This window comes from Erinaceus europaeus, chromosome X, assembly GCF_950295315.1.
Source record: "Erinaceus europaeus chromosome X, mEriEur2.1, whole genome shotgun sequence".
Taxonomy (NCBI): domain Eukaryota; kingdom Metazoa; phylum Chordata; class Mammalia; order Eulipotyphla; family Erinaceidae; genus Erinaceus; species Erinaceus europaeus.
In genome coordinates this window covers 18,704,541-18,776,629 of record NC_080185.1, presented here as the reverse complement: position 1 = coordinate 18,776,629, position 72,089 = coordinate 18,704,541, and the positions used below count along the sequence as shown (strand labels likewise).

Genomic DNA, 72,089 nt, shown 5'->3' with positions numbered 1-72,089 from the left:
GGCTCTTAATGAAATCGCAATAGAAATCTTGGGAGTAGAGAGGTAGTTGCTACACAATAAGAGAAATAAGAATTCTGTTCAATAGAACTGAATAGAACTTATAGATACAGTAAAACAAGACCAAGAGCTATAATGTGATTTTACCACAAGCACATTGAAGCTCTAGTGTATGAGCTAGGTGTTTTTTTTTTTCCTGAGCAGAGAAAATTTTAATCGTAGTACATTCTGCTTAATGGCTAGGAAAAGGATATACAAATTATATTCCTTAACATATAAATTGGTTTGTATATTTATTTAAATTATGTATTTTTTCACAGAAATATATATATATGAAACACTGATTAAACCATAGGATAAGAGGGGTACAACTCCACACAATTCCCACCACCAGAACTCTGTATCTCATCCCCTCCCCTGATAGCTTTCCTATTCTTTTTATGGAGTGCAGAAGGTGGAAGGTTTGGCTTCTGTACTGAACATGGGCATGGGTCCTTTGGAATATAACTAAAATAGGCCTCCTAACTATCTTCAAAATGGAGACCCCAAATCTTCATCTGTATTCCAGCCTTTGGGTTCATGATTAGTCAACAATTTGTTTGACTTTATATGTTAACTTTTTTTTCAGCCACCACGTTCCAGATGCTACCATGATGATAGGTTTTAAGAAATAATTTGAATCCTAGCTATTGTTTTGTTTTGTTGTGCTTTTATACCTTAGTGTCTTTTTTTTTGGGGGGGGCAACAAAGTAAGCATATGATACTGAAAATATTTAAACACTATTTTTTCTTTTAGATACACCAAAAGAAAAAAGATGAGTTGACCTACTTGGCCTACCTTTGTACATGAATCTTTTATTTTTCTCCCTCCAGGGTTATCACTGGGGCTTGGTTCCTACACTATGAATCCATGGCTACTGGCAGCCATCTTTTTCCCATTGAGTTGTTGCTGTTGTTATTGCTGTTTTTGTTGCTTTTGTTGTTGTTGTTGGATAGGACAGAGAGAAGTTGAGAGAGGAGGGGAAAACAGAGAGCAGGAGAGAAAGATAAGACACCTGTAGACTTGCTTCACCACTTGAGAAGCGACCCCCCCCACACACACTCAGGTGGGGAACCAGAAGCTGGAACCCAGAACCTTGTGCTGGTCCTTGAGCTTCGCACTATGTTCACTTACAGGCACAAATCTATAAGCGTCTATCAATACTCCCTTAAGATACAGTACTTTTGAAGCTGAAGGGTTGTCATTCCACACATGAAGTCTCTGGACACAGTCTGAGCTGAAGCATGTTGAGGTGGCAATCCTTGTGTTGATTAGGTTGCGATCAACAGATGCAATATTATTTGATATGGATTGGGAGAGGCATATGGGAAAGTGGGCCCTATCCAAAGGTTCAAGGACTGTGGGAAGTGGAGGCTCTATAGTGGAGATGTGAGATTCCTGCTGTCTTAGGGTTCAAAAAGACAAAGGATAGTTAATGTTATCATCACATTATTTCGTAATTGGGTTAACTTTGAAAAGTCCTTTTGTTAGGGTTTACTGTACAGTACCCAGTATCTTGTATATAGCTGTGCTATTGGTTGCTTCTGATCTACTTGGTCTAGGCTTTTGAGAGAGTCCGCACATCAAATACACATCCTATATATTAAAAAGACTCAGTCTGTGTTTTAAAAACTTTGAGACATGCAATTAATTTTCCCCCTCTCATATTAATTATCTAGTGATTTATATGACTACACTTTACTAGGAGTGCATTGCTCGGGTGAGACCTTTCCTTACATAGTATTCTCTAATTACATCCCAGGTGGTTCACTTTCTAACAAAGACCCCAAACCTAGATATACACCAGTTTCTGTGAGAGAGAGCATATGTTCACACGTATCCATAAACTACTGCAAAATATATACCTGAAAGCAGAAGTACACTAGAGTTTGCAGTGAGTACCCCCCCTAACACTTCCTCTCCACTATTCCAAGCTTTGGGTCCATGATTGCTCAACAATTTGTTTGGCTTTGTATGTTAACTCTCTTTTCAGTCACCAGGTTCCAGATGCCATTAGGATGCTGGCCAGGCTTCCCTGGACCCCACCAATGTGCCCTGGAGCTCAGCTTCCCCAGAGACTCACCCTACTAGGGAAAGAGAGAGGCAGACTGGGAGTATGGACCGACCAGTCAATGCCCATGTACAGCGGGGAAGCAACTATAGAAGCCAGACCTTCCACCTTCTGCAACCCACAATGACCCTGGGTCCATACTCCCAGAGGGATAGAGAATGGGAAAGCTATCAGGGGAGGGGGTGGGCTATGGAGATTGGGTGGTGGGAATTGTGTGGAGTTGTACCCCTCCTACCCTATGGATTTGTTAATTTATCCTTTCTTAAATAAAAAATAAATTTAAAAAAGATACAGTACTTTTAGTGAAGCAAATGCCCAACTTCTATGTAGTGCTGTGGTATAAATAGACAATATAATAGTACTCAGCTTTAAGAAATAATAAACTCTTGTTCTTTTTTCATATCTTGTATAAAATATGAAAGAATTTCTTTAAGGAGATAAGCCAGAAGGAGAAAGACAAATAGTGGATGGCCTCAGTTGTAGGTGGTACCTAAGGAACAAGGCAAGATAAGGGAAATAAAGGGATGAACTTGGTCTGAGTGAGGTTTTTTACAGCAAAGAAAAAGACTCCAGACAAGGAGGAGACAGGGTGGGAGTGGGCACGGGATGATCTTGTGTACCGAAGACATGATGGTCAACAGAGACTTAAAGTAGTAGTAGGAGTGATATAAAAACATCTATCACGTGGAGATTAGAAAATGTACTCATATATTAATAACTGTCATATAAACCAGTATTTCCCCATTAAAATTATTAGGAAAAAATGAATTGAAATAGCATTGTTACATATTTGGTTAATCCACATAACCACCTTATGCATTAGGTATTTGACAAATGGTAAAAACAAAAACCAGGGGAGTCGGGCTGTAGCGCCGCGGGTTAAGCGCAGGTGGCACAAAGCACAAGGACCGGCATAAGGATCCCAGTTTGAACCCCAGCTCCCCACCTGCAGGGGAGTCGCTTCACAGGTGGTGAAGCAGGTCTGCAGGTGTCTATCTTTCTCTCCTCCTCTCTGTCTTCCCCTCCTCTCTCCATTTCTCTCTGTCCTATCCAACAACGACAAGAACAATAAAACAACAAGGGCAACAAAAGGGAATAAATAAATAAAATAAATATTAAAAAAAAAGACCAATCAGGTGACCCAAAGTCACAAAACTAAAAAGTGACTATAATCCAAACCTAGGAGTTCTGACTTCAGATCAAGTCTTGGAACTATTACTGACTGCATCTTCCTAACAAATAAATCCTACATACTTTACCTCCTAAGCAAGCCTCAAATCTGTTTCCTCTTCCCCATGCCCACTTCTGACTTACCTAATTCAGTGTCTTGTATTCCCTTTCACTGCTGCAATGATATCTTAAATTTTCTATCTCCACTCACATCTCTCTTAAATTTAGTTTTCATGTAATAGCCAAAATGTTATCTAAAATCCAAACCTGACATGTCTTTTGATATAACAATTGAAGATGGAAGAACAAGAAAAACATGGCAATATTTTATTTAATCAAAATGTATTCACACAGTGCTTTAAAATTTTCAACCATTATGTGTATATGCTCCCTCCTCTCTCTCTGTCTCTCTCTCCTTCTCTCCTCTACCTTGCACCTTAAGTGATTTTACAGCTTCACTAGGGAGACAATTAATATTCTCAGCACTAACACCCTGAAATAAAAGGAATATAACAAAATCATATAATTCAGAGCCAGAATATGATAAAATTACCATGGGTTTTATTCTCTTTTCCCTTCAAAAGCTGCTTTACAACTTTGAAAAAAGCCTTTCTTCAGTTTAAGTAATTAGTATACATTTAAAGTGTCCATATTCTTTTGTTCTTCCTTTCATCTTTAAAACACATGCGTACACTCAAGCATATGCAATGCTGTACAATTCCATTAAGATCTCAAGCTCATTAGTGAGAATGATACCTCTGATGGAAATTGTGATTACTTCCCACTAACACTTTCACACTGAGTGGTACTATCTCTATCCTCCACCCAAATGGCTTTTCAAGTTGCTGAAGGGAGCATTTCCTCATCATTGAAGTGAAATGCCAGGCTTGTAATAACCACTGCCTGGAGACAGGAACTAACAATCTATTACACCAAACCCTGAGAATCAATTAAACTATTAATACTTCATTGAATCTATGAGTGAAACTTTCATCAAATATTCTCTTGAAAGCCCTAAAGCACAACCATCCTTATCATGGATATTCATTTGTGTCAGTGTTTTTCCTGGTTTTTTGTTGTTGTTATTAGTTTGTTTTGTTTTTGTTTGTTTGTTTGCTTGTTTGTTTTTGTTTTAGTTCTCTTATCTATATATTTCCTATCTTAGCCAAAGATATATTATACAGCAAACCCTAACAAAGGGACTTCTCAAAGTTAACCCAATTATCAAATAATCTGATGATAACAATAATTACCCATTGTCTTTTTGAACCCTAAAACAGCAGGAACATCACATCTCCACTATAGAGCCTATATTTCCCCAGTCCTGGAACCTTAGGATAGGGCCCACTTTCCCGCATGCCTCTCCCAATCCATATCAAATAATATTGCATCTGCCAATCACAACCTAATCAACACAACGATTGCCACCTCAACATGCTTCAGCTCAGACTGTGTCCAGAGACATCAGGTGTGGAATGACAACCCTTCAGTTTCATTAATCGGGTGAGACCTTTCCTTTCATAGTATTCTCTAATTACATCCCAGGTGGTTCACTTTCTAACAAAGTCCCAAAACCTATATATAGACCAGGTCCTGTGAGAGAGAGCATTATGTTCACACGTATCCATAAACTAGGGCAAAATATATACCTGAAAGCAGAAGTACACTAGAGTTTGCAGTGAATACCCCCCTAACACTTCCTCTCCATTATTCCAACCTTTGCGTCCATGATTGCTCAACAATTTGTTTGGCTTTGTATGTTAACTCTCTTCTCAGCCACCATGTTCCAGATGCCATCAGGATGCCGGCCAGGCTTCCCTGGACTGAAGACCCCACCAATGTGCCCTGGAGCTCCGCTTCCCCAGAGACCCACCCTACTAGGGAAAGAGAGAGGAAGAATGGGGGTACAGACCGACCAGTCAACATCCATGTTCAGCGGGGAAGCAATTACAGAAGCCAGACTTTTCACCTTCTGCAACCCACAACGACCCTGGGTCCATGCTCACAGAGGGATAGAGAATGGGAAAGCTATCAGGGGAGGGGATGGGATATGGAGATTGAGTGGTGGGAATTGTGTGGAGTTGTACCCCTCCTATCCTATGGTTTTGTTAATTTATCCTTTCTTAAATAAAAAATAAATTAAAAAAACTTTAAAAATAAAAATATATTGGGGGGTATGAGATAGCTCACTGTGTAGAATGCACATTTTACCATGCATGGGGCCCTGGACTTGAGTCTCAGGACTACATGGGAGCACCATGGATAGCATTGGGAGAGCTACATGGATCGTGGATGGTGTTGTAGTGTCTCTCCTCTCTTGTTATCTATCTCTTCCTTTTTATATTGTTCTCTTTCAAAAAAAATAGAAAAGCAGTGTTCTATTACTTTGGGGGGATTTTCCACAGCATTTTCATGCATAGTAATTTAACATTGATTTACAAAATTACAAGATAATAAATTCACTCCCTGACACCACATTAAATAAGTAAATAGATAATGATAGATAGATACATAGATAGATGCATAGGTTGATTAAACTACCCAAACATTATCCTCTGGCCATAACAAATTTAAGCTAGAAACCAGAACCTGGGAAATCCCCATAGGCAAAGTAGAAATCACAAGGGAAATGAGAAAATGTTTTAAGTTGAATTATAACAAAAGCACAGCATAGCAGAATTTGTGGGCCATAACCAAAGTGCTCAGAGGAAATTTTTAAAAATTAATGTTTATATTATAAGAGAAGAAAGTTCTCAGTTTAATGATCTAAGTTTTCACAAAAAGAAACTTGCTAAAGAAGAGCAATTTAAAGAAAAGGAAAAAAAATGAAGGTAATAGCTGTGAAATTGAGAAACAAAAAAACAGTAGGGAGAATCAATAAAGCCAAAAGTAGGTTCCTTGAAAACTTCAATAAAATTGATAAATTACCCAAACTGACTGAGCAAGAAAAAATGAAAACACTGATAGAAACAGAAATGAAAGAGAGGGAAAGCACTGTAGACAATACAATCATTAAGAGGATAATAAGGGACACTGGACCAACCCTATGGCAATAAACTTTACAACTTGGGTAAAATGAATGAGCCCCTCAAAAGATATGAGTTTCTTATGCTCAGTGAAAAAAATAGGTAACTTCTGTTATACAGAGAAATTTAGTTAGTAATTTAATACCTTCCAACAAAGAAAAATAATGGTTCAGATTACTTGTCTAGCAAATTTCATCATGTTTGGGGGAAAATAATAATTTCACAGCAATTTATCCAGAATATATAAAAGGAGGAAACCCTTCATGAGTCAAATTTTGAAATCTACTTTACACGGATAAGGAAACCAGCCATAGATATTATAACAAAGAGAAATTTACACAGCACTATCCCTCTTAAACATCAATGCAAAAATTCTCAACAAAGCACGGAATCAAACAACATTAATATATTTAATTCAATATAAATAAAATTATAATGCATCATGACTAAGGGAAGTTTATCTAGGAATACAAAGTGAAGTAAATATGCAAATATAAATCAGACAAGCTATTAATAGATATTTCAACTAACAAAGGGAGAAATTAATATATTCACCTCAAGATATGGTGAAAAAAGTCCTTTAATAAAATACTGTGACTTTCCGTGATAAAGTAAAAAACTCCCAAAATTGTGAATGGAACTTCCCTAAGTTGATAAACATTGTATCCAAAATAAATTTTTTACGTATTCCATTGATGTTCTTTCTATACTTTTTTAGAAAATTTTTTAGTTTATGCTGCATACTGATTTTTATTTATCATATTTTAAATCACTGGATTAATGGGATATGTTCCAAGAATACCAATGACTGAACATCAGACTGGGGCTGGGGAGATAGCATAATGGTTTTTCAAAGGACTGTTATGCCTGAGGTTCAGGGTCCCAGGTTAAATCCACAGTACCACCATAAAATGGAACTGAGCTGAGCAGTGCTCTGGTGCCCGTCTGTCTCCCTCACTAAAACAATGTTAAATAAGGGGGCCAGGCGGTGATGCACTGCATTAAGCTCACATAGTATGCTCCTGCGGGGAGGGAAGGTCGCTTCACAAGCAGTGAAACAGTTCTTTCTCTCTCCCTCTCTACATTCCCCTCCCCTCTCAATTTCTCTGTCCTTAAAAAAAAAGAAAGAAAGAGAGAGAGAGAGAGAGAGAGAGAGAGGCCCTAAGAGCTGTGGATTCATAGTGCAGGTACTGAGCCCCAGTGATAACCCTGGAGGCAAAAAAGAAAAAAGAAAAAATTGAAAATAATAATAAAGTTAAATGAAAACTAAAAAATAAATAAAAATCAGACCAGATATTCAGAAACCTCTTTAGAATAACTTCCAGAATAAAAACCCCATGTTTCTCTTTTTGTTCAGATGGATTAGCAGTTGCAGGAACTGGTGTTGGAAATCAGAAACTTCAGCAGTACCTAATTTAGAGTTTGAATGAGCCTATGTTTCCATACTACCCCAAGTTCACCCTGCGTTTTCTGTGTTACTAGGGGTCTCCAATCAAAATTTTGTTCAATTCTGAAAAAAAAATAGTTTTAGTTTGCTTCTTAACATTTCTCTTTGTTACTTGGGATCTAGTTGTTGTTTTCATTGTTATTGGGGATTAATGGTTTATATTATAGTCCTTAACACATCGACACAAATCTCCTTGAAAGGTGTCAAGGAGACACAACAGAATCCCAGTATCTCTTCACCCTGTCCCTTTCTCTCCTTCTGCAGAGTCTGTTCTTTATGTTCTGATAAGTAATGTGCTAGTTGCCTATCTATGTTTATCTTTCAAATTTTCTTTTATATCTTATGCTTCAGTCTTCTCTCTCATTCTCTGTGATTTTGTTCTATAAATGTTTGATTTCTTTGTTGTTTTGAAAGTATTTGTAGTGGCAATATGGATAAGTACATATCTACATGGTCCACTTTTATGGCTTTATTATGGCACTATATCTAAATGTTACTTACTCTAATTATAGACATAAACATTTATTAGTAAATTGATAGACTTGTTCAACTGTCCCTATAGTTCAGAGAAAATTTTAGGTATTTCCAGCACTCCGAAAGTTTCCTCATATCCAAATGAGGATAATACCAGTCTCAGACCTATAATCAAACAACTAGTGAGCTATTTCTATCTCATAGAGTTATCTATTCTGGAAATTTCATATAAACAAGCATATTATATGTATTATTTGAATAAATTTAGGATTATATTTTGAGAGTTCATTCACATTATAGAATGTATCAGCTGTCTGTTTTTATTGATGAATAATATTTATCTTATGGATAAACCACATTTTGTTTTCTTTTTCACCAGTGCATAAATAATTGGATTGGTTCCAGTGTGTAGATATTTTGAAAAATTGTTTTGGAGCCAGCCAGTGGCATACCTGCCTAAGTGTTCACATTATAACATATCAGGACCTGGGTTTCAAGCCCCTGGTCCTCACCTACACTGGAAAAGCTTTATGAGTGCTGAAGCAAGACTGCAGCTGTTTATCTCTCTTCTTCTCTACCTGCCCCTTCCCTCATAATTTCTCTCTGTCTTTATACAATAATAAATTGAAGTAGATTTTTGAATTGTTTATATAAGCATTCCCTTAAAAGATTTTGTAAATATATTTTCTCTTAGATACCTAAGAGTATAATTGTGTTGTGTAGTATGTTTATGACTACTTTAAAACAAAAAAAGCTATCTTGCACCATATGTTGAAAATATTATTCTTTCTCAAGTTCATTCAACATCATTAATACTTACTGACCATAAATTTAAGGTTATTTTTGAGGATTTCAGTTTGACTCCACTAATTCACATGTCTATTCATATACCATTGTCACACTGCCTTCATTAATCTTCATAGTAGCTTTAAAAGTTTTGAGTGTGAGGGCTTTGATATAGTCCTGTCTCAATACCATTTTAGGTAATCTTGGTCCCTTGCAATTCCACGTTTATTTTAAGAATAGCTGGCCAATTTTTGCAAATAATAATAATCTAAGAATTTGGTTGTATTGAGTTAATAAATTTTAATAATATTAACATTTCTAACAATATTAAGATTTATGGTCCATGAATATGAAACATCTTTTTGGACCTGTATTCAAGGAGAATACAGGTCCAAAAAGGATGACAGAGGACCTAGTGGGGATTGTATTGTTATATGGAAAACTGGGAAATGTTATGCATGTACAAACTATTGTACTTACTATAGAATGTAAAACATTAATTCCCCAATAAAGAAATAAAAAAGAATATGAAACATCTAAACATTTACTTAAGTACTCGTTAATTTTTCTCAAAAATGCTTTGAAGATTCACTGACCGAGATTACATTTCTTTTGTCATTTTATTCTAAGCATTTGATTTTTTAAAAATTTTATTTATTTATTTATTCCCTTTTGTTGCCCTTGTTGTTTTATTGTTGTAGGTATTATTGTTGTTGTTATTGATGTCATCATTGTTGGATAGAACAGAGAGAAATGGAGAGAGGAGGGGAAGATAGAGAGGGGGAGAGAAAGACACCTGCAGACCTGCTTCACAGCTTGTGAAGCAACTCCCTTGTAGGTGGGGAGCCAGGGGCTCGAACTGGGATCCTTATGCTGGTGCTTGCGCTTTGCACTACGTGTGCTTAACCCACTACACTACCGCCCGACTTCCTTTTAAAAAAAATTTATGAGTTTAAATGTTTTATTTTATTTTATTTTCAGTTTATTCATAGCCTTACATGAAATACTATATGAAGTTCATTTTCAACCTATTCACAGAAGACCCATTGCTTTGGGAGCCGGACAGTAGTGCAGTGGGGTAAGCTTACATGGTATGAAGTGCAAGGACAGATGCAATGATCCCAGTTTGAGCCCCTGGCTCCCCACTTGCAGGGGTGAACAAAAGATGAAGCAGGTCTGCAGGTGTCTATCTTTCTCTCCTCCTCTCTGTCTTCCCCTCCTCTCTCGATTTCTCTCTGTTCTATCCAACAACAACAGCAGCAATGACAACAATAATAATAATAACAACAATAAGGACAAGAAAAATGGGAAAAATGGCCTCCAAAAGCAGTGGATTAGCAGTGCAGGCATTGAGCCCCAGGCACTGAGCCCCCTGTTTTAGGTATATTCCAAGGAGCCCAAGATTTTACTAATTTTTGCCTGAGCCTGACACCTAACATGCAGGTGGGCTAAAGGTATTGTCTGGGGAGATGGTGTGAGAGTTGGGGATAGGACTAGAATGCTAGATCAGGGAAGAGAGCAGCTCCCAGATATGGGAAAAGTATACAAATACTGTTAACTGTAGGCCCCATGGATCTGATCTGGGACCCATATTCAGCATAAGAGCCTGTGTAACCTCTGCATCCCTGTAGGTCTGAGCTCACATTCCATGGTCATAGCTAGGAACATTCTAGGCTGCACTCATTTCAGGACCAGTCTTTCTCTAGTGGCAGAGTATATTGACCCAGCCTTCCTTCAGAGTGAGGCTGTCCCTACCATTGTTGTTCCACATTGAGGACAAGGTCTTATAGAGGCCGACAAGAGGGCTTATGATGTTGTTCCTGATGGAGATGACTAGTGATTATAGAGAGAGGGATATATTAGAGGTCTAGGCCCATCATATCTATGTGGAAATCCCACATAAAGTAATGATGGTAGGGAGGCTAGTATATCCTGCCCTGCCACTCAAGAAGGACTGCTCCTGAAATAACTGCAGCCTGTGATATTCCCAGCTGTGAGCATGAGCTGTGAACTCGGACCAATAGGGACTTAGAGTTTACACAGGCTGTGGTGAAATATATATATGGAGAGAGAGAGAGAGAGAGAGAGAGAGGTCCTCTGGGCCAGGTAAATGGAGGTAAATAATTTATTTCATCCACAGAAATTTTTTCAAGAATGTGAGCTACTCACAGCCCTAATCCAAACTTCCTAGCCCTTTTCTCTACTGTGACACCATTCTCTCAGACAATATTCTTATCCAGCTTCAGGCTAGCTATCAGCTCAAGTAAAACTGCCATAGGTGTATGCCACCGAAAACATGTCTAAAATGGATTTCCTAGCTTTCTCCTACCCTAAAATCCCTAATCTCACTTTATTGTTCTCGTTCATTAACCACTTTTTCTCAACTTTGGCCACCTTCCAGACACCAAGATACAGATGCTACCACGATTGCATCTTGACATCTATGGGCAGACCACCTCACCAATGTGTCCTGGGCCCTAACATCTCCAGAGCTCTGGTCCACTAGGGAAAGACAGAAACAGGCTGAAGTATGGATCGACCTGTTAATGCCCATGCTCAGCAGAGAAACTATTGCAGAAACCAGAGCTCCTACTTTCTGCACCTTGACCCATACTCCCAGGAGGGGGAAAGTGATAGGATGAAGATAAGAGGGCTCTGAATTCCAGTTCCATCAGCACCCAGAAAGAGAGCAGGAAAAGTAGAGAGACATATGGAGGTAGCTCTGTTGTCATGAGTGGCTTTGAGGGGAAGAGAGTATTTAATCAGAAAAAAGGGGGAACAATTATGTATAAACATAGATGGATAGCTGTAGACAAGAAGGTTGGCCCATGTCTACAACCTTGAGGGAACTGTGATGGCTTGTACTAAATCTTGTACTAAATCAGTCTCCTTGGGGAGACTGAAGATTTAGTACTCTGGTGGTAAGAATGGTGTGGATTAAACCCCTGTTGACATGTAATTTTGTAAAAAAAAATAAAATGAAAAAAATAAAAAAGGAAACATCTAACCAGAGTATGGGAGCTGAAGGGTTGACATCCCACACCACTCATTGTTTCTTAATGTGTGGAAATGTCCATACATCTGATTCCCAAACTATTTTTAATAACCCCATGCATCCTCTCCCTCAGAAATCGAAGTCTAAATTTTAAGATGAAATTTCAGGGATACAAAAAGAATTGAGTACCTAAAATATATAGAAAGACAGTAAATAGTTTTTCTCATTTTTACTTGTGACTAATACTAGGTTACCAGATTATAAAATTACAATGTATAGTGCCACACCACATCCACGACCAAAGTTCTGTATCCCTACTGTCCTACTTCCCAGAGATAACCACCATAGTTCTCACAAGCCTTAGAAATAGTTTGCTTGCTGGCAATCGGGCAGTGGTGCAGCGGGTTAAATGCAGGTGGTGCAAAGCGCAAGAACTGGCATAAGGATCCCAGTTCGAGCCCCCCGCTCCCCACCTGCAAGGGAGTCGCTTCACAAGCGGTGAAGCAGGTCTGCAGGTGTCTGTCTTTCTCTCCCTCTCTCTGTCTTCACCTCCTCTCTCCATTTCTCTCTGTCCTATCCAAAAACGATTTTCCAAATTTCCAGCAGCCTGACCCTCTTGCTCATCACAGGACAACAAAACAGGGTTCTCTGTGATAGCTAGGTCTTTCTTTCTTTTTATTTTTTCCCCTCCAGGGTTATTTCTGGGGCTCAGTGCCTGCAGTAGAAATCCACTGCTCCTGGAGGCCATTTTCCCTTATTTTTTGCCCTTATTGTTATTTTTGCCATTGATGTTGTTGTTGTTGGGTAGGACAGAGAGAAATCGAGAGAGGAGGGGAGACAGAGAGGGGGACAGACAGACAGACACTGTAGACCTGCTTCACTGCTTGTGAAGTGACCCCCCTGTAGATGGGGAACTGGGATTCAAACCAGGATCCTTACCCCAGTGCTTGCGTGTTGCGCCACGTGCCCTTAACAGCTGTGCTACCGCCCAACCCCACTGGGTCTGTCCTTCTTACTATAAACCTTGTCAAAGAGGACAAAAATTTAAATAAAGTAAATCTTTCTAATCAGTAAGAATGCTGAGGTAAAAAGAGAGTATGTTATCCTATGGTGTACTGAGTTGATTAATTCATGTAATATATTTTTTACTTCTTTCATCACATAAGTTTTAAGAAATAAATTGGGGGGCAGGCAGTGGTGTCTCTGGTAGAGTACACATGTTACAATGCACAAGGACCAGGGTTCAAGCTCCTGCCCCCCACCTGCAGTGGGACATGAGCAGTGAAGTGGTATTGTAGGTGTCTTTCTCTTCTTTCTCCCCTTCTCTCTGTGTCTCTCTGACTTTATGCAAAACATGAATAAATATTTTAAAAGAAATATATTAACAGTACACTTTTTCATATTGTACTAGTATTCTCTTAAAATCTAACAGTTTCTTCTTCAGAGAGCCTCAAGGATGAGCATGATTTTAATTACAAAGTTAGAAGCCAACAGAAATACTTTTGGCACAGAAAATTTGCACTCTGCCAAAGAATAATGTATTCCTGGAGTTACATACATAAGAGTATATTCCTTTTTCAGAGCACAGTGTTTACTACAATCTTCATTCAAATGAAGGTCAAATAACACAGAAAGCCCATCACTTTCATATTTTGCAACAGAAATAAGATTAGCATCTATTTATTAATACATCCATCCATTCATCCAACCTTCATTTGTTTAACTAAACTTCTGAAACTACTATATACTACAGTTATGAGATGAGTCTCAGCAGGTGTGGGATAAAAAGCCACAGAAACTCCATAACATGTGGCAATCAACAAAGAATAGGAGATTGACACTCAGGAGTATGAAGAACAGAAGTTTATTGACGTTATAGTAAACTCAGAGAGAAAGGATTCACTTTGTAGAGATAAACTGAGCAGTTTCTGTGGGCCTCAGGGTTTTTATACCTGTCTGTGAGGAGCAAGGGGAGGTCAGCATTACTTCATGAGGCAGAGCTTACATGTTGATGGATAGACTAGCTTATATAATGCGTGACAGCATTTTTCCATAATGTAAACAGAAAAGCCCAAGGAGGAGGGGAATGCAATGCTAATTGATGCAAAGTATGTCACAAGAAGGACAGGTCTGGTTAAAGACATTAAGTCTTTTCTTTGTGCCTACACCAAAGTTCTGTTTCCTTTGGAAGGGGGCATTTCCTTGTTAATTGGGATGTACTCAACTCTGGTTTGTCATGGTTGGCACCTGTAGCTTCCTCTACTTCCACCTGCTCAAGTCTATCTATTCTTCCTACTCTAACAAATGGATTCTCTAGAAAACCAGTTCTGAGATGAAATGGAAAGTGCAGGTTTTTACTAAGAAGTGTCCTTAAACATCTCTGGAAGGGAGGGGAAAAGGAGAAAGGGAGCAGGAATGGACAGTAGGGAAAGTGGAGTTCTGATGCAATTCAATGATAGACTCCTTCATCCCCACAAGGATATATGGCTGCCCTTCAAATTTTCCCTCCACATAAATGGGTGCTGTCAAACCTGTGCACCTCAGAATAGATTGCCCACTAGCTTGAGACACTTTGTGAAGAAAGGATGTGATTTTGATTGAGCTAGCTATGTGTAGCTGAGTTGATTCCTGAAGAGACTGGTAGTTGAAGTCTCTCTGCTTGCAGTACTGCCAACAGCTGGGGCAGAACAGGATTTCACCATAGTCATGTGCTACACTAGAGCTTAAAAGTAAAAAAATACACACAACTCTTACTCCTGGAAAGGTCAAAGTACAATAAGGTAGACTGTTCTGTAGATACATAAACAAAATCAATATTATATTTATGTGATAGTAGCATTTAAGACAATATTTTACATGTAGTATCTCTTTTAACCCTCTCCACAATCCAAAACAAGTAGAATTATAAATATCCTTATTTAACAGAAGATTAAAAAGAATCAAGGACAACAGTGTCCAATGATCAGTATAGAAACACATTAAAAAAAAAACATGATCTATTTTGTTTGCAGAATTGTTTGTTTCAAAGAGCTGTATTTTTCTGGGATATAATGCAGACCATGTCATTTCTGTTTTTAATCCTTTAATGACTTCACATTGTCTTTCAGGACATGGCCAAACTCATCAGCATGGTGCCTTCCAAAGTACATTATGAGAGAATCATTCTAGCTCTTCATCTTTATCCCTTATTAATTGCTTATGACCCCTCTCACCCCTCATCCTTTCATTCACCCACACTGTCAAATAGAATAACTTGAAGCTTCATTACTCAAATAAGGTTATGTTCTTTAATTTTATACTTGTTTTGATCTACCATCTAGAATTTTAATTGGAGTAACACTTCATCTAACCTTGACTAGATCTAACCTTGACTAGATTTTGAATGTGCACAACTGAAAATCAAAATGTCTATACACATGAATTACACCACCGATAGTTCAATTCTGTCCTTCATACCACTGTCCCTTTTGTTCATATTTACCTTTATTTTGAATGTAGGAGACTGAGTCACACAGTTTTCTCTTCAGGAATGATATTTTACTAGGGTGAATTGTGATCATCCAATTAACTCCTATATGTTCTTAAAGACTCAGAAGTTTGCCTCCTCTCTGAAACCCTCTTCAAATTTTCCAAGCAGAATAAATTATTGCCGCCTCCACATTCCCCACTGCAGCTTGTACATAATTTCACTACAGTTCCATCATTCTTTCTTAGCACTATTTATATGTATTCTTTCTTCTTTTACCCGAAGACAGGGATTGTGTTTTACTTATCTTTGGATTTCTAGACTCCAGAAGTTTTAGGCTCAAGGTAGATTATCAATGTATTTTTTGGAATGAATGCATGATTAAGTCTTTCTGGACTCACACCCTCAACCACACCCAATACACTCAATAAATCATTGAGTCTTGTGACATATGCCTCTTTAAAAGATTTCTGAATTTCAGGTATCCTCTTCATTACTACAAGCACTGACTAGCTTAATATCTCATCATTGCATGCCTGGACTGTGTTACAAGCCCCCTAAGTGGTTTTCTTCCCTTTAATAGTCTTTAACAGTAAGTACTTCCTCCTCTCCTTAGATAATCTTCTGCATGGCTAGCAGAGTGATTTGTTTGAAATATAAATGGAATTACACCAATCTCTTGGCTAAATCCTTACCATGGATTCTAGTGACATGCAAGTAATAGATTTCATGTTTTATATTGCTTATGTGGTCTGAAAATTATTTCATTTCTGTTGATATATACTAGTCTTGTATCTCATTACAATCCTAAATTAAGAGCCAGAATAATAAGCAGCAGTATTACTCGACTGGTATGGAACTCAATCAAATATATATATAACTTTTGTTGGCATTCTTAAATGAATACAGAAAGAAATGAGCTTCTTAAGTGAAATTTTACCCTTTATTTTTTTTAATTTAATTAGTGATTTCATACTGATTTACGAAATTATGACCTAACAGGTAGAGTTCATCACTATTCCCATTGCCAGAGTTCTGTGTCCCCACTCCCTCCTTAGAAACTGCAGTAGTTCTCCTGAGGTCACAGATACTGGCTGACTATTATTTCTGTAACTAAATATATAATTTGCCCATTTTTTCTATGGTTATGCCTGCTCTTCTTTTCTAAGTCACACCTACACCTACTACACTTCCAAATGTCCTTCCTTTTCCATCTTTTCTCTCTTAGTCCTGATGAAATTAGAGTTTAGAGGTGCCTAACATTTTTCCTGCTCTGGGGATATGTACCAAAATTCTTTATGGCTTCTGTAATTGCTTCTCTGCTGGGCATGGGTGTTGGCAGGTGGATCCATACCCCCAGCCTATTTTTTAAATTTTTATTTATAAAAATGAAACACTGACAAAAAACACAAGATAAGAGGGGTACAACTCCACACAATTCCTACCACCAGAACTCTGTATCCCGTCCCTTTCCCTGATAGCTTTCCTATACTTTATCCCTCCAGGAGTATGGACCGAAGGTCATTACAGGGTGCAGAAGGTGGGAGGTTTGGCTTCTGTAATAGCTTCTCCACTGAACATGGGCTTTGGCAGGTCAATTCATACTCCCAGCCTGTCTCTCTCATTCCCTTTTGGGGTGGGGTTCTGGGGAAGTGGGGCTCCAGAAAACATTGGTGGGGTCATCTGTCCAGTGAAGTCCAGTTGGCATCATGGTAGCTTCTGTAACCTGGTGGCTAAAAAAGAGTTAACATACAGAGCCAAAAAAATTGTTGACTAATCATGAACCTAAAGGCTGGAAAAGTTCAGATGAAGAGTTGGGGGATCTCTGTTTTATAGATAGCTAGTAGGCTTATATTAGTTATATTCCAAAGGGAGAGCCCATAACTATACTAGGTTTTTTTTTTTTTTTCCTCAGCCTGACATCTGATATGCAGGTGAATCTAAGTTATTGTCTGGGGAGATGATGTCATGGCTGGAAAAAGGACCAGAAGGCTGGATCAGGGAAGAGAGTAGCTCCCAGATATGGGAAAGATATATAAACATTATTGACTGTAAACCCCATGCATTTGATCTGATCTGGAGCCCATATTCAGCTTAGGAGCCTATGTGACCTCTGCATCTCTGTAGATCTGAGCTCATATTCTGTGGTCATGAGTAGGAACATTCCAGGCTGCCCCAATTTCAGGACCATCTTCATCAGGTGGAACATACAGTATGTTGTCCAGCCTCCCTTCAGAGGAGGATGGAACATTCTCTACCGTTGTTGATCCACGTTGAGGGCAAGGTCCTATGCCTCAGCCTATTTCTATCTTTCCTCATTGAGGTAGGGCTCTAGAGAAGCGTGGCTCCAGGACACATTCGTAAGGTCATCTACCCAGGGAGGTCAGAATGGAATCACAGTATCATCTTCAGTTTGGTCACTGAAATTGGTAATATATGAAGCAGGATAAAACATTTAAAAAACAGGAAACAAAAATTAGAAATAGAGCAGGTGAGTATAGGGATCGTAGGGTGGGGGAAAAAAGCTAGAAAGGCAATTTTCAGTATGTTCCTAGGTTCCCATGTCTTTAGTACCTTTTAAAAAATATTTATTTATTTATTCCCTTTTGTTTCCCTTGTTTTATTGCTGTAGTTATTATTGTTGTTGTTACTGATGTCGTCGTTATTGGATGGGACAGAGAGAAATGGAGAGAGGACGGGAAATGGAGAGAGAGAGAAAGACAGACACCTACAGACCTACAGACCTGCTTCACTGCTCATGAGGTGACTGCCCTGAGGCTGGGGATCTGGGGGCTAGAACCAGGATCTTTATGCTGGTTCTTGTGCTTTGCACCACCTGTGCTTAACCTGCTGTGCTACCGCCTGACTCACGTCTTTAGTACTTTTTGCCTGAATTTGATAGCTAACATGCAGGTTGATTTAAAAAGCCCCACCTCCCCCAATCCCTGCTCCACTAGGCAAAGAGAGAGATAGGCTGGGAGTATAGATCTACCTGTTAACGCCCATGTTCGGTGGGGAAGCAATTACAGAAGCCAGACCTTCCACTTTCTGTACCCCATAACAACCCTGGGTCTGTGCTCCCAGAAGGTTAAAGAATAGGAAAGCTATCAGGGGAGAGAATAGAGAATAGAGAATGAACTTACCCTATATAGAGGCATGATATTTCTTTTGACTAGTTTTAGATAGGAAAATGCTTATCTCTATTTTTGATAGATAATTCAAGTAAAATTATAGATATACAAAAAGAATATTCCAGTGATATCACATCAATTTTGGAAATAAAAGCCTTATTACATGCAACTATATGTAATATTTTATGTAGTATTATTTGATGTTCATCTTTAGATAACCACTTGGCATATAATTGATTGACTCATTAAGGAACGCAGTATCCATTGTCTGTATATGATTATATAAGCAGAAGATGATGGAAAAATTAGCTAGTGAGACCTCTGATTATATATTTCCTTATAGGTATAATTTGGGATACTCTGCCTTTCTCTCACAACCCCAAAATCTATGTAATCTACACTAAGTAATATTTTATTATAGGCAAGTAACATTAGAGTTCCATCGACTATTAAAGTGAATGTATAAGAATAAAATTTGGGAGTCTGGCAGTAACGCAGCAGGTTAAGTGCACGTGGCGCAAAGTGCAAGGACAAGCTTAAGGATCCGGGTTTGAGTCCCCAGCTCCCCAACTGCAGGGGAGTCGCTTCACAAGTGGTGAAGTGTGTCTGCAGGTGTCTATCTTTCTCTCCTCCTCTCTGTCTTCCCCTCCTCTCCACTTCTCTCTGTCCTATCCAACAACAAAGACATCAATAACCACAACAATGTTAAACAACAAGGGCAACAAAAGGGAAAATAAATAAATAAATAAATAAAATGTTTAAAAATTTAAAAAAGAATAAAATTTTAATTCAGTTTAGTATAGTTGTTAAAAGAATGTGGACAGTGTTCCATATTAGCCATGTGACATGAAACAAGTAATATATTCGTTTACCTTAGATTCCTCAATAGATGAGTGGCTGAGCAAGTTGTGGTCTATATACACAATGGAATACTACTCAGCTATTAAAAATGGTGACTTCACCGTTTTAAGCCGATATTGGATGGACCTTGAAAAAAATCATGTTGAGTGAAATAAGTCAGAAACAGAAGGATGAATATGGGATGATCTCTCAGGCCGAAGTTGAAAAACAAGATCAGAAAAGAAAACAGAAGTAGAACCTGAAACGGAATGGGTGTATTGCACTGAAGTAAAAGACTCTGGGGTGAGTGGGTGGGGAGAATACAGGTCCAAGAAGCATTCAGAGGACCTAGTGGGGGTTGTATTGTTATATGGGAAACTGGGGAATGTTATGCATGTACAAACTATTGTACTTACTATTGAATGTAAAACATTAATACCCCAATAAAAAAAAAGATTCCTCAATCACAGGGTAAAGAAATTACCAGACCTGCCTCACAGAATTGTAAGTGGATTTAATGAGTTACATAAATAAAGTGCTAAAAATAGTACCTGAAACTCAGTCATGCTAAGTAACTGGTAATAGGTTTATTTTTTAATTCTTCTTTTGTATTTTCTTTTTAAAAATATTTTTTTATTTATTATAGAATACAGACAGAGAAAAATTGAGAGAGGATAGGAATACATATTGGGAGAGAGATATAGAGACACTTGCAGTCCTGCTTCACCACTCGTGAAGTTGGACTGCAGTTGGAGACCAGGGGGTTGTACCTGTGTGCTTAACCAGGTGTGCCACTGCCTGGCCCCAAGTAGATTTATTTTTTTATTTTAACTTTTATTATTTTATATTTTTTATTAAATAGAGACATAGAGGGGAGGGAAGATAGAGAGGAAGAGAGACAGGGAGACATTTGCAGCCCTGCTTTACCACTTGTGAAGCTTTCTGCCTGTAGATGGGGACCAGGACTTGAACCAGAGTCCTTGTGCACTGTAATGTGTGCATTTAACCAGGTGCACCACCATCTGGCCCCTGGTAGATTTATTAATTCAAGACTTCACCACATCTTTCCTAAGATTATGTTCACTATAAATATATAAGATCCTTGTAATTAAGAAATGGACTAGCAATTTACTACTCGAGTCCCAGGCACGGTAAAACAAAAAATGTTATATTTGCAAAGGACATCAGATTGCAAGTAAAGACAGGCAAGTTTAATTACATAGAAAATCAAGAGAAATTATAATTACTACTAAAGCTATTATTACTATTATTGTTATTAATCTATTTTTTTTGCCACTAGCATTTCACTGGGATGTCAAATGTCTGTACAAGTTCACCTTTCCTAGACTCTCTCTCTCTCTCTCTTTTTTTTTTTCATTTGAGGATTAAAAAGAAATAGAGAGAGACACAAAGGAGAAACATCAGGACGCACTGCTTTACCACTTGTGGAATTTCATATTTTGCATGGTTTTCCCGTGTGGTAACTAGAGTCTCAAACCAGGTCCTTGTACATGGAAAAGTATATGCTTTCCCAGGTGAACAATGTCCTGTCCCCCCATATTTCATTTGTATTTTATTTTTTAAAAAATATCTGTATTTTTTATTGGATAGTGACAGCCAGAAATTGGGAGAGAAGGGGGAGATAGAGAGGGAGAAAGACAGAGAGACACCTGCAGCCCTGCTTCACCGCTGGCAAAACTTTCCCCCTACAGGTGGGGACCAGGGACTCGAACCTGGGTTCTTATGCACTGTAACATGTGTGCTCAGTCAGCTGCACCACCACCAGGCCTCCCCCTCCAGATTTAATTTGTATGGTGAGGTTAACAGATAACTTTTGATATAATAAAAAATATTTAGTCACACTGCTGAAAGTAATTATATTATACAAAAAAGCTTTTTATTTCTACATATTAGCAACAAAGGATTAGGAAATGCTGCTTAAATTTTAAGAGCTATATTAGTATTAAAAAATGCTGGGCATCTGTAATTGCTTCCCCGCTGAACATAGGCGTTGACTGGTCAATCCAGACCTTCCACCTTCTGCAACCCACAATGACCCTGGGTCCATGCTCCCAGAGGGATAGAGAATGAGCTACCAGGGGAGGGGATGGGATATGGAGACTGGGTGGTGGGAATTGTGTGGAGTTGTACCCCTCCTATCCTACAGTTTTGTTAATGTCTCCTTTCTTAAATAAATAAATAAAAACAAAAACATAGAAAATATGGTGGACAGGTAAATCGATCAATGTGTTAGAGCATAAAATATGCATGCCTAAGGACTATGTCCCAGAGGACATAGTCGAACCCTACCACCTGCCAGGGCTGAGCTCTCTCTGCCTCTCTCTCTTGATTATCAAAATTAATAAAAGGGGCCAAGTGGTGACACACTCTGTTGAGTACACGTTACAGTATGCAAAGATATGGGTTCAAGTCCTTAATCCCCACCTGCAGGGGGAAGGTCTACAAGTGGTGAACAATGCTATTATTCTCTCTCTCTCTCTCTTTCTCTCTCTCTCTCTATCTCTCTCTTTCTCCCTTTCTCTATCTCTCTCTTGCCAATCAATTTCTCCGTCTCTGTCTACTCAATAAATAAGTTAAAATATTTTAATATAACAAATATGTTAAATACCAAGTACTTAGAAATAAACAGAGAAAGTTGTACAAGGCCATTATAAACAAAAATAAACTTTGAAAAGTATTTCCTTTTTATTTCATTTGTTTATTGGATGGAGACAGAAATAAATCGAGAGGGAAGGCAGGGGAATAAACAGAGAGTGGAGAAACTTGTAGCACTGCTTTGCCACTCACAAATCTCCCCGCCTGCAGAAAGGACTGGGCCCTTGAACCTGGGGCCTTTCGCTTAAAACATGTATGCTCAATGGGATGTGCCAGTGCCCAGACCTCCCCAAAGTATTCTCAAATAATTTATAAATTCAATATAGGTCCAGTTAGGAGAATGGGCAGTGGATATAAAACTCAATTATTCAAATTCCAGTAAAGCCACTTACTATATGAACTTGGATACGTTATTTTTCCATTCTGTACTTCAATTTTATTGCCAGTTAAATAGAGGCAATGCATTTCCCCATATACGTTCTTGTGAAGAATAAATGAATTAATAAATACAAAATGCTTGTGTTGTACATACTTAAGTGCTCTAAAATATTGCCTATACAAATACAAATTGTTATTGTTAAAATTGTTCTATCAATAACTATAGGTTCATTAATATTGAAACTAAGGATTTAATAGAAAATAGATAAATTAAAGGGTATGAAATATAGCTGTCCAATATGTATTCAAAACCGTCTTTACTAGTAGTTGGAGAAGATAAATTGAAACTCTCACACCAGGTGGGTGACTCAGTGATAGAGCACATGCTTTTATGTGTGAGGCTCCAAGTTCAATCTTCAACACCTTATAAAATGGTAGAACCATGTACTGTCTTTGTCATGATAAAGTAAAAATCCAAGATAATATTTCTTTAGTCATATTGGCAAAGATTAAAATGTGTTGGTGAGAATGTAAGAGAAATGAGTTTTTTAAACATTGTGAGAATATAAATTGGTACAATTTGTAGGAAAATATGATAGCATTTAACAAATTATAACATGTGCATTTATTTCTGATCAAGGAATTTCATTTATGGGGGTTTATTCTACAAAAGCAATTAAGAAATCAAGTACACTAAGCTTGAAGGCTATTTCTATTACATTGTTTGTAATATCAGAAAAAGGAAAAATTCCTAAAGATCTGTATTAAGTCCATTAAAATAAAGAGATAGGCAGATATAACTCATCACAGGAAAAATGAATGAGTCCTAACGTCAAGAGAAAGAGCAATATATAAGACAGACATATTAGAATATGGATCGACCTACCAATGCCCATGTTCAGTGAAGAAGAAATTACAGAAGCCAGACCTTCCACCTTCTGCACCGCATAATGATCCTGGGTCCATACTCCCAGAGAGACAAAAATAGGAAAGCTTTCAAGGGAGGGGATTGGATATCGAGTTCTGGTGGTGGGAATTATATGGAATTGTACCCCTCTTATCCTATGGTCTTGTCAATACTTCCAATTTATAAATAAAATAAATAATTAAATAAATAAATAAGTAAATAAAAGACAGATTAACAAGATACCACAAATTTAAATTTTCATAAACACATAAAGCTTATCTGGAATATATAGAAACTGTTCACAATAGTAAAATTTACATAGGTGAGAGGGAAGGGAATACATGTAATTTTCATAGTCTTTATTTATTTTTAACTCTCTTTGTTTATTTATTGGCTAGAGACAGCCAGAAATTGAGAGGGAAGGGGGTGACAGAGAGGGAGAGACACAGAGAGACACCAGCAACACTGCTTCACCACTCATTAAGCTTTCCCCCTGTAGGTGGGGACAGGGGGCTCAAACCCGGGTCCTTGTGTATTGTAACCTGTGCGTTCAACCAGATGCGCCATGACCAGCCCCCTTTCGTAGTCTTTTGTAGGCATGTCCAAATTGTCTAAGGCTATTACAAGGCAACTTTATTAATATCATGGCAGAATTAATTCACCTCTGCTAAGCTTTATTTAAATTGGTTTCCAATGCTAAGCATCTGCCTAAGCTTGATATACATGTTAAGCTATTAATCTTACATTGATTCAGGAAGTGTTTAAAGCTTCTCCAACCCAGTAGAATTGGATCCCTGCTTAATTTTTAAACTCATGAAAACTTTAGAAGAAAAATTCTAAAATTTAAAAAATTCTAAAAATTATTTACTTCTACCTTTTCAAGTGCACACTGAGACTGATATTTTTCACCAGAGATAAAATGACTCAGGTTTCAGTTCTCTGATTATTTGAATATTTTTTTATCATTTCCCTATATCTTCCCTCCTCAGGACAATAAACTATTATTACACTCTGAGGTTGTGTGAGGTCACCATGGTAGTTTCCCAGCACTGGCAACTCTACAGTAGTTTAAATATTCAAAAGTTCTACTCCTGATACCTCCAGGGATGGAGGGCAAGTACTCACTGAAGAAAACAAAACAATCTGATCAGAAATAGGGAGAATATTTTTAGCACTCCCTAAAGAGTCTTCCCAAAATGACTGATTTCTCTCCAATCCCTTGTTTAATTCTGACTCCCTACCTGGGAGAGATTCCTCCAAATCTCTCTCTACAACCCCACAATTCAATAGTTCATTGTTTCCTCTCACCCCTCACCATAACCTGCTATCTGTTTACTTATTTTACCAGAACACTGCTCAGTCCTGGCTTATGGTGCGTTGGGGGTTTGAACCTGGGACTTTGGAACCTCAGGCCTGAGAGTCTCTTTGCATAACTATTGTGCTGTCTACCTGTTATTGCAGAAGCTTTACCACAAAGCCCTTCAAGATAACATGACCAAGTTAGCATTTAAATCTGTGAACCCATCTCATTTCTTTCCTACAAACCTCCCTTCCACATCTCTCACATGATTTTTCCATTCGTGCTCATGTCCCAATGGCCATGCAGTGATCTCAGTTTTCAATTTGAAATCACTACCTCCATTCTGTCAGGGCTTTAATGAAATAAAATTGTCCTGCTGGGTATGCTGGTCTTATGATAAATCCAGAGGATTATGTACTTATTGAGAAATGTATTACCCAGACATAGATTTTTTTTTCAACACAGATGAAAAGGAAACAGAAGTTCATACATTGTCCTGCATGTTTGCATTCAGAGTACAATTTGAAATTTTGAAGCTCACCTATGTAGGAGAGTCTTAAACTATAAATTGAAGATTCTCTCCATGAAACAAGAGACAATATAAAGACCTGATTAGAAAAATATATATAAAACTGCCTCTATTCAGAGAAAAATAATAATTGTGTATAGCAAGGTTGCAGAATACAAAGGTCTGTATACAAAACTCAGCTGAATTTTACATACTGACAATTAACTACTAAAATTTAAAAAGGCCAATTTAAGCTAGTTTTATAGGACAGTAATGGGGACCGTGTGGTGGTATGCCTGGTTAAGTGAAGGTATTCTCATGTACAAGGACCCAGGTTCAAGGTCCCAGTCCCACCTGCAGGGAGTGCTGAAGCAGTGGTTAGATGTCTCTCTGCCTCTCTTGCCCTCTCTATTCCCCCCTCCTTCTCAGTTTCTCTCTGTTATATAAAATAAAATAAAATAAAATACAATAAAGAAAAATTTTTAAATGTTAGAGAAACTAAATTTAAGAAAGAAGAAGAAAACAGAAATTACACTGGGAAAAAATCTGACCAAGGATAGAAAAAAGAAATAAAAAACAGCACTGAAAATACAAATCTTTGCTTATTTAAACTAATGAATATCTAAATAAATGATTATACATGAGTAATACCTTATCTACAGAGAAAGATGTTCTACTGTATTGTATTGTGCCCCATCAAAAGATACATACAAGTCCTTTGGGAGTCGGGTTGTAGCACAGCGCGTTAAGTGCAGGTGGCGCAATAGATATATATAAGTTCTTCTCTCTCTCTCTTTTTTTTTTCCCTCCAGGGTTATCGCTGAGGCTCAGTGCCAGCACTGGGATGCATTGGATCGACCTTCTCGTGGTGCATCCCGTGAGTACCCATTTATTGGGGAAACTGACAATCCTTCCTAGCCAACTGAATCCACATGGATCCCAGTCACTTTCAAAGCCAGCAACAAGCAGACATCAGGCTCAACCTGACGCTGTTGACTGGCTAAGGAAGAAGGGCAAATGCTAGAAGAAGTGCCAGCACTATGAATCCACTGTTACAGGTGGCTATTTTTTCCTTTCCTTTTTTCTTTTTTTTTTCCCTTCTATTTTATTTGATAGGGCAGAGAGAAACTGAGTGGAAAGGGGAAATAGAGAAGGAAAGATAGACAACTGCAGACCCACTTCACTGCTCCTGAAGCCCCACCACCAGTACATACACACAGGAGGAGAGCAGGGGCTCAAACCCACTTCCTTGCACAGGTCCTTCCAGGTAGTAGTATGTGCGCTTAACCAGGTATTCCACTGCCCTGCCCTCAAGTATGTATAAATCTTACTCCCAGTACCAGTGAACATGACCTTACTTGGGAGGAAATGTTCGCGAATGTAATCAACGGAAGAATCTTTTTTTTTTTTTCCTCCAGGGTTATTGCTGGGCTTGGTGCCTGCACCATGAATCCACCGCTCCTGGAGGCCATTTTTCCCCCTTTTTGTTGCCCTTGTTGTTGTAGCCTCATTGTGGTTATTATTATTGCCACTGTTGATGTTGTTCGTTGTTAGATAGGACAGAGAGAAATGGAGAGAGGAGGGGAAGACAGACACCTGCAGACCTGCTTCACCGCCTGTGAAGCGACTGCCCGCAGGTGGGGAGCCGGGGGCTCGAACCGGGATCCTTACTCCAGTCCTTGCGCTTTGTGCCACATGCGCTTAACCCACTGCGCCACCTCCTGACCCCCCAACGGAAGAATCTTGTGATGAGATCCTTGTGGGTTATTTCTATTGGCCATAAATTCAGTAGTTATTGTCCATATAAATATAGGCAAAGAAACAGCATACATAAGAGAAGATCATCAGAAAATTGATGGAGAGACTGGAGTTCTGAAGCTCAAAGTCAAATAATGTTTGGAGTCACCAGAAGATGGATACAACAAGTTTCCCCTAGAACCTTGGAACAAATATAGGCATGCTCCACACACTGACTTCATGATTCAGCCCTCTAGCATTTTGAAAGAAAGCCTTTCTGCTTTAAGGTCTGGAGTTTGGGAGTAATTTTGTTATAACAATACTAGGAAGCTGATATGCAGATGTTAGCAATTACAGGGACTCTCTCATCATAAGCCATTCAAGGAAATGAGTGAAGAAAAATAAAAAGCACTCGTGGAAAATATTAACCAATCTGGAATTTTATAACCAGAAAAATAGATCTTTAGAAGTAAAGAGTGGTAAATAAATTATAAGTAAATAAGCTTTCTCAGAGACTGAAGGAATGCATTGCAAATACCTGTCGTGTAAAAAATATTATGTATTTATTTAAAAAGAAAATGAAATGTATAGGTTAAAACCTTGGTTATACATGAAGGCTAGAAGGATTAGAAGAGGAATAAATCAAGTCTAAATACAGTTATTATTTTGTTTATTATTAATTTATTGTATAACTGCCTAGTAATAGTGTAATTGATGATTATAGCATGTGCATGGGAAAAATGAAGGAGAGTAATACCACATAGGAAAATGAGAAAAAATGGAACATTTCTCCAATACAATATATCCAATACATGTGAAGCAACTTGATATGATTTGAAAGTGAATTTATGGTAAAGAAAAAAATATATCGTAAACAAGGAAAATTTGTTTAAAAAATAAAATAAAGGGTCGGAGATCAGGCGGTGGCACACTGGGTTAAGTGCACATAGTATGAAGCATAAAGACTCACAAAAGGATCCCAGTTCAAGCCCCCGACTACAGGGGGGATGGTCACCTCACAAGCAGTGAAGCAGGTCTGAGGTATCTGTCTTTCTCCCTCTCTCTTTTCTCCTCTCCTGTCAATTTCTCTCTGTCCTATCCAAAAAATAAAATAAAATGGCTGCAGGAATAGTGAGTTCATAGTGCTGGCACCTAGCCCCACCAATAACCCTGGAGGCAAAAATCAAACAAAAAAACAAGCAAACAAACAAAAAAAAAAACAGGGTCAGGAAGGTGATTCTGAAGTAGATGCCTGCCTTGCATATGTGGGTCCCTAGGTTTAATTTCCAACAACACAAAAACAAAATAGAACTCCACAGATGGTAGAGCAGTGCTTTATACTCTCTTTCCCTTACTCTCACAAAACATGTTTTATTTTCATTTTTAACTTTTATTAGTGATTTAATATTGATTTAAAAATTATAAAAGGGATATATTTCCAAACCTTTCCCACCACCAGAGTTCTCTATCCCCGTTTCCTCTATTGGAAACTGCAGTGGTTTTCCCAAGGTCACAGATATGGCTTGGCTAGTATTTCTATAACTGCCTATCTATCTATCTATGCTATCTATCTGTCTATCTGTCTGTCTGTCTGTCTATATTTTTGCCCATTCTTTTCCTATTGTCTTATCTATCTGTCTGTCTGTCTGTCTGTCTATATTTTTGCCCATTCTTTTCCTATTGTCTTACCTTCTCTTCCTTTCTAAGTCACTCCCATAACTATTACTACTGCCAAATGTCCTTCTTTTTTTCCTGTTCTCCAGATCCTGATGGAATTAGAGTTCAGAGCCCTAGGGTCATCTTCTCCCTAATATTTCTTTCTCTCTGGGAGTATGGACCAAATATTTTGGGGTGCAGGTGGGGGTTCTGGGTTCTATAAGTGCTTCTCCACTGGGCATGGACGTTGGTAAATGGATCCATACCCCAAGCATGTTTCTCTCTCTCCCTAGTGCTACTGGGCTCTGGAGAGGTGAGGTTTCAGGACACATTGGTGAGGTTGTCTGCCCAAAGAGTTCAATATGAAATCTTAGCAGCATCCACAACTTGGTGGCTATGGCTTAATGAGTGTCTGGAGAAATCTTGGTTCTATTTTTGTTGTTGTTGTTGAGTTTTCAAGTTAATTTTTTTCTCGATCTGAAATGGCTCCTACTCCATAACCAAGTCCTGTAAAGACATGTTTTAAGTGGCCGATGGTGGTACACCTAATTGACTGCACAAGTTTCAAAGTGCAAGGACTTGGGTTTGAGACCCTGGTCTCCACCTGCAGGGGGCAAGCTTTGAGAGTGGTGAAGCAATGTTGCAAGTGTCTCTCTGTCTATCACCCACTTCCCTCCTGATTTCTGGCTGTCTCTATCTAATTAATAAGTAAATACTTAAAAATAAAAAAACGTGTTTTAAATGGACAATGGTTGGGCATACAAGTGAGACCATGAGTATGATATCTGACATAACATTTTAAAAAATTTTAAAGGACAGGAAAATTATATCATAGTCAAAATAAAGAAAATTGTAATTACTAGATTTATTTCATAAATTCTGACTTTCGATCAAAGAAAATCACCAAGGTTATACAGCGAAATTACATGATGGAAAAAGAGTTGGTTCTCCAAGGAAATACTGCAATATTAAATGCATATACAACTAAAAACAAAATGTCAGAAAATTTGAAGCACAGTCTGATAAAGTTGAAAGGAGAAGTAGACAAATGTGCCATTATTTTCAATACAACTCTGTCAGTAATTGGTATATCAAAGAGGCAGCAAGTAAGTAGGAATACAGGTGACCTGAACAGAACTATCAATTTGATCTACTTGACATTTATAAAACAGCTCATACAACAATAGAATACATATTATTCTTGAGAGACACATAACATTAATCAAGAAAGAATAAAGCCAGAGTAATTAAATGTATCTTTATAAATTTAAAAGAACAGAAATCATATAAAGTATGTACACAAAGCACAATGGAATTCAACTGAAGATGAATGACAAGAAGATAATTAATCTTCCATACGTTTTGAAATTAAATAACTTCTAAATAACTTATGGATCAAAGAAGAAACCAAAAGAAGGATTTTTTAAAAAATTATTTTGATGTACTTGAAAATAAAGATACAGTTTTAGTTTTTAAAGAAAATAGAGTGGAATTTTTTTCAAAAAAAATAAATTGAAAAACATAAAGAAAAACCAATAAAGCTCAAATCTGGCCCTTTTGTAAGAGCAATAAAAAATGATTAATGTCCAGTCATCATAACCATGAAAAAAGAATAGAGAATTACTAATATCAGGACTGAAATAAAGATTTGTCTCTGTTGACCCCATGAATGCTGAAAGGACAATAATGAAATAAATCTATGCTCACTCACAATTTGGTAAATTTGATAAAATGGGCTAATTCTTTGTAAGACTCGAAATTTGGTCTCTGCTTTGGGATTGATTGAAGCAATAAGACTTGAGTTTGTGCTAACCTCCTAAAATCATTCTAGCCACAGAAAACTGAGTATTTTTAAGAGAGAAAGTGCACAAATGTAGTCAATATAGAATAACAAATAAGTATTCTTTCATTAAAATAAAATAATATGTTCATATAGTCTACATATAAACTTAGCAGATATATAGATTTCATACTATAAAAATAAACATTTCAGGGGGCCAGGTGTCCCTGGGTCCCACCTACAGGAGGAAAGCTTTGCGAGTTGTAAAGCAGTGTTGCAGATGTCTCTTCTGTTTCTCTATCACTCCCTTCCTCTCTATTTCTGGCTGTCCAATAAATAAAGATAATCAAAAAGGGGAAAAAGGGAAAGAATATTTCATAATAAAAGGACTTCAAAGTCTAAATCTGTTTGATAATGAGGCCCCATGGGGAAATATTTTCTTCTGATATTCCACTCCTTGTCCTCTCAATCTCTCTCTCTCTCTCTCTCTCTTTCTCTCTCTCTCCCTCACTCCCTCTTCTCTCCCTCTCTCTTTCTCTCTATCTCTCTCTCTCAACATATATCCTGGGACACTCAAACATTATCCACAAGAATTGCAGCTATGCAAATGCTCGGAACTGGCAGAAAGGGAGACTCTTCCAGAAGCATTTAATCGAGGAACCAGGGCCCAAGATGAGGGCTCTGATTGTAGAAAAGCCAGGAACTGGGGGAGGATTTCAGGGGGAGGGGGGTAGCCCACATTGGGCAGCCAGTACACAGTGGTGGAGGAGGACCTAATTGGCAGTGGAGATAGTGTGCAGACCTCTATCACAGAAAAATGAGCAACTGTATCCATATGACAACAACTGTCTTGTAAATCATTATCTCCCTAATAGAACAAGATGAAATGAGTTAGGGGAGTATCATCCTTAATGTCAACCATGGGGACCCATGGGTTGGGCCTAGAGAATCTGAACACCCATTATTTCTAATTCAGGGATCTCAACAAAATGGAAGCTTTGATTTGAAGTGGACGGACTCATACCCAGCACCAGAAAGACGAGGCAGTGGCAGGAATGAAGGTAATGGTTAACAATTCCAAGGGAGGATTGAGAAAGCAACTCCTGGGATGGTGAGTTAACACAATGGATATGTAAACAAACAAAAATCCTGCCTGAATCTCTGATATCCCAAGTTCAATCCTCAGTACAACCATATACCAAAGCTGAGCAGTGCTCACTTCTGTGTCTGTGTGTGTGTGTGTGTGTGTGTGTGTGTGTATTCCTCTCATTAAAATGAATATTTTTTAAAATATTTGTTTTTTAAAAAAGTAAAAGGAAAATGACTCCTATACAAAATGAGATATCCAGACCTAGCTTACTTAGTATGAGCCTTGGAAGACATTGGGTGGCCAGATATGGTGGACCTTCTCCTGCAGGAAAGTAGAGTGCATTTTCAGGACACTGATCCAATAGGGCCAGATTCAGGTCAGCAAGGAGAAAAGTTGCTGGCCCTGGAAAGCATCAATGTGAGAACCTTTATGGAGAACAGAATTAGCCAGCCAGGGCAGACAACGGGAGCCCCATAGAAATGCACTCCTATTTTACACCTCAAGAGGTCGCAAGTAGGACAGTCAAGAGCTGGTGTCATCCCCCACCATCACTACCTTGATGGGTAGCTCTGGGAGACCAGGATCTGCTAAAGCCAGGGAATGCAAACGGTGTCAGCAGAAAATAAGAATTCCTCACGAAGGGCTGAGGATAACCCTGAATCCAGGAGTCTCACAGAAGCTTATCCTGCCCTTGCTGCAGGTCTGGTTGAGGAGCACAGGTCTGTGAAGTAGACCGGTCTGTGAGGTCCAGTATATTCCTGCATAGTTTTTCCCAGTCCTCAAACGAAAAGTCTTGGGATCTGGAGGTGGCTCGCCTGGTTGAACACAGAATTTACCATATGCAAGCACCTGGGTTCGAACCTCATGGCCACCCCATGGAAATGCCAGAGTCACAAACAGTGAAGCATTGCTGCATTGTCTCTCATTCTCTGGATCTCTTTATCTCTCAGTCACTTACCACATAAAAGAAAGTGTGATCACCAGGAGCCGTGGAAACATGCAGGCACAGAGCCCCAGCTATAAACCTGAAGGCCAAAAATAATAATAATTATTATGAAAGGTCATAGGGATCAAGGGGTGGTTCACCAGGTAGGGGTCCTGCTACGCCATGCCCCCAGACCAGGTCTGAACCCCAGCAGCACATAGGATTTACGTACCTTTTCACCATGGAAACCGATGCTGTGGTGTCGTGAATGCCTTAACCTCTGCTCCACAGAAACAATGAAATTTAAAAAAAGGTGCTGGGGGTCGGGCGGTGTCGCAGTGGATTAAGCGCAGGTGGTGCAAAGCACAAGGACTGGCATAACGATACCGGTTCGAACCCCCCACTCCCCACCTGCAGGGAAGTCGCTTCACAAGCAATGAAGCAGGTCTGCAGGTGTCTGTCTCTCTCTCCCCTCTCTGTCTTCCCCTCCTCTCTCCATTTCTCTCTGTCCTATCCAACAACGAACAACATCAACAGTGGTAATAATAATAACCACAACGAAGCTACAACAACAAGGGCAACATAAAGGGGGGTAAATGGCCTCCAGGAGCGGTGGATTCATGGTGCAGGCACCGAGCCCAGCAATAACCCTGGAGGAAGAAAAAAAAGGTGCTTTGATGAAGGTGACCTCAGATTGGTAGTTAAGACAGTGCTGGCAGTTCAAGGAAGGACGGAAAAGCTCGCGGCTTTCTAAGTAGGGTGGTATTACTTTACTACCTTGTCTTAGATGGTAAAAAAGTAGCCAGCAGAGAACCCGGATGTACATCCCCCTTTAAGGGACGGCCTCTGAGAGAGGTGGGTTTCCGTCTGTGAGACTGGACACTTATTAGTGGAGAGAAGACTCTCAGCAGCCACCAGATTTCCAGGTGAGGTCCCAGAGGGAGGAGGAAGAGGTGGAGGAAGAGAAAGACCTTGTCACTATAGCAAGACCAGCCCCTCAATTCGGTCAGTTCCATGATTATCCCAGGAAGGACTCCATCTTGGAAGTCTGACCACCGGGAACTGAGGAGCACGGACGTTGGTGAGAAGTGAGAGGAATCGCCTGAGTTCTGCCAGGCGTAAAGGCGAGGTTCTTGAGGCAGAAAGGTAACTTCTGGCTGCCCTCAGTTCCAAGTCTGAGCCTAGGAGCGTGGGGGGAGTCGCGGGGGTGGGGGGGGGCTCAGCAGGGAGGGGGGACCTAGCTTTCACCTGACTCCAGGAGGAAGAACCCTCACACATAGGGTAGTAAATGGGCCTGCCCTACCCTAAACTGCTCTCAGCTTCCAGGACCCTAGGGAAGCAGCGTTCCCAAAATGGCGCGTCTCGACGTCTCAGAGAAGTGTAGCTTGTTTGGGGTACACCCCCTACCTACATGAGGCCTGGGTCCCAGATGGCCTAGCACTGGGAGATACCACTGAGAAAGGACTGAAAGGGAGTTATCACAAGGGAAGGTCTCATAGCACCTGCCCTTTCCAAAGACCTCCCCTCCTCTCCCTAAGTTGCTTAGCTCAAGACCCTGTCCTCCGCCCTCCAAATCCTTGTTCCTAGGCCATTGCTCTCTCCCAGAGTCCCAGCACCCCTGATTCAGACCCTCAAGCCCCTGTCGCTCAGTTCCCACCTTCAAATCTGTGCTAGGCCCCCTAGGCCCCTGTTCTTACCCAGATCATTGTCCTGCTCTCCAAGCCCCTGTTCCCACCCTCAAATTTCCATTCCTGCCTTCAGGGACCTGTCCCCTCCCCATAACTTCTATTTTCGACACCCCCCCCCCCCGTGCCTGGTTCCCGCCCCCAAATCCCAATTCTCACCCCAAAACCCAATTCCGGCCCTCAAGTCCTTGTTCCTGCCTCCAAGCCCCAGGCCCCTTTTCTCTCACTCAGATTTCTGTACCCGCCCCCAAGCTTCAGTTTCAGCTTTCACCCATGAACTCCCAAGCCTAGCCCTCACTCAGGCCCCTGATCCCGCCCTCAAAGTCCTTGTTCATTATTGCAAGGCCCCTGTCCCTGCCCCTAGGCCCAGGCTCCAGCCTTCAAGCCTCTAACCCCGCCCTTAAATCTGTTCCCGCCCGCCCCTAAGCTCCATTTTTCACCCCCAAGACCCAATTCCAGATCCCAGTGCTCAGGCCTTTATCCCCTCCCCCAGGCCCCAGCTTTCAACCCAAAGCCCCTCTCCTAGTCTCCCAAAACCCAGTCTTCATGCCCAGGACAAGTGTTAACCCCAAGCCTCCTGCCCTCAAGATCCTGCCCTGCCCCCTATCCAGGCCCCAGCCCCCTCTTTTCAGCCACCGGTCCCTGACCCCACCCCCAGGTTGCTGTTCCCGCCCCCAGGCTCCTGTTCCCGCCCCCAGACCTCTGTTCCCACCTTCACCCCAGTTTCTACCTTCGACGTTACAGCCTGGCTTCCATCTTGGAGTCTGGGAACAGAGATACCAGAGTTGAGGCGGTGTGGACTCAGTGAAGAAAGGTTCCTAGACATCTCGCCTGCACCACCAGGTAAGGAACCCTGGAAGGCCGACCCCCATCCAGGACAGGAAAGGAAGCAGCCCAGCTCTGTGCTATTAAATCCATGGAAGACCAGGCAGGCTTCCCAAAGTAGTGAGTCTCCAACCTCCATTTTAAGAGTTCTGCGGGAGTGGAGGCATCTTAGTCCAGTCTGCACTCTAATCAGTAGAAAGACGACTCCCAGGCCTACCAGGGATTAAAGTTGGAACTCGGGACTTTTCACTGAGTGCTCCAAACCCCCTCCCTGCATCTCCCTCCCTTATAACCCCCACCTCACTACAGAAAATTCCCTGTTCCTTCCCCCATGCTTTAACCAATTCGCTGCTCCTTGCCCTCCCAAGTCCCCGCTGAAGTAACAGTGCTCTAATAACCGTCTTTGGCTACCCCCCCACTCTCATGGCAAGAGGAATTCCAGCAGTGTCCAGTCCCCACGGTACCCACCCTGAGACCCACCCATGCTATAAGTGAGTGCCTCGGTTCCCCAGCTCTAGCAACTCTCCAACCCCAGCCCCCAGTAATGAGATAGTGTGCCCCAAATAGTGCCCCAACTCCCCCCTTTGGCAAACTACATGCATCAAGTACCATGGTCCCCAACCTCTACTCTGCTTGCCCCACTTTGCTTCCCATCCCCTATTCTGCCTACTCTCCAGCCACTCAGCCCTCCCCCTCCTCCCACCACAAAAATGTTATGCCCAGCCCCCCTTTCTCCACATTTCCCTCTCCCCCCTCTTTCTCCTCCCAACTTAACCTAAGCTCACCACTTCCCCATTGAAATGAGTCACACAGAGGCCCCCTCACTCATTTTCTAACCCCTACCCCCCACTGCAACATGTGCTCTCTCAAAGACCTCTTTCTGCTTCTCCAGCCTATATCCCTCCACCCCCATTGGTCTCTAAACCCCATTCCCCCAAGAGCCAAGAGTTTGCCAGATCCCCCACACCCATCATCAGATTGGCTACCACTATTGGAGTACAAGTGCCCAGACCTACCCCAGAATACAATCTAGCCCTACCCACCCACTTCAGCACAGGAAACTTTTAGTTTATTCCCACCTCTCCCCCTCATCTCTCACTGCAGTGAGGGATGCCATCAACCCCTAAATATACCACTCCAATACTTTCTAGTAATAGAGACTGCTAAATAACCCCCACCTCCTTCATATAGCCCCACAGAGATACTCTCCCCCAGCTCTGGCTCCATCTTCAGCACTCATCCCACTTAAGTAACAGCACCCCAGTTCACCCTGTACCTATGTTCAGACCTCCCGGGATCCACTGCAGCAAGATAATGCCCCTATTATTCTGTTCCCAGATTTCAGCTAGTGGAACCCCCCTCAAATTATTTTTTTGGCTTTCAGGTGCACAAGATGAGGACCAGGGTTGAGGTAAATGTTCTCAGTCAGGAAAGTTGACCAAACAAATTCTGCGAACAGCTAAATTGTGCACCCAGATTAATAACCAAAGATCCACCACATATAAACAGAGAGAACACTAAAGCATACACACTACATCTCATACTGGCCTACCTGAATTCTGCATCTATGTCCAGAATAAAATGTGAGGTGCTATCTCTGAGTCTCTTTCAGCTTCTGAGAGGAGAATCTCATTAGAAAGAAAGATAACCCTAAAGTAATAAGCTAAGGGAAGAACTGCTAAGAAGTTATGTAGGAGATGACAATAACATTGTCTCTGACTCTTTCCTCTCTCTTTTGGATCAGCTTCACCAGCTGCCACCTGCCTGCTTACCCCAGCCCCAGTCATCATGTCTCATATCCCAAAGAGTCAGGGCCTGGAGATCCCAGGGGCCCGGAAGACCGAAGAAAGTGCACAGAGCTGGCTGGACACCATGGTGTCCTCAGCTGAAGAGGAGGAGAAGGGCACATTCTTTGAAGAGAGCATGTCAGAGGAAGAGTATGTCTTGGAGACGCCCAGTGCCCCCCAGAACTCCCCAGAAGTCTACCACATTTACACTCTGATCCAGGCCATCCCGTGCAGCCACCCTGGTGAGAGTTCCAGCAGCCAGGAGGGCGAGGGCAGCGCCTCCCAGGCCGAAGCACAGCCACAAGAGTTTCTGATCGGTGACCAGCTGGACAAGAAGGTGGCAGAGTTGGTGAAGTTCCTGAGCTTCAAGTACAGAATCAAGGAGCCTATCACCAAGGCAGAAATGCTGACGAATGTCATCAAAGAGCAAGAGGCCCACTTCCCCATCATCTTCAACAAAGTGTGTGAGTGCATGGAGGTGGTCTTTGGCTTAGAAGTGAAGGAGGTGGATGCCAGCAGCCACTCGTATGAGCTCCACAAAATCCTGGATCTCACCTACGACGGCATGCTGAATGATAACAGCTTGCCCAAGACGGGCCTCCTCATCCTCATCCTGGGTGTGATCTTCATGGAGGGCAACGTTGCCTCTGAGGAGAAGGTGTGGGAGGTGCTCAGTATGATCGGGGTGTGTGCAGGCAGGAGAGATTTCATCTATGGAGAGCCCAGGAAGCTCATCACCAAAGATCTGGTGCAGGAGAGGTACCTGGAGTACCGGCAGGTGGCGGACAGCGATCCTCCCAGCTATGAGTTCCTGTGGGGTCCCCGGGCCTTTGCTGAAACCACCAAGATGAAGGTCCTCCAGTTCTTCTCCAAGGTTAGTGGCACTGTGCCCACTTCCTTCCCATCCCGCTATGAGGAAGCTCTGAGAGATGAGATGGAGAGAGCCCAGGCCAGAATTGCTGCCTTGCATGGCTCACGGGCCCCAGGTGAGGAAGATTCCAGCAGCGTCGAGTCTGGCAGCGAGTCTGGTGGCTCCAAGTCCTGCCCGGAGTGAAGCCCAAGGGAGGTTCTCTGCTCAGTTTCAACAAGGCCTTCCAGGCTCTACAGAATGGAGGACTGAGCCACACTTTTGCTTCCTGTGTGCTGTGTTCTAAGCCGTTTCCCTATTTTAGAGCTCTCCAGTTTTGCTGTCGAAGTTTCTGAAGGATTTTGGTGATAGAGCTATTGTTTTTTATTAGATTTAAGAATGGTGCTGTCCTCTAAAATCATTGGGACACCTTCCTGATATTCTGTGACCTAGATCTGGATGTTACATTTGAATACCAATTTGATATAAATTTGCCTTCAAACTGATGAAATCCAGAAATGGAATAAATGTAAAAGATAGGTTTGTATAGGATTGTTATATCCTGCCAGTTCTGTTTTTCTTTCTTTTCTTGTTTCTCTTTCCTAATGTTAAAGATATATGACTGGATTTGCATTGCTCATTAGAAATTGTGTTAGAATTTCAGCCTTAATAAATGACATTTCTATCTCACTGACTTAATTATTTCCTAAATGTTCTCTGAATTCCTGTTCTTTAGAATTTGCTGTTAATAGTAAAGTTACTAGAATAAGTCACACAGCTACAAAATAGAGGCACTCATTAACACTCATTGCAGGTAGATGGTGAGATATCCTCTGTTATCTAAGGAACAAGTAGAAATCTTTGAGGAGGTGAGATGCCTAATACGTGCTGTCAGTTCCAAGTGCTCTGAGCCAAGACTGGTTGAGATTTTTGGGAGCAACAATCCCTTTGGTGGGAGTGAATTATATGTTAATCTGGGTGGTGACAGGGACCAACTATCAGAGGATATACCTTACCGGTGAGTGAAGGGCTTTGAAAGGAAAACTGCTTTTATAGATGGACAGGCCACTCTTAACTGGACTCTTAGAAATAACTGAGATGGGGCTCTGGCAGCAGTGAGTACTTGAAGCCCAACCCTGGAATCCAGATGGGTCATATCCTGACCTCCATCTTTGGATTCTGAGCAAGTAAGATTCATTCAGTGTGAATCTAAAAGAAAATGGAGGGTTCCTTCCATGAACATACAGATGTTTCTAAAAGGGCAGAATCAGGTTTCCAATATGTGATGTGATGAGCTTCCCACATTTTGACAAATGTGACATTTTTATCTAAGATGTGCACACTTAGGTCAGAAGTAAGAAGTGACTCCTAAAATAGTCCAACAGACTTGAAAGTTGAGGTCCTTGCTGTAGAAAGAGATATCCCAATGCAAAAAACAGTCACGTGTGCCTGCAGCCAGCCGAGGGGAAGCCCAAGCCAAGGTAGCAGCTGGAATGTGCTTGCTGCTTCCTGACTTAACTATGGTCAGAAGATATGATGCCTGTCCCGAGGAGACCTGACCTAGTCAAGAGTGTACGGTCCTGAGCATGGCTGGCAGGTAAAGAGCCTAAGGAAAGTAGGAATAGAACCCCTGTCACAGACAGTTGGGGTCCTTAGGACTCCTTTCCCCTTCCTGTCAGTCAAAGAAACCAAATGGGCCTTGGGTGTTTTTTTTTTTTTTTTTGCTTTTTTTTAAGTGAAAGAATATGCATCCAACATGCACACATGCACGTGTGTTTTGTGTGCACTTATTTACTTGTAAAATTTAATCAGACAACTATTCACGGGTGGCATCAGGCTATCTTTGCTGACCTGCCTACTTCCAGCTGAAGGAGGAGCGATAAGTAAGGAGCCATCTATACAAAGCATACTACAGTGAAAACCTTAGCTCAAATCCAGGAAGCAAAGGGCTACAAAAGCCTCTCAAAAGTGTGCTCAGCCTCTGGAGGAGTGAAGAAACATCACCATTAAAGGCCTGGTACTATGGTACTTTGTGAAGTTAGACGTTATCAGAAGTCCATTGAACTTATGATTTCTAAATTCCCTTTTCAATGTCTGGTGTGGAAGATTGCGCAGTACTTCAAAACAGGTCTGCGCTTCCTGGGTGCAGCTATCAGTGCTTTGCAGAATGCAAGGGAGGCCTATCTGCTTGGCTTTTTGAAAACACTGATTTGTGTGCTATCCATAGCAGATATGTAACAACTATGCCAAAAGACATCCAGCTAACTCAACTCATATGTGGAGAATGTGTTTAGGAATCCACTATGAGAAACATTTCATTTTAAAAAAATTCTTCCTGATACTGCTAGTTCTGAATGTTTTTCCATGGGGGCTAAAGGTATCTAAGTACATAATTGCAAGTAGGAAATAGGAGAGAAGGCAGGTATTGACAGTTCTCTAATTTTCATCCTTATATGAATTTTTTATGTAGATGCACAGACATATAAAGAATTACTGCAAGTCAAAATGTCTTGGTGAACAAGTTTCAGGAGTTCAACTTTATAACAACTACAAATAAGTTTATCAGATTTTTTTCTGGATGATGTCTGCATTTCAACCTTTTAAAAACAAGTAAATTTTTAAAAAATATTTATTCCCTTTTCTTGCCCTTGTTGTTTTATTGTAGTTATTATTACTAATGTCATCATTGTTGTATAGGACAGAGAGAAATGGAGGAGGGGAAGACAGGAGAGAAAAACACCTGCAGAACTGCTTCACCGCCGATGAAGCGACTCCCCTGCCGGCAGGGAGCTGGAAGCTGGAACTGGTCCTTGAACTTTGATGCCACCTGTGCTTAACTCACTGCGCTCCCACCTGACTCCCTAAAACAAGTAAATTTCTTAGCGATTCCAACTACATGGTGTTTGCAACATTTACATTTTTTTCTTTTATTTTGATAGGACAGAGAGAAATAGAGAGGTGTAGGGAAATTACAGAAACACCTTCAATCCATTCTGAAGATTCTCTCTGCAGGTGGGAACCAGGGACTTGAATTCTGACCCTTTTGCATAGCAGCATGTATGCTCAACTGGTTCACTATCATCTGGCCCAATTGTAATATATATATATGCTTCCGGGGTTATTGCTGGCGCTTGGTGCCTGCACCACGAATCCACTGCTCCTGGAGACTCTTTTTCCCCCCTTTGTCACCCTTGTTGTTTTATCATTGTTGTAATTGTTATTGTTGATGTCATTGCTGTTGGATAGGACAGAGAGAAATGGAGAGGGAGGGGAAGACAGAGGGGGAGAGAAAGATAACTGCAGACTTGCTTCACCCCTCGTAAAGCGACCCTCCTGAAGGTGGGGAGCAGGGGCCTTGAACCGGGATCCTTACTCAGGTATTTGCGCTTCGTGCCATGTGCACTTAACCCGCTGTGCTACTGCCCAACCCCCTCATTTGTAGTATTTTTATTATTTTTTAAACATTTATTTTATTTTAGTGAAAGATACAGAGGAAAGACTCAGAGAAACAACAGAGCACTGCTCAGCTCTGGCTTATGGTGGTGCTAGGGAGTGAACATGGACCTAAGATCCTTTGGCACAAAAATCTTTTTACATAGCCATTATGCAGTCTACCCAGCCTCGAGTGTTTTTATCACACAATAGATCCTATCCATTCACTATACTTTTCTGTGTTACCCTACATGCAAGTACTTTTTTTTTCTAAGTACGTGTTTTTAATTGCTGTTTTCTGTGCTGTTCCTGTGTTTGTTATTAAAATGCATTGAAATATTTAAAAAGAGATTTATTAATAAAGAGGAAGACAAGGAAAAACTAGAACAACACTTCAGGTATTCAAGCCCCAGGCCTAAAGCATTCAAGTCAAATAGTAACTGCCCCCCCCCACACACACACACTCCAATCCTAATAGGTCTATTTCTCCACTTCCATTTGGGAATCTGAGGGGAGGGGTTTCAGGTGATAGAGGGTTGACTTTCAAATCTGACCAATTAGGGTACACACTACCTCTGCAGCCATCCCCTGGAGACCCTAGGCAGGGCTCCTAGATTAGGCATGAGTGCATTTCCTGGAGCTGCCTTGATGGTCACACATAGGTCAGAAAAGAGAAGCCTGAGTATTACAGGTGAGTAAGGTAAGGTGGAAGCGGGACTTCTGACTGCAGTGGGAGCCCCCCCCCCCCCAGCACCCTGTTCTAGTCCAGAGCCCAAGGAGCGGAGATGTCCGGTGGGGGGGTAGGAGGGGATGGGGGGGTCTTGTGCAAATGTCCAGGCTTCCATGTTGGGTAGTCTGAGTCTGCGCAGTGTGAGGGCGTGCGCCTTTTTCTCTTTCCATTGCCCCTCCTCCAGCTTTCCTCTTCCTAGTGTCCTCAGCTGCCTAGTTCCCTCTCTCTGAGTGGATCTCAGGTGACAGAGTCTGACCCTATCTTGGGGTCTAGGAGCTGAGGGTGCTGAGTTCAGGGGGGAAGTGCCTAGCACTGTGTTATGTGAAGAGAGGACCCACTGGGAGGGAACCTCCCCCCACTGCAGGGATGGGGGTGGGGAGGCGAGGCCACGTTTGCTAGTTCTGAACCCAGAGCAGCCCCAGGCTAAGTCCCCACAATGACTTGTCTCCGTTTCCATTCCTGAGAGTGGGAATAGAGGACTTGTTAGTTGGAGTGTGCTGGGGTCAGCTGAGGAAACAATTCCAAATGGCCAGGCGTTAGTGGGTGGGGCACTCTTGGAAGGGACATAGAGGGGGTTTCTCAGCAAAGAGGCGGTTCTTTTGAAACACCTCGTAACTGAAATTACCGTGGCGGGTAGGTTGAGAATCTGAGTCTAAATACTTGATTTTATTTTAACAATAAAGAGATGCAGAGAGAAAAGCCAGAGTACTGCTGAACTCTGGCTAATGGTGGTGCTGGGGTGACTGAATTTTGGAGCTCAGAGCCTCAGCAGGAAAGTCTTTTGCATAAATTGATACTCTATCTCTCCAGCCTGAGTTTTCTCACCACCCAGGGTGTACTGTGGCCAAAGAAAGATTTCCCCATAGGCCCAGATGAACACCCGAGAGTTTGCCGCCTCCCACCCCTCCCCCCATCTTCCCGCCATTCCATTTCCAATTAAGGCCTCCCAGAACTCTCAGCACCTCAGTTCCCGCCTTTGGACTGAGCCCCGGATGTTCCACCCTGACTCCATCTTGGCGTTTGGGAGCCGAGGCACTTGAGTCGGGTCGCCGTGGGCTCAGTGAAAGGAAGATCCCAGACATCGCCTGCATTAGGTGAGAGGGTAGGTGGGCGGCTAGGGCGACCCCCTCCATGCCATCGAAGGGGAGCAGCCCTGCTTTGTGGTCTATGTTAGTACTTTGCCCAGTTAGTTCGGCCCTCCAACTTCCATCTTGAGCCGCAAAGACTTTTCTTAGTTGAGACTGAGCTTGGGCTAGTAGACTTATGAGTCACAGCCCTGCCAGGGGTTAGAGTGGGGCCTCAGGAAAGAATTCCAGGCTCCCTCCGACCTCCTATCTACCCAACCGCCACCACAGGGACAGAGCACCTCAGCCCCCACGCCCCCTGCAAACAATGAAAGTGCCCCAGATTTCTCTCCCTGACTATACTCCTTTATTCTTCCAAGTCTCCCATGTTCCCCTACAAGCGCAGCTTTTAACAACCGTAACTTTCCTGCCCTTGGCACCCTGGCTCCCACTGTAGAGAAATTGTTTTAATTGTTGCCTTAAAATCTTTGCACCCACATTCCCAACTAGCAAGAATTCCCCCTCTCCCCCGCAGCCTCCACTTTTATCCTTATGGCAGTCAGAACATTCCTCAGCCACACACACACACCCCCAAACAGCCTGAGAATATCCTAGCCCCACGGATCCAGTACCCTCACCCCAACTTCCAACCCCCAGCCCGCAGCAAGTGTTCTAACCTCTTAACTCTTCCCACCTTTCCAACCTCCCCCGAAACCATCTGTCTACCCACCCTTGGACCCAGTCCTTTTTCACACTTCCTCTTCAGTCTCTAAACCTGCACTGATGTATTGCCTCCGGTTTTCTGACCCCCCACCTGCCCTACAGAAAGAATTTCCCGACTCTAACCATGGCTACTTTTAGCCCTCGATCCCCACCACCCAAGAAAAACCCTGCAATGGTGTGCTCGCATTTCCTTAGTGCTTATTGTACTCAGTTTAGCAATAAGATGAATAATCGGTAGTCTGGCATTTAGGGAAGGAAGAATTCTGAAAATGATATGAGAAGGGTCTCTTGGAGCTAAACTTGGACATGCTGCTTGGTGCCACAGAAAGCCAACCATTGCCATACCAAAGTTTGCTAGAAGGGAAGGGTCTTTCATGGCAGTCTAGGGTGCAGTGGTGGTGGAAACATTGCTCAGCTCTCTCTCCTTCAGGGAATATTTGTATGGGCATAATGAATGACTTCTAACTGCTTTCTTGTCTAGTTCATGAAAATCAAGAGGTGGGTTTCAGGACAATCAGGTTGGGGTTTTGAGAGCAAAAAAACAAAGAACTAAATCTCCAGATAAACAGGATGTGTATCTTGAAGTCCTTGGATTATTTGCTTCGTGGGTGACCATGTGTACTTGTGCATGTCCTCCTAAAATATAACTTTTGTAACCAATTTACTGCTTCTGTAAGCAGTTACTGCAAAACAGCGAAAGAGTTGTTTTTTTTCGTCTAACCCAGTTTATTTATTTATTTATTTTTATTTTCCCTTCTGTTGCCCTTGTTGTTTATCGTTGTTATTGTTGTTATTATTATTTCTGTCGTTGTTGGATAGGACAGAGAGAAATCGAGAGAGGAGGGGGAGAGAAAATAGACACCTGCAGACCTGCTTCACCACCTGTGAAGCTAACCCCCTGTACGTGGGGAGCCAAGAGTTCGAACCGGGATTTATGTTTTGTCTAACTCATGTCAGATAACCCCTAAGGATCACAGTTTCTGCCCCCCTTCCCCTTTTTTTTTTCCTCCAGGGTGATTGCTGGGCTCGGAGCCTGCACCATGAATCCACCGCTCCTGGAGGCCATTTTTCCCCGTTTTTGTTACCCTAGTTGTTGCAGCCTTGTTGCGGTTATTATTGCCATTGTTGACGTTGCTTTATTGTTGGATAGGACAGAGAGAACTGGAGAGAGGAGGGGAAGACAGAGAGAGAGGGGAGAGAAAGACACCTGCAGACCTGCTTCACCGCTCGTGAAGCGACTCCCCTGCAGGTGGGGAGCTGGGGGCTCGAACCGGGATCCTTACTCCGGTCCCTGCGCTTTGCGCCACGTGCGCTTAACCCACTGCGCCACCGCCCGACTCCCCCCCTTATTTTTATGTGACTTCAATCTTGGTGTTTAGAGTTGATCATCACCTTTACTGTTGAGAAGGAATATGGTTAAAATTTAGGTGATGATGGGATAAGCGCTATTTGGTGAAAGCAGTTTGAAAGATATGACACCTTAGTTCTCAGAATACATTAGTCCACTCCAAAAGTTCTTTATGAATTTTTGAGGTTTTCCTTAGTTGATTCCCAAAATTATGCTTCCATCATGCTTTATAAAAGACATGTCTATAGAATCAAAATGGAGTGGAAAAAAATACAACTTAAAAGCCAAACTAAACCAGAAATCCATTCAGGAATTCTGGAGGTAGCCAGTGGAAGATTTTTAGATGTCATGGTCAAAGTATCTTCCTTTTTTCATTTCTCCCCTTTTCTTTTCTTTTTTCTTTCCTTTTTTTAATTATTATTTTTTTTAACCAGAGCATTGCTTAGGTCTGGCCTAAGGAGGTGCAGGGGATAAAGCCTGGGACTTTGGAGCCCCAGGTGTGAGAATATCTTTGCATAACCATAATCATAATGCTATCTCCACCACTCATAATCAGGGTGAAATTATCTTCAGAATACAGTTGTTTGGGGTTGTGATTTGTCTGCTATCACCAAATATCTGGAAAGCAGTGCTCTGTTGTAAGGTTTGTCTTTGTACAACCATATTAGTAATTACTGAGGTCTCTATCAAAAAGGTTTCTGTGTCCACTTGGTAAGATTTCAGAAAAGGACACTCAGTTCTTAATCTATGCAAGTCACAAAGATTGGGAGAAAACTCAAGACATTACTTCAGAAAGTCATAGTCAGGGGAGGCAGGAAAAACCAAGAGTCTGTTTTAGTTCCCATGTAAAAGCAGAAAGAAGTTTCAAAAATTAGGAATACTAGAACCTGATGTCCCTATGCAAATCTGCTACTGAAACATTTTCCTCTCCATTTTCAGTCTGATCTACCAGATGATTGAAACAAAACTCAATGTGTTTGCAAATGAAGTCTCATATATTTGATCTGTTATTTTCCTTAAGTACATTAAAAAGCAAAGACTACCATATGTATAATTTAAATTTGTTTTGCTGAAACCTTGGCACAGAACCTCAGATTAAGCTTTTTTACCTTTTATATAAAAAGTTTTATTGCAATATTAATGGTTTACAGTAAACTGAATTGATGGTACATGTATAACATTTCTCATAGTTTTGCAAAATGCTCCCACCCCAGCTTAGGTATTATTATTTTTTTTACTTTTTAATTGTTTTATTAGTGCAATCATATTTTACAAGTCAATTGTCACATAAGAATTTTTTAAAATTTCATGATAGGTGTCTGCACCAAACTGAGCTGTTGTTTGTTTTCCTTTTCTTTTCTCTCTCTCTCTCTCTCTGTCTGTCTGTCTGTCTGTCTGTCTGTCTGTCTTTTGCTACCAGGGTTATTTCTAAGGGTTGGTACTTTTACAATGAATCCACTGCTCATGGCAGCATCCCATCCCCCCCTTTTTTTCTCTTGATAGGACAGAAATAACTTGATAGGGAGAGAGAAAAAGAGACATCTGTAGCACTCCTTCACCACTAGTAAAACTTGCCCCTGCTAATGTGGATGGTGCTTGAACCCTGGTTCTTGCACATGGTCAATGTGTGCACTTAATCAGGTATGCCACTGCCCAACCCCTAGACTGAGTTTCTTCTTTAAAAAAAAAAAATGGTATTACCTTTATTTATTTACTGGATAGAGACAGCCAGAAATCAAGATGAAAGGGGGATTATAGAAAGAGAGAGAGACACCTGCAACTCTGCTTCACCAACCACAAAGCTTTCCTCAACAGGTGGGGACTGGGGCTTGAACTTGGGTCCTTGCGCATTGTAAAGTGCGCTCAACCAGGTGCACTACTACATGGCCCCCTAGAATGAGTTTCTCAATGGTCTTTCAGGCCTTTGGACTCACCCAGAAAGGAGTCACTCCTTTCTAAAGAGGCAGTCTTAGACTCTGCCAGTGGCAGCTTCTTAAGGTTCCCCAGTTCAAGGAATTTCTGGTCTCATAATGGAGCTGTTGGGCCCAGCTATGAGCACACCTGGTTAAGGGAACATATTACCAAGAGCAAGGACTTGGGTTCAAGCCCCTACTCACCACCTGCAGTGAAGCAGGTCTGCAAGTGTCTTTCTCTTCCTCTCTCTATCTCCCCGTCTTCTCTCAATTTCTTTCTATCTTATCTAATAAATAATAATAATAAACTGCCTTTCTTGCCCTCTCAGAGGACTGGAACCCTGTTATCAGAGTGCTTACTTTGTTGACTTTGTGAGAGTAATCTTTTTTTGTTTGTTTTAAAAAATGTATTTGTGATTTAAAAATGGTTTACAAGATTGTAAGATATAAACCCACTACCACCCCTCCCCATGATAACCAATAACGATCATAGTCTGTGAGAACAATTTTAATTCCTAAGGCTGTGTGCTCTCTGGAACTGCAGTTGAAGAGACAGTAAAAGTTTGTGTATAACAAAGCAGGAAAATATGTTTTTTCTGTATTTCTGCATGCAAGTTCATTACCATAAGAGTACTTATTAAAGTGGTCCGGGAGGTGGCGGAGTGGTAAAGATTTGGACTCTCAAACATGAGGTCCTGAGTTTGATCTCCGGCAGTACATGTGCCAGAGTGATGTCTGATTATTTCGCTCTCCTCCTATCTTTCTCATAAATAAATAAAATCTTTGTAAAAATAATAAAAAATAAATGTTATTAAAAAAGAATGCTTATTAAAAGATTTTTACATGCTGATGGTCTCAGGGAGAAAAAATATTTCCTTTCTGCTCACAAAAAGATGGAATCAATCAGGCTGCTGCTGTCAGCTTACAATAGGGGAAAATTGTTAAATCTCGAAAAATACTATTTTTATTTCTTTGTTTTGTTCTTTTTGTGTCACTAGAGCTTCACACATGCGTGGTTTCATTGCTCCTAGGCTAACTTTTTGTTTTTATCTATCTCTATCTACATACACACATGTACAGAGAAAAACCAGAACTTTTCTCCAATGGTGCCAGGGTTTAAACCAGGGTCTTGTGCATGACAAGGTATGCACTCTAAGAGTGAGCTATCTATCTTTGGGTCTCAACAAAATATGATTTCTTTCTTTCTGTCTGTCTCTTTCTCTCTCTCTTTTTTTTCCTTTTTGTTGCCCTTGTTTTTATCGTTGTGGTTATTACTGTTGTTGTTATTGATGTTGTTGCCAGATAGGACAAAGAGAAATGGAGAGGGGAGGGGAAGACAGAGAGGGGGAGAGAAAGACACCTGAAGACCTGCTCCACCTCTTGTGAAGCGAACCCCCTGCGGGTGGGGAGCCAGCTGGGGGGGGGGGGGCTCAAACCCGGATCCTTGTGCTTTGCGCCTTGTGCGCTTAACCCACTGCGCTACCACCCGACCCCCAATAAAATAGGATTTTACAGGCCGGTCGCTTAAGCACACATAGTTCTGTGCGCAAGGATCTGCACATGAACCCGAGTTTGAGTCCCACTCCCCGCCTGCTGTGAAGATGCTTTATAAGTGGCAAAACAGGTCTGCAGGTGTCTTATCATTCTCTCTCCTTCTCTATCTCTTTCTTCCTCCTCAATTTCTCTCTGTCTTATAGAATAAAATGGAAAAAGAAAGGACCTTCAGGAGTCGTGACTTCCTAGTGCAGGCACTGAGCCCCTGGAGGCAAAAATAAGTAAACAAAGAAAATATGATTTTATTAATTTATATTTGCCACCATGGTTATCTCTGGGGCTAGGTGCTTGCATAACAAATCCACCACTCCCAGAGCCATTTTTTCTTCTTTTTTCTTATATAGGACAGAGACAATTAGAGAAGAAAGAGGGGGGGATAGGGAGAATATGAGAGACACCTGCAGTACTGTTTCACCACTTGTAATGCTTCTCCTCTTGCAGGTTGGCAGTGAGGCCTCAACTGGGGGCAGCACTGCCCAGGTCCTACATATGATCTTAAAGTTAATAAATTCTATATTTGTCCACTCAGTTCCATGAAGAAAATCTTGATATCTTCGTAGTACTTTTTTATATTTACTTATTTTCCCTTTTGTTGCCCTTGTTTTTTATTGTCGTTGTAGTTATTGCTGTTGTTGTTGATGTCATTGTTGTTGGATGGAACAGAGAAAAATGGAGAGAGGAAGGGAAGACGGGGGTGCGGGGGGGGGGGGTAGAAAGTGACGCCCCTGCAGATGGGGAGCTGCGAGCTCTAACCAGGATCCTTACTCCAGTCCTTGAGTTTTGCGTCATGTGCTCTTAACCCTCCGTACTGCCGCCCGGCCCCCGCCCTATCACATTTTTAGAATAACCAGAATTGACCAGAACCTACCAGACTTCTAGGAAGTTTCACACCATCTTAAAATTGTTTGGAGATCGATCGGTAACTCAACGGGTTATGAGCACATGGCACAAAGCACAAGGACAGGCATAAGAATCCCAGTTCGAGTATTATTATATGGAAAACTGGCAAATGTTATGAATATAGAAACTATTGTATTTACTGTCGAAAGTAAAGCATGAATTCCCCAATAAAGAAATTAAGAAAGAAAAAAAAAATCGCCATTAGAGCCCCTTGCTTCCCCCTCCCCGAGGGGGGGGGAGGATCGCTTCACAAGCGGTGAAGCAGGTCTGTAGGTGTCTTATCTATCTCCCCCCCTCCGTCTTCCCTTCCTCTCTCCATTTCTCTCTGCCCTATCCAATAACAACGACATCAATAACAACAGCAATAATAACCACAACAATGTTAAACAACAAGGGCATCAAAAGGGGAAAAAATAGCCTCCAGGAGCAGTGGATTCCTACCGAGCCCCAGCAATAACCCTGAAAACAAATACACACACACACACATATATTTTATTAATATTAACATACATGTTAATAAAGTAAGATATTTTCTTTAATTGTCAATATTCCCTATACATTCTAACAATATAGTTTGATATTTGTATATAAAATAATGTCTTTATATATTTCTCATCTCACAAGGAGAGTAAGCAGTATGGGGTCCCTTAGGAACTCTTCTAAAACCTACAATGGTTCTTTTACCTTGCAGCTGATGGGGGCTGAGTAGGTATCATAGTAATTATGCAAAAATACTTCTGTGCCTGAACCCTCAGCACCAGCCATAAGTCAGAACTGAACAGTGCTCTGGTAAAAAGAGGGAGAAAAAAAAGAAAGAAGAAACTTGGAGGGGTCAGGCAGTGTCACACCCAGTTAAGTACATGTAGTCTGAAGCGCAAAATCCCGAGCAAGAATCTGGGTTGGAGCCCCTGGCTTCCCACCTGCAGGGAGAACACTTCAAGAGTGATAGAGCAGATCTGCCGGGGTCTCTTTGTCCCTCTCCCTCTCTATCTTCTCCTCTTCTCTCAGTTCTCTCTGTCCTATTAAATAAAAATGGGAGAAAATGTCTCTGCCGAGAGCAGTGGACTCATAGTGCTGGCACCAAACCTCAGAGATAACCCTGAAGGCAAAAAACAAAAACAAAACCCTTTTAATTGGTCAGTGATTTTATTCTTTTTCATCAAATCTTGATTTACAGGAAGTTTTCTCATAGGCATTTGTTACCAACATGAAAAACATTTGTTTCAAGTTATTATAAGAATTGTTCTGGTTGCAACCATATCTTCAGCAGTTTTTTTTTGAGGTAGATAATTATTTATTTTTTCTTATTTTACAAGCAAGCTTGAAATTGAAGAGCTTAATGTTACACAGGTAGAAAGTGAAAGTAGAAGAGTTTGAGTTATGAAATCAAGAATTCTGCAAAGATCTGTTATTAAGTAAGAATGATATCTTTAAATATATTCTATCCTTTGAACAAAAGGAATCAATTCAAATCTGCTTGTGAACCAGGAGATCACTCACCTGGGGGAACACACTCCTTAGATGCTCAAGGATCTGGGCTTGAGCCTCTGGAAAGGCCCAAACAACATTAAACAAATAATAAATAAATAATTTATATAATAATAATAATGTATATAATTAAATAAATAAACAAACTAATGTGGTCTCCTGCCTAATTTTACTGCATATAGTAAATTTTAAAAATTCTTGCAACCAGTTGCTAGACCAGAAGAATGAATAATCCTCACAACTTCTAAGCCATGCACTTCTCTGCCAGTACTTGTATTCATAGCTTTGAATTCCCAGGTTCAGAAGTAAACTCAGGGCCCAGGTGGTGGTACTTCCAATTATGCATATGTGATACAATATGCAAAGACCTGGCTTCAAGCCCCCACCTGAACGAGGAAAGCCTCATAAGCAGTGTGTCTCCCATTCTCTCCCTCCATCTCCCCCTTCCCTCTCACTTTCCCTCTCCAATAAATACAATAAATTAAAATCTAAAAAAGTAATCCTAAGTGAGTAATGAATCTTTCACCAAAAAATTAGCCAAATAATCAGTAGATTCCCCTTACCAGGCCTCCTCAAAACAAAACCTACTTCTCCTGTTAAATAATATGTTAATTTATGGCCAACATACATTGGTAAAACAACCATATTACATCCAGCATTACTTTAAGGATATGTCCTTCAAATTGATCCTAGGGGTGCGTATTTCCCTTCTAATTAGTGTTTTAAGTCTCCACTGGATAAATGCCAGAGTGGCATTTCTGGTGGTATTTCTAGATCATAAGGTACTTCCATTTTTTTTTAAGGACTTTCCATACAGTCTTCCAAAGGGGCTGTACCACGTTGCATTCCCACCAGCAGTGAAGCAGAGTTCCCTTTTCTCCACAGCCTCTCCAACACCTGTCATTTCCTGGTTGGTTGATGGAGGCCATTCTCTCAGGTGTGAGACTGAATCTCAGTGTGGTTTTAATTTTCATTTCTTTCATGATAAGGGGAGAACTTCTTCATCTGTCTGTGGGCCATATATATTTCTTCTTTACAAAACTGTCTAGTCCTTTGGCCCACTTTTTTTTTAATTGGTGAGTTCTTAATTTTTAAAGCATCTTTTCTTGTATCAAAACCTCCCAGAACATATTTCTTGAAAACACTTTTAAAACAATTATTCTAATAATGCCATCCAAAGGCAAAATAAAACACATGGATAGGAAACACATAAGTTGAAATGCATACAGAAATCTCTTAGTTTCCATTTAAGATTTCTATCAGTCATCTGTATTAATAAATATTGTAAAATCCAGTTTCCTTTTTGGTAGTTTCATTTTTGGCCTCTCACGTAACCATAGGCCTGCTCATGTTACTGTTAGCCACACAAATAACAAATTAGTTGGATCATACTAGTCACAAGATACTAACCCTAACCTATGGATATTTTAAAATCTCAAATTTCCAGGTTCAGTAAGATCATTGAAGGAGATATCAAATCATACATAGTAAATATACAAATTCACCAGTGTACTGTGTCAAAAGCAGTGGTCAAAAACCAGCTTTTAGCACAGTCCTTAGTCATCAAGGAAAATCAGACAACAAACAAAGAATTTAGTGTTCTTCTAACCAGATTAGGATCTTTCTAAGGAGACTCTAAACAGGATCTTGACTTTTTTAAATTCCAAGATAAGAGACCAGGTCTTCTGGGACAGATATGCACAAGGCTGCAATGCATATTGGGATAACTCACCCTTAGATGACTTTTTTTTTAGTGATACAGTTGTGGTATATGTACATAATATCTGACATCTTAATTAAGTCTTTATCTGGTACAAAGTAATGGCAAGGACACTAAGGAAAGAGGGTCTCTATATGAGGAAGGGAGCAGTGAATGGTCTGTCCTCTACATAAGGGCATTAAGGACCCAGTCCACAACAGTGAAAGTAGACCTAGGTTGGTGGTGGAACTGGTGTGCAGACACTTATAATAGAAGGATGAGAAATCATACCCATGTGATAACTGTCTTGTAAATCATTTCCCCCTTTAAAAATATTTTTTAATGTCCAGGCTGCAACAAGTCTCTTCCAGGTGACCCCTTCCCCACCTCACACCATGAAGGCTTCAATCTTTACAGTAAACCAATAAAGTCTGTTAAATGTCCCACAGTGTCACAATTTGAACATGGAACTGCAGTTCAGTGACAACCCAAACACTCATATAAGTTTTGATATGAAAGTGAAATATCACATCTGAAAAGCAATAGAACCAGGGGCCTTGCTCAGCTCTCTGGCAGGCTCTCTCTCTCTCTCTCTCTCTCTCTCTCTCTCTCTCTCTCTTTCTCTCTCTCTCTGTCTCTGTTTACATAAAAGGAATGGCTTAAAATTTTATCTTGTGGATTTCTTGAAAAAACAAATGGGGTTGAGACAAATAGGATAAGGCCTTGAGGAGAAAACTTGGAGCTAGTGCTCAGGATAAACAGGATGGGGGGATTGGCTTGAGTTCCTCTGATAATCTGGCTCCCTGGATAATGATGTGTTTCTGTGAATTTCCTCCCTAAAACACCATTTTTTAGTATACCAACAAATAGTAACTTATTCACTGTTTCTGCAAGGCAGTTTCTGCAAAACAGTGTGAATGAGCTATTGTTTCTGTCTCACTCAATGTAACCATGGCAGAACAGTTCGGCCTTGTCCCCAGGAGGCTATGTTAGATGGCTTGTCCATTATAGGTTCCAGCTTGATTCAGAGTGGAAGGTGCCTTCCTCCCTATTGCCCTGCTGCAGCTACTCCTGAGCTCCTCACTGTCCCTGAGGTCAGTCCTTTCCCAGGCTGGAGGTGCTGAGGCTGCTTCAGTAGGGACCTGGGCAGGGCTGATAGCAGCAGAAGGAGGGTTGGTTCTCAGGCCTTCCTGGAACAGCGGGATGGCCCTGAGAAGCAGATTTCTACCCGAAAGCATGAAGAGAAAATAGAAAATGCCTACTGACCTGTGCTTTACCGTGACTTTGACTCACCCCATGTGGAGTCCCCCAAAAGCTGTGTCCCCAGGTTTCAACCTGAGGGTCATATGGAGTGAACCTTCCAATTTGGGGTTGGATTCTAGTCAGGTCTGCTGTGAGAGGAGTTCCAGACCCTGCAAGATTGTGTAGGAACCAACTGGAGCTCTCTCCTTAGCTCACTGCAATGAAGAGAACTCTTGACCCTCCTTTTGTATGTTCTTTTTTTTTTTTTTTTTGGTCTTGTTTTTAAAAGTTTATGTATAAAATGGAAATATTAACAGGGCCATAGGATAAGAGTGGTATAATTCCCACCACCAGAACTCTGTATCCTACCCCTCTTTTCTCCTATCCCCAGCCCTTCCAAACTTTGCAGGATAGTGTCTCAGATTCCATAACCCTTCCTCTGTGACTCTTCCTCAGACCCTACTTGTGGTCCTCTTGCTTCTCCCACTGCCTTTCCTACATCCCTGCCTTTCTACTGTCCACCCTGTTGCCGCCCACCCTTGACTACAGCAAAAGTACCCCTTTCATTTCTGAATCTCAAAAGAGCTCCAAGCACCACAATGCCTTTAACCTCTACCCCTTCCAATCCATTCCTGTATCTCTACTCCAACCCTAGCAAGAGATACTCCTGTTTTGCCTCTCACCTTGCTTGCACCCCTCTCCCTCTCACACACGTCAGGAGAGAGTAACCCAGCCCTTCCATCTGCCCTCTCTCACTCTCTTCACCTCCTACCACTCTACTCCCCAATGCGGCAAGAAGTGCACTGGCCTCACTCAGCATCTTCCCTCTAGTACCCCTGTGTCTAGATTGGTCCCACTCCCTCCACCACACCCACCATAGCCAGAGTGCCTCAGTTAATATTACTCCCTATCTTTCCAACATCCTTAAGTTCCCACTGCAGGAAGTTAATACCTGTACCCCACAGCCAGAGGCGACCCTGCTTTCCTCACTCCACATCTCTTCCCCTCCACTATAGGAAGAGAGTGTTCTAACTCTGGATCTCTATTCCCTAACTCTATCTTCTATGTCCACCTATTGTCCTTGGAAAAACACCACAATGGACTGCAGATATGTTGTATTCACTTATCCATCTTGGGAGTCCAAGGAAATGAGATTCTCTGAGGTGCAGACTCAGATAAGAAGAGGGCAGAGGTTTATTAATGCTTGATAGGTTCAAGGTTAGAAGACTGACAGAGGAATGAGGAGACCTCTCCAGACAGAGGCCTACAAGCACTCCTCCTTGCTGTCAGCTTTGGAGGACCCAGAACAGGAATGTTAGGCAGGCAAACTTCCTACAGTCTGAACTGAGCATGCCTGCAGGTGATTTCCAGAAGATCAGAGCCTTTACAAACTCCTGTGTCTCTGACTCTTTCCTCTCTCTTTTGGATCAGCTTCACCAGCTGCCACCTGCCTGCTTACCCCAGCCCCAGTCATCATGTCTCATATCCCAAAGAGTCAGGGCCTGGAGATCCCAGGGGCCCGGAAGACCGAAGAAAGTGCACAGAGCTGGCTGGACACCATGGTGTCCTCAGCTGAAGAGGAGGAGAAGGGCACATTCTTTGAAGAGAGCACGTCAGAGGAAGAGTATGTCTTGGAGACGCCCAGTGCCCCCCAGAACTCCCCAGAAGTCTACCACATTTACACTCTGATCCAGGCCATCCCGTGCAGCCACCCTGGTGAGAGTTCCAGCAGCCAGGAGGGCGAGGGCAGCGCCTCCCAGGCCGAAGCACAGCCACAAGAGTTTCTGATCGGTGACCAGCTGGACAAGAAGGTGGCAGAGTTGGTGAAGTTCCTGAGCTTCAAGTACAGAATCAAGGAGCCTATCACCAAGGCAGAAATGCTGACGAATGTCATCAAAGAGCAAGAGGCCCACTTCCCCATCATCTTCAACAAAGTGTGTGAGTGCATGGAGGTGGTCTTTGGCTTAGAAGTGAAGGAGGTGGATGCCAGCAGCCACTCGTATGAGCTCCACAAAATCCTGGATCTCACCTACGACGGCATGCTGAATGATAACAGCTTGCCCAAGACGGGCCTCCTCATCCTCATCCTGGGTGTGATCTTCATGGAGGGCAACGTTGCCTCTGAGGAGAAGGTGTGGGAGGTGCTCAGTATGATCGGGGTGTGTGCAGGCAGGAGAGATTTCATCTATGGAGAGCCCAGGAAGCTCATCACCAAAGATCTGGTGCAGGAGAGGTACCTGGAGTACCGGCAGGTGGCGGACAGCGATCCTCCCAGCTATGAGTTCCTGTGGGGTCCCCGGGCCTGTGCTGAAACCACCAAGATGAAGGTCCTCCAGTTCTTCTCCAAGGTCAGTGGCACTGTGCCCACTTCCTTCCCATCCCGCTATGAGGAAGCTCTGAGAGATGAGTTGGAGAGAGCCCAGGCCAGAATTGCTGCCTTGCATGGCTCACGGGCCCCAGGTGAGGAAGATTCCAGCAGCGTCGAGTCTGGCAGCGAGTCTGGTGGCGCCAAGTCCTGCCCGGAGTGAAGCCCAAGGGAGGTTCTCTGCTCAGTTTCAACAAGGCCTTCCAGGCTCTACAGAATGGAGGACTGAGCCGCACTTTTGCTTCCTGTGTGCTGTGTTCTAAGCCGTTTCCCTATTTTAGAGCTCTCCAGTTTTGCTGTCGAAGTTTCTGAAGGATTTTGGTGATAGAGCTATTGTTTTTTATTAGATTTAAAACCATTGGGACACCTTCCTGTTATTCTGTGACCTAGATCTGGATGTTACATTTGAATACCAATTTGATCAGAAGTGTTTAAAAAGTCTTTGTTTAAATTGATGGGATCCAGTAACGGGAAAGAATATGAAAGACAGCTTTATCTGGTTCCGTCATGATTTATCCTCTTTCATTTTCTCATGAAAATAAGTCCTAGATTTGGTCATTAGAAATCTTACTTGTATTTTCACTTTAATAAATGTTCTTTCTGCCTAGTTGGTTTGTTTATTTTCTATTTTATTTGAATTTCTAATCTTTGTAACATGTTGTGACTCAAGTGTGTATATAAAGGGTTAAAGGACAGAGATTCTAACTGGAAGATGTGAGATGGTACCTGGTGCATAAGGAGCAAATGAAAATAGGGTGTCAGGTGGTGAGATTTCAGATGTGAACAGCCAAATCCATATGCCCTGAACCAAAGCAGTTTGAAGGGCTGGGAAACCGCAGTTCCTCAGTGAGAGTGCATTTAAACTAAACTGGGGGGAGGGGGGTAAGACCAAATTTTCTCAGGATGCATCTTTAATGTGAGTAAAAAGCTTGGAGAGGAAAACTTAAGAATTACTTAAGGTCTAACCTTTAGGAAAGACTAGGAAGACCGACCGAGGGTTGTCTCATGCAGTAGAACTCCCCACAACTCCACCCTTTTCCTGTCCCTTATGTCATTCCATGATGCTCAAACCTAAGGTCCAAATATGTCACAACAGGACTTCTATCTTGAGATTATATGGTGAGACTTGAATCATTTGAGTCTGGTTTTGGGTTATCAGAGATGATTTCTAGGCAGTGTTTGCTAAACTTGAAGAAACACCTTTCCCCAGTGTACCTCTCTTCTTAGAAGTTCCCATTTCAGGTTTTTAGTTGTGATGTCACTGAAGTTTCATTCCCAAGTCTGAGGCTTTCTCTGAGGGGGCTGTGCCATTAGTTCAGAAGTGAGAGGAAAAGCCAGGAAATGAGGTCTCTGAGGTAGAAGGGGAAACCACCTACCCTCACTGCAGAAAGACCATGAATCTTGACTGCAGTAAACCCAAGGGAGCTCCAAACAAAGGCAACTGGATGGTTTTCTTCTTAGTTTTCATGTGCACATAACCGGGCCCCCTGCTGTATTTTATGTTGACCTCAATTTTGTGCTTCTGAAACCCATGAGGTCTCTTCTGAGGGGTCCCAATTCCAGCCAGCAGAAGGAGGAATCCCAGTCACTGGCCTTCCCCCAATAAGGTAAGAGCCAGGAGGCAGAAGACCACCTAAACCCATGTAGGACAGGGATGCAAGTCTTGCCCAGTACTTGTTTTAGCTCTGACGAACCCCTAGATGGTCCCAGCTTCCATCTTGAGAAACAGAGATCAGTGGGGCTTACTGCTTGGGGCTGGGTTCAGGGCAGCAGGTGGAGGACTCACAGGCCTACCAACGTTTACAGAGGACAACTTTTTCCAGTGTGACAGTGCCTCCTGACACCTTTATTTTTAAATTAATTATCTTTATTGGATAGAAGCAGTCAGAAATTGAGAGGGAAGGGAAGATAGAGAGGAAAAGTGGCAGACACCTATAGCACTACTTCACCACTTGCAAAGCATTCCCCCTGCAGGTGGGGCCTGGGGGCTCGAACTTGGGCCCTTGCATATTGTAACACATGCGCTCAACAAGGTGTGCCACCACCTAGCCCCACCCCTGACACCTTTCTCAACCCTCCACCATGCACCCTCACTCCCCCCATTTCTAGTTCACTGCAGGGACAGAATGCTCCAACTTACCCTCTCTGCTTCTCTTCTACATTTCCACGCTGGACTCTTGGCACCCACACATGCACAACCAGACAGCTTTCCTGCAGACTTTCAGCCTTCCAGCTACCCAAACCTTGAGTGAGAAAATGCCTCAGTTTACCTGCCTCCCCAGGGCTCTACCCTCAACCTTCTCCTCTGCTCCCTCCCTTTTCCCCTCCACCTTCCCCCCATGTCCCTTCCACCCTCCCCACCCATCCCGTTATCACCCCTAGGAAACTCCCAATTGAGCTCTTGATATCTTACATCCTGATTTCTCCTTAGGAGTTCGGGAGGTGAGGCTTGTTATCTGGACATGGGCTCCGTTCAGCAGAGAGGAGTCTCAGCCTTGAAATGTATTAAGGGGAGGATGCTGAGAAAGAACTGAAGAGGCTCTCACTGCAGAGAGGTTATCCCAGTAACCATCCATTAGTAAGGAGCCACAAGCTGGACCCAGATGTGTGTTTTGTTCAGGCTTCCATGTTTGGGGCATCTGAGGAGTATGAGGTCTTTCTGAAGGGACATACTAATATCAGGAGTGAGGAGAGGTCTAAGTGAGGCCCACCACATTTGGGGGCAGTGGTGGAGTGGAGTGGATTCTGGCCTTGCCTTGCCGTGGCACTCATGCCTGGGAGGGTTTCTGAATATAGTGTATCCCAACTTCCATCTTGAGAGTCCGATGACAGTAAGGAATATTCGCAGGGGCCATACACAGGTCCTAAGCCCTTCTGAGGCTTCTGGTTAGGACTCATTTTTTAAAAAAAATTGTTTTATTTATTTGTTCCCTTTTGTTGCTCTTGTTGTTTTATTGTTGTAGTTATTATTATTGTCGTTGTTGGATAAGACAGAAATGGAGAGACGAGAATACAGAAAGGGGGAGAGAAAGATAGACACCTGCAGACCTGCTTCACTGCTTGTGAAGCGACTCCTGCAGGTGGGGAGCCAGGGCTCGAACCGTGATCTTTATGCCGGTCCTTGCGCCAGTCCTTGTGCTTTGTGCCACCTGCGCTTAACCCGCTGTGCTACAGCTCGACTCCCTGGTTAGGACTCTTAAGAGGACTCTTGTTACAGCACAAGGAGGTTCGGCTATTGGAAAAAAGCAACAGGCATTTAGGATTTAATTTCATACTGGTGGCAGACTGCCCAGCTCTGCCTTCCAATTCCTTTATCTCTGAGCACGTTTATTAGAGAGAAAGGGGTGAAGCCTGAAATTAGATGTTTTGCATCATTTGATTGGTCCAGTCTGTTTTGATAAGCAGAGGGACCTTGAAGTCACCTTTTATCTAAACACCTGGTTGGTGATGTCTTCACATGAAGGAAGAATGGAGTGAGGTTAGGAAAGGTCGAGAGTTCATCTTGGTGAGTTTGATTGGTTTAGTCTGTCTTGTTAAATAAAGAGGCCTTGAAGTCATTTTTTTATCTGGACACCAGACTTCTAGTTTGGGAGTCTGGGGGGTTGTATAAGGTTTTTTCTGAGGGATGAGAACTTGGCTTAACAGTGGTCATGGCCCCAGGCCTTGCTAGGAATCAAAGTAAGGGGGAAATGGAGAGACTTTCCCACCCCAGGAATATGCAGTCTGGTCTGCAGTCAGCCCTGAGGATGTCCCTGTTCTAGAGAGAATGGCCCCACCCCTGCCACGCTGACCCTGCCAAACCTAGGAGATCCAGGCAAGATTGACAAGATATGGGACAAGGGGCTTAGGGAAGGGGACAGCTTGGTCTGTAGAGGTGACAGTCTGAGGGGTGCCAAGTCCAGCCAGAAGAGGGTCTCCCTCTTTGAACAGAAGGACCCCAAGGGTCTCGGCCCTCTGAGGATCTGAGCAGGGCTGTCTGGATGGAAGGGGCTCTCATGCTACCAGGAGTGAGGGGGATCAGTGTCCTAGGGAGATTACATCCTCGGTGGGAGGCAGACTTCAGGACAGGACAGGCTCTGCCATCAGGGCAGAGAAATACCTTGAGGGTGGAGTGGACTACTTTGTGCCTGAGCAGCCCCCAGGACGGGGGTAGCTGCATTTCCTGTCTTTGCTTCTGCCTACAGTGTCCCAGGGAGGTGAAGACCTTGATCAGAGCTGGTGACATCAGCAGAGGGAGGAGTCACAGGATCTCCAAGAAGTAAGATAAGACTTGCAAAGGAGAACTGAGCGCACACAGAGAAAAGGAGTCCCACAGAAACTTGGGCCTGTTTTCTGCTGACCACCCGGGAGAATCTGAGCAGGAAGACCTAGGTGTGGTACGCCTCACTTCCTGCATAGAGTGGGCAGACGTGTCTCTGGAAGGTGAGGCCTGGGTCTGGGAGGGTGATTTCTGGCCACAAGAGAAGGTCTCTGACAGGAAGAACACTTTGAGGGAGAACAGAAGGACCTTCCCACCTCAGAGCACATGGGGTTTGCCCCCTGTGGTCAGCTCTGGGAGACCCTCAGCAGGGTGAATAGATGTGATGTCTCTTCACTTTGGTCTTGAGGACCCCAGGGAGCTGGGCCCAGGTCAGAGTGTGAAGGCAATTTCACAGAGGGAGCTATAGCAGATCAGAAAAGCAAGGAATTCCAAACGTTATCAGGAGTCAAGGGAAGGACCATAGTGGAGATGAAAATCTAACAGTTTTCTAGTCCAGAAAAGAACAGACTCCACAGAGTCTGACTCTCCCTTGTTCTTAGCCCCAGAAGGAACAAGAGTTGGCTGGGTATGGCATGTCCTTACTTTCTCCCAGGATGAAGGAGGTACCACAGAAGTGAGGGCATGTTCTAAGAGGAAGATACCCAGTCATTAGGGGTGCCCCAAATCTTGCCAGGGCTAGATATGAGTGTCCTGACAGATAATTGAGGACAGAGCAGAACAGATGAGGCCCAGTACTTGCTGTCAGCACTGGGAAAACCTGACAGGAATGATAAGATGTAATTCCTCCTTACTTTGGTCCTGGGGCTCTCAGATGTGAGAGGAAGTGACAGCTTTTTAAAAAATGGGGGTGAGGGGTACACATCAGGTCATCAGAAAGTAGAGGCTGAGACTCTGCCAAGATTTAAGATAAAGACCCTGGAGGACTGGGTTGTGGTTCACCAAGTGAAGTGTGGCTGTTACCATGTGTAAGGACCCAGGTTTTAGCTCCTGATTCCCACCTCAGGAAGGGAAGGTTCACAAGCAGTGGAGCAAGGTTGCAGCTCTCTCTCTCTCTCTCTCTCTCTATCTCGCTCTCTCTCTCTCTCTCTTTCTCTTTCTCTTTCTCCCCCTTATTTTTCTCACCCTTTATCAAAAAGAAAGGGAAAATGGCTGCTGGAGACAGTGAAGTTTTGCAGCCACGGAGCCCCAGCAATAACCCTGGTGGCAATATATATATATATATATATATATATGTTGGACTTTATTATTTTAACTATTTATTTTATTTGATAGGACAGAAAGAAATTTAGAGGGAGGACAAATAGGGAGGGAGAGAGTCAGAGAGACTCCTGCAGACCTGCTTCACCACTTCTGAAGCTTTCCCCCAAGTGGGGACCAGGAACTTGAACTCAGGTCTTTGTGCACTGTAATGTGAGCACTTAACCAGGGGGCACCACTCGGACCCTACAGTTTTTTAAAATAATAATAATAAAAAAAATAATAGGGGCCAAGTGGTGGTGCATCTGGTTAAGTGCTCACACTACAGTGCACCAGGATCCAGGTTCAAGCCCCTGTTCCCCACCTGCAGGGAGAAAGCTTCATGAGTGGTGAAGCAGGTCTGCAGGTGTTTCTGTTTCTCTCCCTCTCTATCTCCCCTCCCCTCTCAGATTGTCTCTTTCCCTATCCAATAATAAATAAGTTAATTAATTAACTAACTAATTCATAGGAAAGGTTTCTAGGCTGGCATGATCTTTCACCTGGAAGGATTCCTGTTTTGCCATGAGTGCACACACATTAAGCCCAACCCCCACTGCACTGAGGTGAGCCTTGGTGCCATGGTGTATTTCCATTTCTGTTTCTCTCTGAAAAATCAGCCCGAGTAATGACAAAAAAATTAAAATTAAGTAAATCAATCCTTAGTATGGGCTGAGTGCACCTGGTACTGTGGGACTGACTACATTGCCTAGCCAGCTCCTACCATCAGCTTTGGAAGATGCTGGGGGCAATTCTTTCTTGGTGGCTTCAGAGAGGTAAAGATTCATTCAGAAGGAACGAAACTCAGCAGAGGGAAGTTTCAGGCCCAACTAATCATTAAGGCAAAGAATGAAGGTAATGCTCAGCTAGGAGAGAGGGATGCTTTGGATGTTTTGGGCAGGTGTGATGGAACATGTTCCATCCTTCTCATTAGTCTCAGAAATGTGAGTTCATATTCTGAACATTTAGCCATAAGTTAACAACAATGAAGTGCATGGGGGGGGTGGAGGTCAGTCCAGAGCCTTGGTGTTCACTGGGCACTCATCCACTCTAGCCCAGAAGTGTCCTCACAGAACTGGCCCCATCCAAGCCCCATCAATTCTGGAGACCTTTGCCCATGCTGGTTGGCTGTACCTTGAGGACCCTTCCTGCTTTTCATCCCATGACAGATTTCTCTGGGGAAAACCACCTGGGAGACAGGAGCTCTTTGGGACCCTTTGAACATCTCCTGAAGACACAATCTGTAAGTTGGGTTTTGTTGGGGCTGTTAAGGTTGTGTATGTGTGCTGAGTTCACTGACCGCCCCTCTCACTCCCCAGGCCCGTGGGGTCCCATCTCTCAACCTCCTGCTCGCATTTCTACCTGCTGCCTCCCAACAACAGTCATCATGCCTCCCTCGCCAAAGCGTCCACGCCTCTCACTGGAGGCAGATTTTCAGATCCACAGTGACATACAGGATCCGGAGGTGACACAGGAGACTAGGGCTGTAGAGGTGGAAGACGGCGCCTCCTTCTCCTCTGGCTCCTTCACTTTTCCCCAGCCTTCCACCTCTTCCTTCCTCCCATCTTTCCCCATGATCTCAAGCACTAAGGAGGAGGAAGGGAAGGATCAGGAGGTGCCTGCTATTGCAACCTTGAATCCTCCCCAGGGTCCTCAGAGTTCTGGCCCCTCTACATCATGGGGCACATCATATGGGGGCTCTAGCAACCCACCAATGGAGGGTACAAGCTCCCTGCAGCTGTCAACATATAGTGGCTACTTGTCCAGGGATCCACTGAATGGAAAGGTTATGGAGTTGGTGCGACTTATGATTCTCAAGTATCGTTTGAAGGAGCCCATTACAAGGGCAGAAATGCTGAAGGTTGTTATAAAAGGTTACATGAAACGGTTTCCGATGATATTTAAGAAAGCTTGTAGATGCTTGGAGGTTATCTTTGGCATTGAAGTGAAGGAGGTGGACCCTACTGTCCACTCCTACATCCTTGTCAACTCACTGGGGCTCACCTATGATCAGATGCTTAGTAACAACCAGAGTATGCCTAAAACCGGTCTCCTGATAATTGTCCTGGGTTTGATCTTCTTAGAGGGTAACTGCGCCCCAGAGGAAAGTATCTGGGATTTCCTGAATATGGTAGGAGTGTATTGTGGGAGAGACCACTTCATTTATGGAGATCCTTGGATACTTCTCACCAGGGAATGGGTGCAGGAGAATTACCTGATATACCGGCAGGTCCAGAACAGTAATCCTCCACGCTATGAATTCTTGTGGGGTCCAAGAGCTCATGCTGAAACCAACAAGATGAAAGTGCTAGAATTTTTGGCCAAGATCAAGGGGACTGATCCAGCTTCCTACACTTTCTGGTATGAGGAAGCTTTAAGAGATGAGGAAGAGAGAGCCAGGGCCAGAGTTGTCCCCACGGAGAGCACCTCTCCTATGTCCACTTCACAGCACTGGCCAACAGCTCCTTCTGCCCCAACTGAGAAGTGAGCCCAAGTTGTCACTTTGTTTGTAGAGAAAAGTCTAAGGCAGACTAGTGAAAACACAGTAGCCAACTTTCCTTTTTTCTGTGAGTGGCTTTTGCTTTCTGTGGGGATTTTTCAAATGCTGTTCCTTTTAATAGAAAGTTTATTAACTTTAGAATGTTTGCTAATAAAATTAATTGAATTAAGTTAACTAAATTGTACCAGTTGTTTATGTATAAAAACGATGTTTCTTAAAATAAACTGTAAAATATTCCATCTCACGGTGTGATGTGGAACAAGATAGTAGTGGTATACGAATAACAACTGAGAAAAAGTGGAAGAATTATGGAGAAAAATGTAAAAAGTAGCGGTTATTCTTCTAATTTTTAACTTTTATTATGTTCTGTAATATTAAACAACATGCTGCTGGATTTGCTTGGCTTACTCAAGAAAGTAGAAGTTATCTTAATAAAGTCTAATAAATAAGAGACCCTGTTCCCTGAGTTTTTATTCATCAAGCGGTACTTGAATACTTACTCTCAGAAATTACTGTGTTATTTCTGAGTACGTTCGAATATGCAAAACACACATGCCAGCTCATGGAATGGGAGAGGGGAGAGCAGCAGACACAACAGGAAGATGGTGAGATGTCCTTGAGACCTAAAGAACAAGTAGACATAAGGTGTGAGGAGGGGAGACACCAGATGTGAACGGTCAAGTTTAAATGTCCTGAGCCAACACTGGCTGGGACTTTGGGAAATTGCAATCTCTCCTGTGGGAGTGAATTATCAATTAAGCTGTGGGTGCGCTCATATACTGGGCCCTCAGATTGTGTTTTAGAGGTAAAAGAAAGGGGTCAGAGAGTGGTGCGTGTGTTAAAGCAGACACATTACAGTGCACAAGGACCCAGGTTCAAGCTCCTGGTCCCTACCTGCAGGGGGCAAGCTTCACAAGTGGTGAAGCAGTGCTGCCAAGTGCCTCTTTGTCTCTCTCCCTTTCTATCTATACCACTTTAAATTTCTCTCTGGCTCTATCCAATAATAAATAAATAAATAAATAAACCCGGAAAAGATTAAAAAATAGAAGTAAAAGAAAATATTGCATGAGAAATTGCAATTAGTCACCTTTGGATCATAGATAAACCAGAGAGGAATCTTCACCTAGGCAGTTGTGGAAGCTGTTATGAACTCCTGCACCAGTGCAGGTCAAAACTTCCACTAGCACTAGGTGTTCCATGCACATCACCTGCCAAGATTTCCTGCAAACAGGGTAATGCTTCTTTGAAATGGTGCCCCGAGGTTGACACTTCTCCCCTGGCCTGAGAAAGCCAGAACTCATACCATTAAAAGAACATTTTAATTAAGTTATCATGGGTGTGCTTTACTCAACCCTTATCAAGTTCTAGGTAGTTTTTGGAGATGGAATAGATGAAATTAGTGGATTTGGAGGGGTTGAATGGCTAAGTGGGAGGGAAGTTCTTGACTTAATTCATAGGTACTTTGAATTATTTTAACCTTGAGAAAACTCCCCATCAAAATGAAATAATAGTTCTACCATCAGAGAAATTTTACTGTTTTATTCATAAAGCATTTTTTTTACCCAGTCACTGTGCTATACCTCAAAATGCTTTGTATTCAGAGATGTCAGCAAACATACATAAAAAAGGTAAAGTGCTAGATTCAGGTAAAAATAATATTGGAAATTTCTGCGGAACTAGATAGATCACCGAGCACTCTCTCCAGCCCAGTGTTTTCTTCTATAACGAGAGAGAGAGAGAGAGAGAGAGAGAGAGAGAGAGAGAGAGAAGCGGGGAGAGAAGTCAGAGAGGGGAGAAAGAGATGCTATTCTTTCTGTTTCTGTCTCTATAAGAATAAATAAGAAAATAAAAGACGACAGTGAAGCAATATCGTCATCATGCAGGCACTGTGCCCCAGTGATAACCCTGGTGGATATATATATATTACATCAATGTGTATAGTGTATATAGTTTTTAGATAGACATGAGTAGTGAAGAATGAGCCACTTAACAAAATGGATGACGGATTTTTCTATGACAGCACATAGAGATCTACCTCACTTTAGCACTTGTTTTCTGGATTTCTGAAGTATATATGTCCCATAGTGAATTTTGTTGGTAATACCATAGTCCATTTTCTTTTGATTAGTGGATTTTAAATCAACATCTGTGAACATGAATTCTCAGGAAAATGTGCATTTTCTTATAAGAAAGGTGCTTTAGTGAGAAAATTGGATTAAAGTGGAAAAGGTATGAGTATTTTGTTTTTCTAAATATTGTGGATGCCTGATTCCAAAAATGCTGTGACAACTTATTTTTCTCATAATTTAATGAATTGTCATACTGTCTGTACTCAGAAACACTATACATCACCAGTATTTCAAAGTTGGAGCAAAATTATGGGGCAAAAAATATTGCCTCCCAGTCGTTTTAATTTGAATCTTCTATTTTCTCTTTTGATTCAGCTGAGAATTTACTTAATTCCTTAGCCATGTACAGCTGGGCCAAGACACAGATGTACTGAGTGAAGGGGTTTCTCTGTGTGTGATTTATAACTCTGAAATACAAGCAAAACATTTCCTTTTGCCTTTGAGAAATATATAGAGCAAACTGGACACCCTTTATTAGTGAGGGGGCATTAAGGGCTTACGGTGCAGTAATTACCAGTGTGTACAAGAAGGGTTCAGAAAAGAAATGTCCAAGATCTCACATGTGCACTCAACCAGGTATACCACCAGGTGGCCCCATATTTTTTTAATAGAAACAGGGAGATATTAGATCATTTGGTAAAGAGCACACCTTGCCATGCACAAGGGCCTGGGCTCAAGACCCCGCAGCACATGGGAGAAGATTCCTGAGGGAAGCTTCACAAAAAAATAAATAAAAAAGAAGAAAGAAAGAGAAGGAAGGAAGGAAGGAAGGGAAAGAAAGAAAGAAAGAAAGAGAGAGAGAGAGAGAAAGAAAGAAAGAAAGAAAAGAAAGAAAGAAAGAAGGAAGAAAGAAAGGGAAAGGGGAGAAAGAGATACAGGGAGGGAGGGAGAGAGAGAGAAAGAGGGAGAGGGAGACAGAGAGAGAGAGATATGGAGAGAGGTCAATTAGAACACTGCTCAGCGCTGGCTTATAGTCATGCTGAGGATGTAACTTGAGACCTTGGAATCTCAGGCATAAAAGTCTTTACAGAAACATTATTCTGTCTCCCCAGTCCTAAAATACACATTTTTAAAACAACACATTCCCCTTACAGTAAAGTCACAATAAACACTGAAAATCAAAGTAAAAAAAAAAAAAAAATGCCCAGGATCTTGGGAGGAAATATTCACAATGTACTCTGAAAGTTCCTCATGGGAGTTTTGGAGTTACAGGAGCACTTTTTTTTTTTCTGTGAAGGTAGAGGACCAAGCCATGGGGGAGGCTTCATGTTTTGAAGCAGCAAATGTGGCCTTTTGTTACTTAGATCTATCCATTTACTTAATCATTTATCCATCAAACAAATAACTATCCAGCATTGACTAGAAAATGAAAACGCCAAAGTATTAGCAGCAACAGAGGTCATTTATGGCCATAGATGTAGATAAAAATTGATATCTGTATATGTAGTAACCATCACTTCTACCAGTTGGCAGTAAAAATTAAACAAACCTTGATTAATTCAGGGGAAAAATCAAAGGGAGGGGCTGAGAGAGATAGCATAAGGGTTATGCAAAAAACGTTCATGCCATTTGAGTCTCCAAAGTCACAGGTTAAATCCCCACCACCATAAGCTAGAACTGAACCATGCTCGGGTTAAAAAATAAAGTAAAGTAAATGGAGAAACTATGCACCCAGAATCCTCCACCAATCAGAGAACTATTTTCTGTAAGCAGCATCCATGCCAGCTTATCTGTGGTGTATATATTTAAATTCCAGGTCTCTTTTAAGAATCTGCTTTTTGGCATCCATTGTCCAATTCAGAACGTACTCCCACCAATACAAAAATACACACCTCCTGTAACCAAACTAGTCTGATTTTACAAAGCTGGTGGCTCTGCAATAACCAATGTTTTTGTTTTTTTTTCCTGCAAACATATCAAAGTGCTGTAATCACTGGATAACTGGAGGCTGATATTCCATAACACAGTCCTAGTGGACTGCAACTGTCAGCATTTTAGATACAGGACCTCTCATTCCAACTGAAGCCTTTTGAAGAATTGCAGTATGTGGATTTAAGGAAGGCAGAGGCATCTAGTTGAAGCCAGAGCTATAATCCCTGAGTCCTGTTCTCTCAGCCCCTCTTCTTTTCCCTTGAAGATAGTGGCCCTGGTGCTCAATACTGGAATTCTAGGCCCCCACAGAGCCTGATGGGAAAAAACTGTGTTAGAAAACCCTTCCTCAGATGAGGACATCATCCTTCCCCTCCACTGCTTGTCCACTTGGCTCAAGACAGAGCCACTGCCTGGCTCTCCAATACTGCCAGCATCTTGGGAGCTCCCAACCTCCACACTCCCAGGATACTTTACCACCCCATTTCCTTCTTCCAAACACCTTATTTTACCACTGCTGATGTGGACACATAACTACACACTATCCTATTACCTGGTCATGGAATCTCTGTGTTCAGCTTGGCTCTGTTTGTACTCCCTACAGTCCAACACCCTTCTTACAATATTTCAGTCTCTTCCCTCCTATGGAGTGGATCCCTGTCTACTTTTTTCTTGCTTTTCTTCAAGTCTGTTTTGCAAAAGAGGTCCCTGCACTTCTCAGCACCAAATGGCATACAGAGCTTTCACTGCTTTTTCACCCATACTTTCTTCTTTTCAAAGTGTTCTTGGGGTCAGAAGATAGCTCCCTAAGTGGAATCATGCCTAACTATGCATGAGGCTCTGGGTTTGAGTCTTGTCACCACACAGGAGCACCATAGGTGACACCAGAACAGTTCCATGAATGGTGGAATGATGCTGAGGTGCCTCTCCTCTCTGTATTTTCCTCTCCTGTCCCTCTTTCTGTCTCTCTCTTAAAGATTTATGTATTATCTTTTAATTGTGAACACTTAATTTATATTTAAATCTACTTGTTTATTTATTATGGGAGAGAGACAGCGAGAAACTGAGAGAGGTGGTGGAGAGAGAGAGGGAGAAAGACAGAGAGACACCTGTAGCACTGATTCACCACTCTCAAAGCTTTCTCCCTGCAGGTGGGGACCATGGGCTTGAACTCAAGTCTTTGCACACTATAATATGTGCACTTAACCAGTTGTGCCACCACCTGCCCCCCTTCTCCTAGCAATTTATCTCCTTCTCTTTAAAAACAAGGAATAAAAAAATTAAGGTTGGAGAGGTTGCTGATTGTTTTCGCACATGTAAAAACAAGCAAAGTATTCTAAGTTCTCATTCCAGACCCCTCAACAATAGATGGGAACTTGATTCCTTTTACTGACACTTTCATCTGTTGCCTCTACTCTTCCAACATGGGTCATAATCCTCTTAGATGAAATCCAAATTGCCTAATTTACACTCAAATCTGTTAAAGATGAGTAGTTTAATTCCCTTTAACAACACACTATCAAGTGGTTCCTGTAAGAGCTCCCTAAATGGAGCAAAAAAGTGTAATGTCTCTGGGGTTTACAGAGCCCACTCTCATAGCTATGTGTTCACATTTTTTAAATATTTGTATTATCTTTTTTATTTGTTGGATAGAGACAGCCCGAAATTGAGAGGGAAGGGGGTGATAGAGATGGAGAGACACCCTGCAGTACTGCTTCACCACTCATGAAGCTTTCCCCCTATAGGTAGCGACCAGGGGTCTCAAACCTGGGTCCTTTGTCACTGTAGTGGGTGTGCTTAACCAGGTGCGCCACCACCCGGCCCCCATGTGTACACATTTTAAAGGCAGTGTTTTCAAAACAGCTAATGTAAGTGAGATTACTTGGTCACTTCTTCTTCTAGCATTTGCCCTTCTTCCATAGCCAGTCAACAGCATCAGGTTGAGCCTGATGTAAAGTTTCGAGACCTCCTTTGAATCTGGAGAGGTGGCAGTCGTTGACTATGTGGGTCATAGTCTGTCTGTAGCCGCAGAGGCAGTTCAGGTAGTCTCTGGCTCCCCAGCGGTGGAACATAGCGGCGCACAGGCCATGGCCTGTTCGATAGCGATTGAGGAGGGCCCAATCATAACGTGCTAGGTCAGAGCCGGGTTGACGCTTGCAGGCGTCTGTGATGAGGTGTTTGTTCTTTACCTCAGCTGACTGCCAGCTCTGTTTCCAAGAGACTGGAACAGAGAAGTTCAGTGTAGGCGTAGGGGACCAGATTGGGTGACGAGACATCAAGCGTTGGACAGGGTGGGCGAAGATATCCGCGTATATTGGCAGGTCCGGTCGAGCGTAGACGTGGGAAATGAACTTAGATGATGCCGCATCCCGACGAATATCTGGCGGGGCGATGTTGATAAGAACTGTCAGCCATGGAACCGGGGTGGAACGGATGGTTCCAGAAATTATCCTCATGGAGGAATATAATTTGGAATCGGCCAAGTGGACATGGGGGCTACGGAACCATACTGGGGCACAGTATTCTGCAGTGGAATAGCATAATGCCAGAGAGGATTATCGTAGTGTGGAAGCGCTCGCGCCCCATGAGGAGCTGGCCAGTCTTGCAATGATGTTATTCCTCACGCCCACCTTTGCTGTAGTTTTTATGAGATGTTTGTGAAATGACAGAGTGCGATCGAGAGTAACGCCAAGATAGACTGGCTGGGCTTCATGCCAGATTCTCGTATCACCAAGCTGCACATTAAGCTCACGTGAGGCATGGTGTAGATGGAAAACAGATGATACCGTTTTTGCAATGCTAGGGATTAGTCGCCATTTTTTACAGTAATCAGATATCAGAGACATGTCTTTCGTGAGTGTTTCCTCGAGGATGTTGAACTTTGATGCCTGGTCACTGTGTTAGGGCTTTGAATATTTGGTCACTGTGTTAGGGCTTTGAATATACAGAGACAAAATAGCCAGTCCTACCAGTTAGAAATCAAAACAGCCAGAAAGATAAGAACCAGCAATATATGCTCATTTTTCCTTCTTATATTCTGGTGTTCTGTGACACATTTTACTTTCACATACTGGAAAATCCTCAGTACATTCTTGTCCTTTCCGCCATAAATTTCCAACTGTCACTTGAGCACATTTATATAATAAGGAAAACTATACTTTATATTTACTCCTGTGGTTATAATTCCTGGTGGGCATCGTTCCTTTGTGCAGGTCTGGATTCCTATCTTACCTGGTTTTATATCACTGGAGGAACGACTTACCACCTCTTGTGGTGGTTCATAGTTGGGATTTAGTGAGTTACTTTACACTTTGTATTTTGAAATTTCTTGTTAGCTTTCTTTAAAAAAATAAATATCGGCTGATTTAACTATTTATTTAATAATAAACAGAGGCAGAGACCAGAGCACTGCTCATCTCTGGCTTAGGCTAGTGCCAAAGACTTAGCCAAAAACATCTGAGTTTCACACATGAAAGTCCGTTGTATAACCACTGCACTATCTCCCTGAGCCTGTAATATTTTTAGAATATTATTTCCTACTAACTCTAATCATAGCCGTAATTTATTTTTATTTGTTATCTTTCTTTTACAGCAGTACATGGCAATAGGTGATTAAATCCACACCATTCCCACCACTAGAGTTCTGAATCTTCAGTCTCCCCACTGCAAGCCACCACAGTTCCCTCAAGGTTGTAGACATGAGCCAACCATCATCTTTACAACTATCTGTCCACATTTATACACATTTGACCTCCTTTATTTCCAGATTCAATCCTCTCTTCCCCTCCAAGCCACTCATGACAACATAATTATCTCCATATGCCCCTCTCCTTTTCCTTCTCTCTCTCTGGGTGCTGATGGAGCTGGAGTTCAGGGTCCCCTTATCTTCATCCTATCGCTTCTCCCCCTGCTAGCAGTATGGATCAAGGTTGTTTTGGGGGTGCAGAAGGCAGGAGTTCTGGCTTCTGTAATTGCTTCTCCGCTTGCTGAACATGGACACTGACAGATCGATCATACCCCAGCCTGTTTCTATATTTCTCTAGTGGGCCAGAGCTCTGGAGGTGTGAGGGCCCAAGACCCCATTGATGAGGTGGTCTGCGCAGAGAAGTTGGGATGGAGTCATGGTAGCATCTATAACTGAGTGTCTGGAAGATG

General features: G+C 42.1%; 3 protein-coding genes and 2 long non-coding RNA genes across 5 annotated transcripts; 4 read left to right on the top strand and 1 right to left on the bottom strand.

The window, feature by feature from the left end:
* Positions 1–32,371: 32,371 nt before the first annotated feature.
* LOC132535873 (uncharacterized) lies at positions 32,372–64,526 on the bottom strand. Its single transcript, XR_009547620.1, has 3 exons — positions 64,437–64,526; positions 63,652–63,721; positions 32,372–32,440 (listed from the first exon to the last, which is right to left on the bottom strand). It is a non-coding gene; the product is annotated as an uncharacterized LOC132535873 (long non-coding RNA).
* Positions 33,375–36,764, top strand: LOC132535922 (uncharacterized). The gene is made up of 3 exons (XR_009547630.1): positions 33,375–33,486; positions 34,770–34,868; positions 36,595–36,764. It is a non-coding gene; the product is annotated as an uncharacterized LOC132535922 (long non-coding RNA).
* LOC132535877 (putative MAGE domain-containing protein MAGEA13P) lies at positions 36,774–37,691 on the top strand. Its single transcript, XM_060183404.1, has one exon. It carries the CDS (start codon positions 36,774–36,776, stop codon positions 37,689–37,691), a length of 918 nt encoding a protein of 305 aa, XP_060039387.1.
* LOC103114850 (putative MAGE domain-containing protein MAGEA13P) lies at positions 55,013–56,276 on the top strand. The gene has a single exon (XM_007524574.2). It carries the CDS (start codon positions 55,053–55,055, stop codon positions 56,103–56,105), a length of 1,053 nt encoding a protein of 350 aa, XP_007524636.2. The 5' UTR covers positions 55,013–55,052; the 3' UTR covers positions 56,106–56,276.
* On the top strand, positions 60,151–64,118 carry LOC103114851 (melanoma-associated antigen 10-like). Its single transcript, XM_007524575.2, has 3 exons — positions 60,151–60,364; positions 62,606–62,679; positions 62,756–64,118. Exon 3 carries the CDS (start codon positions 62,824–62,826, stop codon positions 63,922–63,924), a length of 1,101 nt encoding a protein of 366 aa, XP_007524637.1. The 5' UTR covers positions 60,151–60,364; positions 62,606–62,679; positions 62,756–62,823; the 3' UTR covers positions 63,925–64,118.
* Positions 64,527–72,089: the final 7,563 nt, after the last annotated feature.

Excerpts from the sequence above, each read along its gene's own strand:
- LOC103114851 (XM_007524575.2), top strand. The coding sequence starts at position 62,824 with ATGCCTCCCTCGCCAAAGCGTCCACGCCTCTCACTGGAGGCAGATTTT.
- LOC103114850 (XM_007524574.2), top strand. The coding sequence starts at position 55,053 with ATGTCTCATATCCCAAAGAGTCAGGGCCTGGAGATCCCAGGGGCCCGG.
- LOC132535877 (XM_060183404.1), top strand. The coding sequence starts at position 36,774 with ATGTCAGAGGAAGAGTATGTCTTGGAGACGCCCAGTGCCCCCCAGAAC.